The sequence below is a fragment of the Chelonia mydas genome, chromosome 12 (genome assembly GCF_015237465.2).
Source record: "Chelonia mydas isolate rCheMyd1 chromosome 12, rCheMyd1.pri.v2, whole genome shotgun sequence".
Lineage (NCBI taxonomy): Eukaryota > Metazoa > Chordata > Testudines > Cheloniidae > Chelonia > Chelonia mydas.
This window is the reverse complement of record NC_051252.2, coordinates 32,431,304-32,503,392: the sequence shown is the minus strand read 5'-3', so window position 1 is coordinate 32,503,392 and position 72,089 is coordinate 32,431,304. Positions and strand designations below refer to the sequence as shown.

The 72,089-nt window shown below is 43.2% G+C and overlaps 1 protein-coding gene across 4 annotated transcripts; it reads right to left on the bottom strand.

The window, feature by feature from the left end:
* Window positions 1-28,181: 28,181 nt before the first annotated feature.
* On the bottom strand, window positions 28,182-70,516 carry HSD17B2 (hydroxysteroid 17-beta dehydrogenase 2). 4 transcript variants are annotated; one of them, XM_043526502.1, is made up of 5 exons: window positions 68,453-70,516; window positions 43,376-43,588; window positions 42,751-42,936; window positions 36,151-36,288; window positions 28,182-30,240 (listed from the first exon to the last, which is right to left on the bottom strand). In XM_043526502.1, the coding sequence occupies exons 1-5, from the start codon at window positions 68,496-68,498 to the stop codon at window positions 29,882-29,884; spliced, it is 942 nt and encodes a 313-aa protein (XP_043382437.1). In that variant the 5' UTR covers window positions 68,499-70,516; the 3' UTR covers window positions 28,182-29,881. The 4 variants fall into 4 exon arrangements, with proteins under 4 accessions (XP_043382437.1, XP_007059379.3, XP_027677573.2 ...); XM_007059317.4 differs by lacking the exon at window positions 68,453-70,516 and adding an exon at window positions 54,235-56,057; XM_037877919.2 differs by lacking the exons at window positions 28,182-30,240; window positions 68,453-70,516 and adding exons at window positions 35,434-35,490; window positions 54,235-56,057.
* Window positions 70,517-72,089: the final 1,573 nt, after the last annotated feature.

The window sequence follows — 72,089 nt, the reverse complement described above, 5'->3', positions numbered from 1 at the left end:
ACTTAGAGCATTTGTGTGGGGACACACACAATCCACTGTATAAAAACGCTTTCTACAAAACCGACTTCTATAAATTCGACCTAATTTCGTAGTGTAGACATTAGTGTAAAACTGGAGCAATGCCACGAGGAATCAGGCCTGGGGATTCTGCGGAGATTGCCACCTTGACTGCTGGCGATCAGCGACTATTCTGGTGATCATTTTGGGGATGAGGAGACAAGTCCATATAGTTCCAATTCATTCCCTCCAACCTCCAATCAGCTGCCAGACAATAACAGAATTGGTCACTACCAACCTAACCATGACTAGCACTGTAGCTATAACCCTCGTAACATGCACTGTGACTGGCTTCTTGCCCTACGTCGGAAGGTCAAGTTCAAAGAGATGATGACTCCAGTCCAACTTAAATGAGGCTTGAAAATGCTTGTTAAGTTATACGTGACCGCACCTATTGGTAAGTACCTTCGCTCTGAGGATCAAGATGGTCTGCTGATTTAGGCCACCTGGGTTGGTAGGACTGGAACAAGATGACTGACTAGCAGGAGGTGTACTAAGCACCCTGAGGAGAGGCAGCTGCCATTGAAAGTGACAGAAAGCTGATACAAGATGGTAATACAAACAGAACATGGACTATGATAAGACCTGCCCCGGGACATAAGCTAGAGTCTGAGATGAAGTTCCAGTGTGTTAAGAGTGAAGTACAGAGTGCCCCATTGCACTCTTAATAAATTGTGTCTGGTTGAACTTTAACTCGATGTACACAGTGAGTTAAAGTTTAATCACTTGCAATTTATCACCCTTGGCTATTAATGCCATGTTTTATCAGCTTCTTATCTCCACAAGCCAGCCTCTCTCTAATGTGAAATACTGATGCAATTAGCAAAGAACATCTATTAGTTAAAGCATTTCAGGTTGGTCTTCAAAGTTTCAGAAGCAGAGCTATTTAAGAGAATTTAAGGCAGAGGCCAAAAACATAGAGTCCTTTTTTCTTTTGCAATCCAGCCTCGTTGTGCACTGCTCTGAGGACGCAAAGTGGCTGGAAAGGTAGTAGCTCTCCCCAGTTAGGGATTCTCCCAGCTGGCAAAGCTAGCTCTTACACCAGCCCTTTCCACAGACCAGGGGACAGGAAGGGTGGGGGACAGGTATAGGCAGAACACAACCACACTGCTGAGGACCATAGGCAGCCAGCAAAACTTAGATCAGATGCTGGATGGCTCTAAAGGACCTGGGGGCAATATGTTTCTAGTCCCAGAATCAGAGGGCTGCAGGGGGCTTCTTTGCAATGCTTCTTTTCCCAACTGCAGCCAGAAGATAGGGGGTGAGAGAAGAATCTGGGTTACTGTCTTCAAAGTGTTCTTCAACCAGCGCCGCTCTTCTTCACATTGCTTTCACTGCTCTTCCCTTTGTGGTTTTGTCCCCAGCTCTCCTCTATGTCCTCCCACAAATACTTCTGAGGACAGTGAGACGCTACAATAGCCCCAGTAATTTAAGCAAAGCCAATGCCAGTCAGCAGAAAACATTTGCTAATGGACATAAACTTTGCTTGATGCCTGTTCTGCCACTGACTCTCTGGCCCAGGTTCATTGACTTCACCAGCAAATATTTGCTTTGTGGGGCAATTTAATTTGTTTCTCAAGCTCTTACAATTTTGAGTTTAGCTGAATAATCTTTTATGATGTTGATCTCCATTGTTGACTTGACTGTGTTGTTTAGTTTGTTCCCCTCTGATCAGACTGTGCCCTTGACTGAACAATAAAATGGAAGCTCTCACGTCACTGGGTTGGTTTTTGGGTTTTTTTTCTCTTCTTTTCTTGTTGGTTAATTCAGTTCCCCTGCCCCATGAAAGACGATGTCCACTTCTTATTAACTGAGCAATGAATGTACAGCGCACCCTAGGACTCAACAGTTGCACCCCCATATGTTCATTTTCACCTCGCGCAGATACAGTAAAACCAGGCAGATGTTCACTCCAGCATGGCGTTGGTTGTTGTCGATAGGTGGATGTTCTGCACTGTTATAAGCGAGCTCAAGCTATGGCTGTCAACTGGCCAGCATAGCCTAGGTGGGGGCCAAAACCCACAATCTCTGTCACTGGGAGGCTGGTCCTTTACAGAGATATGGGCCTCAGCCCCGTCTGGGACACAACCAACTTGCCTCTCTAGCGGGGGAAAATGGGTCATGTGACCCAAACAGACTTCTAGGGTAGATAAGGGAGAGGCCTGGGTAATGAGCAGGAGAGACTTTGGTAGAGGCAGAGATAGAAATGCCGAGGGAGATGGACTTCATCTCCTGCTGTCTGATGTGCCGGGAGCGCTAGGAGGATGGGACCAGTTATTGTCAGAGATCAGTCAGCTGAAAGGGGAGGGGAAGGACTGTGGAGTGAAAAACAGACTGGCAAGGGGCAAAGGAAGAAATAAAGTTTGGACTGCAGAGAACTTGCCTCAGGATGGGCAAGGATTTGGGGAGTGGATGGTCACAGGGTAACTGGCCCTTTGAAGGGAGATGAGTCTCAGCCCCACCTGTTAAAGCAGCCAGCGTGCCTCCCCCTGTGAGGGAAATGAGTCAAGTGACTCAATCAGGGGGAGACTAGGTTGTGACAGAAGGGGGAGAGAGACTTCCACAAAGGCCTGGAGAAGGCTTGTGAGGAGACTCTGAGATCCCAGGGGAGCAAAGACTCCAGCTAGGCAGGACTGGGAGTGGCTGCTCAGGAAGGAGCAGCCAAGAACCCAGAGGAGCCCAGGAGGAGCTGAGAGGAGACAATTCTATGGCCCAAAGAATACTCAGAATGGTGCTCAGACTAAATAATCTAATGATCCCTTCTGGCCTTAAAATCCATGATGAAAAAATGTCTCTGGAAAGCACATGGGAAACTGAGTTGAAAGGGAGAAATACATCCCTGGCAGAACACCGCTGACTTCACTGGAATTACACCAATACATTTTTACATGTGCAGACCCTAAAAATATGGGTGGCCTTTCACCTCCCAACAGCCACTTTCCCACCAGGAGGGGAGATTGACACCCCAGCAGCAGGAACGGCTCACGCTGGTTTGCTCTGATTTTTGTTTGTAAGCACACGCGATCTCCTGACTAGGACAACTTGCGTTTCATGCAAACAGCCAGCAGACAAAAAGAACAAGAGGACAGTTCTCTAGAGTACTCCAAATGTTTTCTGCCGGTCTGGTGTCAACAGATGACCAGTCCAGCCACTGGAGTCTCCCTCTACAAAGAGTCATCTTTCTGTGCTGTGGAGGCACCATAACAGGTCCTATGATGTCCCTACGCAGGAGGAGTGACTGGAGGAAAAGTGGGTGTGGCCAGGACACTTCTGAATCCAGCTGAGCCCAGCTGCCATAGCAGCCCCTGGGGGCCATTAACCTTTTGGTGCTGAAGAATCTGGCGTTCTCTGTCACCACCAAAGAAGCAGACAACCACAGCTTTCCAGTCTCCTTACTACTTCCATACCCTTTCTCTTCTCACGCTGAGAAACCTTCTGTCCCTTAATAAAGGGAGTGCAAGGGGTGCCCTGTGGTGCTTTCTCCTCTGCTGAATTGCTGTGGAGTTGCAGTGCACTGACTAGCCATGTGTTTGCAGCAGCTTTTGAGCAATGTGTTCAGTACCGAAGCATCTGCCTTACCAAATGGGAAGAGACAGCTCCTTAGAGGAGGCAGTGTCTCATTTTCCCACCGCCTACTCTGTAATTTGCAGAGTACACTTCACTTTTTATGCCTTCTTGGAATGGTGAATTTGGCTCTGGCTGACAGCAGCAGTAATTGCCCTGTACAGAATAAAATGAACTGTTGCGAAAGTTTAACTCAATTTACTTGCTCCCTTTTTGCTGCGTGGTCTGTGTTCCCAGAGATCCAAGCAGAGGACACACAGCACGACACGCTATGTTTCTACATGCCAGAGCCCGCAGAAATCTGACGTTCCCCTTGCTGAAGGTGAGGGTGTATTCTTTCTGAGACAATGAACCTCAACTCCCGTTTCTTAGTCTCTTTCACCCTAGGAGACTTTGCTAGTAATTTTAAACTTTCCTGCTGTTTTGCCAGACAATCAATTGTGCAGTGTTACTAATCTAGTTTAAACTGCCAGTTTACATTGAAGGTGTTACCCAACAACCCTTCTGCTGGGCCAAAGACATGAAAAAATTGTGACTCTAACTTCTAAAAAAAGCAGAGTTATTTCTATGCTGGCGCTTAGAGACAACCAGTGGGACTTTTGAGACCCGGATTCAATTTCCTGCTCTGCCACTGATGTCCTGTGTGACCTTGGGCACGTCATGGGAGTTAGGTGCCCAGGGGCTTTTGAAACCTAAACACCTTTGAAAATTTGGTCTCTGTGTGCCTGTTACCCATCTGCAAAATGGGGATAACAGCACTGACTACTTCACAGAGAAATTGTGTGGATAAATACATTACAGATTGTGATGCGCTCAGATAGCATGGGGATGGGGGCATATACATATATAAAATAAACTCATCTCTCCAGCCAAGCTCCTGAAATTGTTGAGTACAAAGGGAATGTCTACACTGCAATAAAACACCCTTGGGCTGGCCCGTGTTATCTGACTTGGGCTCGGGCTGTGTGGCTATAAAATTGCAGTGTAAATGTTCAGGCTCAGGGTGAAGCCAAGGATCTGGGACCCTGGCTCCTTGCTCTAGCCCTACCCTGAACATCTACACTGCAATTTTATAGGCCCACTGCCCGAGTTCCACAGGCCTGAGTCAGCTGATATGGGCCATCCATGGGTATTTCATTGCAGTATAGATATACCCTAAGGGCCCTTAAGCTGCAAAAGAAAATTATTTCACCATTCATACACATGCTCACAGCCAAAAGCAGAGCAATATAGCAGTGAAAACAAAAATCCTGCTTAACCTACATGGGGCATAGAATCCCAGAACCAATGTAACAGACCAGGTCTCTATGTGAGAGGAAACTACGCTGATCTGTTACAGAATTACAGGATCCTAGAAATGTCGAGAGTAGAGGCTGCAGCACCTCCATGGACTGGTGGCTGGGACTGTTACCTTGCACTCCCTCATCTGTCTGTATTGATTTGTTGTCTTCTGAATGAAATTTAGGTTGTAAACTCATAGAGATAGGGACCACTGTTTTGTTCTGTTTTTTGTATAGCACCTAACACAATCAGGGCCTGGTCTATAACCAGTGACACAAATAGTAAATAATAACAACTAGGACTCTGACATCATTGTCGTTGTGGCATTCCCAATCCTAGATGCCATTTTTAAGTTGTTTCCTGGGTTAATTTTCTGGGACAACTTTTATTTCTAACCTCTGGCCTAGAAGGCTCAAGAACATGACATAAGAACATAAGAACGGCCATACCGGTCAGACGAAAGGTCCATCTAGCTCAGGATCCTGTCTGCCAACAGAGGCCAGTGCCAGATGCCCCAGAGGGAATGAACAGAACAGAGAATCATCAGGTGACCCATTCCCAGCTTTTGGCAAACGGAGGCTAGGGACACCATCCCTGCCCATCCTGGCAAATAACCATTGATGGACCTATCCTCCATGAACTTATCTAGTTCTTTTTTGAACCCTGCTGTAGTCAAAGAAATGAGCCTCATGTACCATATTGAAAGCATTCATGAGCTGGATCATTGGAACAGCGTCAGGTCAAGTCTAGTCTCCGCAAAAGCATGTGTTCCCATTATAAGGATCATCATGAGGAGAGGGATGCCCCAGGTGGGAAGGATAGTTTGACAGCCTGTCTGAGTCCTTTTTATCTGGAGAGTGGTATAAATACAGGCAACGTCCAGGAAAGAGAATCCTTTAGAACTGGACTGATTGTGAAACATCCATTCCTGGCTATCCCATAAGGGCCTCTTCACCACCCTCCGATTCTTTGTGCCATCCTGACTTCTGATTTACTGTGGATAAATGGCATCCTTTCAGGAAGGAGGAGAAGCAGTGACTTGCAAGGAGGGCTGGTGATATACATTCTCTCCAAGCTGCCTTTTCAACCACACTTTTAAGGCAGGCGACCGACTGCAAACAAAACTGTAACTTCTCACATTTAATTGCTGATGAACCTGCCCTTCTAATCGCATAAAACACGTCTTCACAAAACTCGTCACTGGGTTCTGTGCATAAAGTCATAGATTCGAAGGTCAGAAGGGACCGTTGTGGTCATCTAGTCTGACGCCCTGGATAACGTCTTTCGAACTGCCCCCAAAAGATTCCTAGCGTAGATATCTTAGAAAATCATCCAGCCTTGTTTTCAGAATTGCCCGTGACGGGGTAAATTGTTCCAATGGCTAATTACTCTCACCATTACAAATTTCCAGTCTGAATTAGTCTAGCTTCAGCTTCCAGCCATTGCGTCATAACTTTCTCTGCTAGATTGAAGAGCCTATTATTAAAGATGTGTTCCCCGTGTAGGTGTTTATGGACTGTAATCAAGTCACCACTTAACCTTCTCTTTGTTAAGCTACCTGGTTTTCTAAGCTCTCTGACTCATCCACATATGCTTGCCTGTGCATTTTTGACATTTTCCTCCTGCTTTGCATATCAAAAATGCAGGCTCTTTGTTATTTCTGCTTGTAAAGCCAGTTTGCCATGAATCAGCTTTTAATCAGAGTCCCAATGAAATCTAACTGAATACATCCTATTTTAAGCACTAGATATTAGACACATTTATTCACTAACAGAAACCCAGTTGCTGTAGCTCAATGAGTTTAGCTGATGGCCTGCCAGGATATTTTTACTTTTCTATTTCCTTAGCTTGGTTACAAATTTTGCAGGGTTAATTTCAGTTCAAATTCATTAAAAGTTTTAACCTCCGGCTGATAGGTCTCCTATACATGTTATCAAAGACCTAGCTGCATCATTAATTGAAATTGGTTCCTATTTTTTATCTTTTATTCTATACCTAAATATATTCAGCAGCATAACCATTCTCTTTATCAAGAAAGAAAAACCTCTTTCACCACATATCCGATCACACAGACACCTCGCATATTAACCGCACATATCGCAGACTCAGTCCTGCTCCAACTGAAATCAATGGCCAACCTGCCATTGACTTCAAAGAATGCAAGCCCCTCTATATGCATACGATGTGAATGTTACTTCTTTAAAAGATTTGAGATTAGTCTTTCTTCTCTTAAAATGACACTAAGCGGTTGCTGGAAAGTATCTGGAGGCTTCCAGGTGGAAGGAGAAACTTTCCTCCATTTTCTAAGCATAATGACCTCTGGCCTCTCCTGCACTTCCTCCTAGGTGAGACCCTCTGGGGAAGGCAGGATAAATCACACCTCCCCATGACAACTTGCATGAAGCCGGCCCGAAATGGTCAAGCTGTGGCATCTATTGCTAGCACTAGAGTTCCAGACACTAATGCTATCTCTACAGTGCAGTTGAGGTGTGTGATTGCAGCATATGTAGACATACCTGAGCTAGCTTTAATCTAGCTGGCTCAAGTACCAATAGGAGTGAAGCTTCACAAACCTTGGGTGCTTATTTGGGCAGCTGGCCCATGCTGAAGTCCATGCTACCTGGAATACGTGGCCACTTACTTAGGTGCCTAAAACTGTTTCATCACAGCATTAATTGTTAAAAGCGAACTCCGCTGCTTTCCAGCCAAGATTGCATTACTCTGCCATTGTGAAGCATCCCTGGGGTTTTGTTCTTTAAGCATTTGAACAGTTTATTTTCTCCTCACATAGAACTGTAACCCCGAATGTAAGGCCCGTTGGAAGAAAAGTTTTACATTTTGTCACATTGGCACTCATCAGATGGGCTGTTCACATAACTGCTGATTCAGGGGGTTGCTTTTTAAAATAGGACTGAGCCCTTTACCCTTTTAGCGGAGCATTTAGTCTCCTAATATTTAGAGAGAGAAATATACTTTGAGAGCAATAAGCTATTTTATGGCAGCATTTCACGTGCTTTCATTCTGGCCACTTCAAATAGCAAGGTAATAAAGAGTCTCCGTAAAGTGCATTTCATTCTCCTGATGCATCAAGTGATGAACAGTCAAGTTCTCTTATTTTTCAACCAGCTTAATAAGTTTAGTGTAAATGTCATACATTTCCCTGTCCACTAAAATGCCCAATCTCAATCCCTGCAGCCACCACAATAACAGACTCAAATTGTTAAATCTGCTATTTTCCTCCTACAGCCCTTTCAGTTAAACCTTTAAAACAGACAACTCAATTAGCACATTAAAAGGACCCTAACTTAGGTACTGAATAAATGTTTCTGTTGAACAATAACTGCTCGGAGGGCTTTAGCTCATAGCATAGTCTATTTGCCTATCCAACAACAACATATATCTTGAGTAGCCCATGCACGAACTGATGGTGGAGTCCTGCTTTCTCCACTTCACTAAGTGGTTGTTACTGAACTTTTCTTACTCATTTACCTAGTTTTAATCAGTTGTAAGTCACGCAGGGGACTGAACCAGATGACCTCTCAAGGTCCCTTCCGGTCCTATGATTCTACGTGTGTTTCACAGACTCTGGGATCCACAAGCAGTCATCAGACTCTGGGCTGTCTTGCCTAGATTTAGGCCTGGTCTACACTTAAAATTTAGGTTGACAAAGCCATGGTGCACAGAGGTGTGTATGCATCGTAAATAGATTTTTAACTTCTAAGTGATGGGACAGTGCGTGCTCAACAGAGAATCCTTAGCCACGTGCTGTGCGCAAAGCACTTGAAAAATCTGCTTCCGCTATAAAGAGAAACCTTGGGCCTGATCCTGTCATCTCTAGTCTGCTGAACTTTAAGCAGGGAAAGTTTAAGCCATGGACTGAGATCTTCCAAGTAGTTATTTGGAATATCCTGGAAAATGCACGGAAAGACTCTAACTGATTTTACCTTTAAGCTGCATTTTGCATTCTGTTCTTTTGGGATGATTCCCGAGCGATTTTTGCAAGCCAGCAGACTGAGCCATCACTGCTACAAATCTGATATAAGGGCCCTGCAAGTATTTATAATGTATAATCAGGGGTTCTCAACCTCTTTCTTTCTGAAGCCCCCACAACGTTCTGTAAAAACTCCACTGCCCACCTGTGCCACAACTGTTTTTCTGCATATAAAAGCCAGGGCCAGTGTTCAGAGGTAGAAAGCAGGGCAATTGCCCGGGGCCGCATGCCACAGGGGGCCCCACAAAGCTAAGTTGCTCAGGCTTTGGCTTCAGCCCCAGGTGGCAGAGCTCAGGGCCACCAGATTCAGCCTGCGCGACGGAACTTCAGTTTTCTGCCCCTGGTCCCAGTGAGTCTAACGGCAGCCCGGCATGGTGGACCCTCTGAAACATTCTCGCGGCCCCCCAGGGGACACCGGCCCCCTGGTTGAGAACTGCTGATGTATATAATCTTTTAACCATTCAATAACTCTCTTCTTTTCTTTTATTAGTAAATCTTTAGTTGGTTTACTAAGGATTGGCTGACAGTGTGGTATTCGGCTGTGATCTGAGATACATATTGACCTGGGGATAAGTGTCTGATCCTTTGGGATTAGTAGAACCTCACATATGGTGAACTGGATTTTCAATAACCCCTCATTATATTAGGTGTGTTTGCCTAGATAGCAGCTAAGGACTGGAATGCCTAAAGAGGACTGTGTTTGGCTTCCTATTTACCTGTGTGGTACTGCAGAAGCTCTTTTGATCACTGGTGTGGTGACAACTATAGAATAAACTCCCAGTTTGGGGGGATTGCCCACCCTGTTTCTTGCAGTCTTCCCTGAGTGTGGCATTCTCAGAGTGGCCCATCCTAGGTACCAATCACAACCTCTATAGACCTAGTTACCATTGTACAGGGAGGTAGTAAAGTAATGGAAAAACCCCTCCTGTCTCTGTAGGCTGCATCTATGACAATGGCATAGACACAGTTGGGCCTGAATGGGATGCAGCCCATCCACCCAAATATGGCTCCCTCTGCCCGTGTTGGGCTGGCTCCATGGGGCTCCAGTAACAGAGCCTGGCTCCCTCTCCCCTTGTTGGGCTGGCTCTGTGGTGCGCCAGGAACAGAGCCTGACTCCTTCTGCCCGGATCATGCCAGCTCTGTGGGAATAGAGGAACAGAACCCATCTCTCTCTGCCCATGTCAGGCTGGCTCCATGGGGATCTGGAACCAAAGCTCAGCTCCCTCTGCCCATGTCGGCCAGTTCAATGCAAATTTCACGTAAATTTATACCAGGATTTTTTTTTAATGGTGCATCCTATTGGGCAAATAGACAATTTTTGAAAAGACTTTAGCCAATCAAAAACAAAGCCATGCCTGTAAGGAAATGTGTGGGTGGGATATTGCCCGTCCATAATAATTTGCGGCCCACACAAACTTACATTCCTAGCTACGTCTCTGAGGCTGTGGAGTTATAGTGGCAGAGTTATAGCGCCATCGCTAAGCTGTTCTACTCCCCCTAATGTAAACATGGCCCTAACTAACGCACCTTGTGTTAAATAATGAGGTAAATTAGCATTCGCTAAGCACAGAGACTAGTTCCATCTCGTTAATGGACTTGCAGTGAGGTGTGGCATGTACAGGATTTGCGGTTGCTTAGCCTGAAGTCTCTAGGAATTAACGATCAATCTTTCATTAAAGATGGTCATGTGATAAGAAATCTCCAGGAATACATCCAACCAAAATTGGCACCCCTAACAGGACTGACCAATTTATTTGAGCATAAGCTTTCATGAGCTACAGCTCACTTCATCGGATGCATACTGTGGAAGGTGTAGAAGATCTTTTTATACACACAAAGCATGAAAAAATACCTCCCCCCATCCCACTCTCCTGCTGGTAATAGCTTATCTAAAGTGATCACTCTCCTTACATTGGTCAAACTGGACAGTCTCTACGTAAAAGAATAAATGGACACAAATCAGATGTCAAGAATTATAACATTCATAAACCAGTCAGAGAACAGTTCAATCTCTCTGGACACGCGATTACAGACATGAAAGTTGCGATATTACAACAAAAAAACTTCAAATCCAGACTCCAGCGAGAAACTATTGAATTGGAATTCATTTGCAAATTGGATACAATTAACTTAGGCTTGAATAGAGACTGGGAGTGGCTAAGGCATTATGCAAGGTAACCTATTTCCCCTTGTTTTTTCCTACCCCCGCCCCCCTCCTCAGACGTTCTTGTTAAACCCTGGATTTGTGCTGGAAATGGCACACCTTGATTATCATACACATTGTAAGGAGAGTGGTCACTTTAGATAAGCTATTACCAGCAGGAGAGTGGGGTGGGGGGAGGTATTTTTTCATGCTTTGTGTGTATATAAAAAGATCTTCTACACTTTCCACAGTATGCATCCGATGAAGTGAGCTATAGCTCACGAAAGCTTATGCTCAAATAAATTGGTTAGTCTCTAAGGTGCCACAAGTACTCCTTTTCTTTTTGCCAATACAGACTGACACGGCTGTTACTCTGAAACCTAACAGGACTGCGTGTTACGACCACTCCCAGGTTGTAGCTGACTCTGCGAATTAAATAAAGAAGGGCAAGACAGGATTTATTTGGGTTGGGTTAGAGTGTCTCTTGAAAATAGGTAGAATGCACCTGTGGGGGAAACTGAACTGCTGTCTTCTCCTGATCTACGGGGAAATGAACCATCGAGGTCACCCTGACACAAGAGCAGTGTATAAAACAGCTTTTTGCCACTAGTGAGACCTGAAAAGAAACAAGTTTCCCTCATCCCAGCTTCATGGGAAAATGACAGCAACAATTTGAAGTAAAGGGATTGTGATTCTTTGATGATAAAACAACTGTTGTGACCCTCTAGGGAATCAACACTAATTACTTGACTTAGTTTAAATACGTTGACAACTTTTATTGGCAAGCTTTTTAATGGTTGTCCGAGGAATTCATTGCAAGTGGAAACTCACCCTCAACTAAGCAGCATTCGCTAGGCAAGGGACATGGGTTCCAAAGCCCAGTGAATTGAGAGAGGTTGGGGACAGGTATTTGTACTTGGTAGTGTGGGCCCCGTCTGAGGGCCCGAAACACCACTTTGACCCCTCCTCTCTCCACTGTGTAATAACAGAGCTAAGTTGGACTCAATTAGGAGTCTTGTTACATGCTGCAGAGCTGAAATCACTGATACCTAGGTCTAAGCATTAGCCCTACTTTGGGCTAGTGGTTCTGATGCAAGAAGATTATCCCGGTGCACTAGCAGTGAGGCTCCCCTACTAACAGCTGAAATCACTGAGAGCTGTGTTAAGTGGCGGGGCCTGACGACATATGGGTGAGCGGCTAGCAGAGAGGTGCGGCGAATATGTGAGGTGTGGCCAGCTGGGTGGCTGGTGGAGAGGTGCGGCTAGCGGAATGGCTAGCGGAGAGGCGCGGCCAGCTGGGTGGCTGGCGGAGAGGACTAGAGCAGAACCTACAGAGAGGCATGTCAATCAGCCGTCTAGGGCTCGAGCAGCGGAGACTGCAAGGTGCCTCCATGCCTCCACCCCTTCCACCCAGGCTTGGAGGTGAACTCTGCAGATGAACTTCTGAACTGTGGGGCTGCACTGACCAAGGACAGCAACTGTGGGTTGGGTGACTTTTGGGTTGCTGGACTTGAGACCCTGAGGGGAAAAGGACACTGCCCAACTTACTTGGGGTGGGTCTTTTGCTCATGGTTTGTGTTATGAATCTTGTTTGTGGTGTTTCCCCAGCATAATGTCGCATTGTTTCCCTCCTGTATTAAAAGGCTTTTGCTACACTCAGACTCTGTGCTTGCGAGAGGGCAAGTATTGCCTCTTAGAGGTGCCCAGGGGAGTGGTATGTAATTGTCCCAGGTCACTGGGTGGGGGCTCTAGCCGGTTTTGCACTGTGTTATTGAAGAGGAACCCCTAGATACTGAACCCGGCCCTTGTTGCTGCCAACTCTGACGGGCAGAAGGGTCACATTTATTTAGCTATTTGTGAATCTACTGCTTAATCTTTGGGTGCACTTGCAATAGACACAACAGGCTGGATGCTGTTCTCAGCTATGCAACTGTAAATCTGGAGTATCTCTGCATTTACTGCTGGAGTTATTTCTGAGTTCTCCTGGTGTCACTGAGATCAGAATCAGACCCAATGGTACTAAATGTGAACTAATGCAGTCAAAATGACTATTCTCCACCACACAAAAACACAAAACCCCACCCCTGCCCAAACAGCCCTCCTGAAGGTCGGTAAACTCAGGGTCTGTCAGAACAAGGAGCAGCAAGTTGCGGTGCTTTGCTGTCTGAGGTTACACCAATTTAGTACAGTCAGCTTGAGCATCCTAGCTGCTCTCACATGCTGTTTGGAACCTGAGTCTCAAACATATTCAGGATCCACTCATAAGGGCTTCAACCAACACCTTGACTTGCCTCTAGAAATCAATCGGAAGCTAGTGCCATCCCTGCAGCACATCCTCTTGAGAAGCACTGATAAGCAAATGGGCTGCTGCATTGTTGACCAGCTGAAGTTTGCGTGGTCTTCAGCTGTCACCCAAGCAGCGCAAATAGCAGTAATCCAGTCTGGAGCTGACAGAGATAGAGATAGAGAGAATAGTGAAGTAAAGTAAAAGTTTGCTCTGTGCCTCGTACTGCCACTATCTGCTACCTTGCGCCCATTGTGGCCTAAAGTGACCTCTGTATGGTGATAACCCTTCTTGTCAGTGAGAGTAATGCTGCTTACAGTGGAGACATTGCAGCTTGGTCAAGTGGCCAAGTCAGGACAAGTAGCAAAGGGATGATGTGCTTTCAAAAGCTGGAGATAAAACAGCCTAAATCCACAAAAAACAAAGTCCTAGGGACTGATTTTCACCAGTAGAACTTCACTCTCACAGGAGATAAGAATGACTGACCATTGGACCTCAACACTGATGCAATTTAATGCAAAACTTGTTTCTTTGATCTAGATGTCCCTGAGTACATTTTACACACAAGTTCAAGTTCATTTACTTCCTCCGTACACACCCCAACAAAAAAAAAAGAGAGTGAGAGAGACCCAGACGAGCTATTCCCCTTACATGCTGGGAAGAGAGACAGTGTTATATATTTTTAATATTGGGAAGGTATCCAGATACTGTGGTGATTGGGAGTTATACAAATTCCTCGCCAGAAGATGTCCGTAAGGTGCACTTGGCACACTAGCTCTGTTTTCTGGAAAGTTAGTAGGACTCTGGTTCTTTTTGGAGTTGAGTAATTGCTGCTTGGGCGTACATGACTTTAAATAATCCAGCCAGCGCTACTTGAGGTTGATTGCTGTGCAACTGTGTGTTTTGAATATGGCCGTTCATTATGTTGTGAGCATGGCTGTCACCAAGTCCCATTTGCTACTCTGAAATATATGTTAAACCTGGAGGCTGAGCATATTCAGCTATCGTGTGGATTTGTTCCCTTTTTTAACCTTTTCCTGTCCTTGAGAGTTCTTCAAAGAGCCTTGGGGCACAGTAGTGATGTCACAGGGGGACATTTCCAAGTTGCTATTTGTGTTTCTTTTATCACCCTCCTTCTTGTGCTGATCACCAAGTCCCCGCACCCCTCACCCCGTCCCAGGGCATTAAGCCATGACCATAGGTCTTGGGGATAGCAGGTTTAAGGGACATTGCGTTCGTGCATGTGCATATGTTTCAAAGGAGACTAGAAAATGGCATACTCCCTGCATGAATTTTTAACAAGATTTTCTGTGATAAAAAAGATTTGGAAAAGTGCTGAATTTTTAAAATCTCCTATTAGTCTTCTAATTCATCTTTGTCAGACACCCAGCAGGATTCCACAGCTGCATGTATATATATTAAAGGACAATAATTAGATCATATTTGCTCTACTTTGGAGCCTTTTCTTCATCGTCTTTTAATTAAATTAGCCCATCAGGAACTTCTCCTTAGGGATATTAATTGTGTTTCTGTTGGAAATTAAAGGCATGAAGATGCTTTCTGAGATATAGACTCGTCTAAATGAAGGACTGGAAGGGACTTCGATAGGTCATCTGGTCCAATCCCCTGCACTGAGGCTGGACAAAGTATTATCTTGACTATCCGTAACAAGTGTTTGTCTAACCTGTTCTTAAAAGCCTCCAGTGATGGAGCTTCACACCCTCCCTAGGTAATTTGTTCCAGTGTGTAACTATCCTTACAACTAGGAAATTTTTCCTAATTTCTTAAATCTCCCTTGTTGCAATTTAAGCCCATTGCTTCTTGTCCTGTCCTCAGTGGATAAGGAGAACAATTTATCACTCTCCTCTTTATAACAATCTTTTACATACTTGAAGACTGTCCCCCTTCAGTCTTCTCTTCTCCAGACTCACTCAAACACCCCCCCAGTTTTTTCAGTCTTTCCTCATAGGTCATCTTTTTCTAAGACTTTAGTCATTTTTGTGGTTCATCTCTGAACTTTCTACAATTTGTCCACATCTTTCCCAAAGTGTGGTGCTGCGACTGGACACAGTACTCCAGTTGAACCCTTATCAGTACTGAGTGGAGTGGAAGAATTACTTCTCATGTCTTGCTTACAAAACTCCCATTAATACATCCCAGAATGTTTGCCTTTTTTGCAACAGTTTTACATTGTTGACTCATATTTAGTTTATAATCCATTCTAACCCCAGATCCTTTTATGCAGTACTCCTTCTTAAGCAATTATTTCCCATCTTGTAGTTGTGCAACTGAATGTTGCTTCCTAAGTGTAGTACTTTGTATTTGCAAAAAGAAAAGGAGTACTTGTGGCACCTTAGAGGCTAACCAATTTATCTGAGCATAAGCTTTTGTGAGCTACAGCTCACTTCATCGGATGCATACTGTGGAAAGTATAGAAGATCTTTTATACACACAAAGCATGAAAAAATGGGTGTTTACCACTACAAAAGGTTTTCTCTCCCCCCACAAACCCACTCTCCTGTTGGTAATAGCTTATTTAAAGTGATCACTCTCCTTGCAATGTGTATGATAATCAAGGTGGGCCATTTCCAGCACAAATCCAGGGTTTAACAAGAACGTCTCGGGGGGGTGGGGGGCCGTAGGAAAAAACAAGGGGAAATAGGTTACCTTGCATAATGACTTAGCCACTCCCAGTCTCTATTCAAGCCTAAGTTAATTGTATCCAAAAAAACAGACTCCAGCGAGAGACTGTTGAATTGGAATTCATTTGCAAATTGGATACAATTAACTTTATACGATATCCTTTATGTCCCCAGTTAATTTAATCTTGGTTTGTGCCTTGGCCTTTCTAACTTTATCCTTACATGTTGGTGTCTTTTTTTATCTTCATCCTTTGTAATGTCCACTTTTTGTATAATTCTTCTTGAGTTTCAGGTCTTTGGCAATTTCCTATTTAAGCCAGGGTGATTTCTTACCATACTTCCTATCTTTTCTACACATAGGTATAGTTTGCTCTTGTGCTCTTAACAGGGCTGGCTCCAGCCTTTTTGCTGCCCCAAGCGGCGAAGAAAAAAAAAAGAAACACTCGATTGAGCTGCCGCCGAAGAGGAAGGGAGGGAGTGAAGGGCTCGCTGCCAAATTGCCGCCCCAATAACGACATGCCGCCCCTTTCTATTGGCCGCCCCAGGCACCTGCTTCCTTCGCTGGTGCCTGGAACCAGCCCTGGCTCTTAATAATATCTCTTTAAAAAACTGTCAACTCTCCCAAACTGTTTTTCTCTTAGGTGTGCTTCCCATGGGATATTACCTATCAATTCTCTGAGTTTACTAAAGTCGGCCTTCTTAAAGTCCATTGTATTTATTCTGCTGTTTTCCCTTCTACCATGCCTTAGAACCAGGAACTCTATCATTTCACTTTCACCCCAAGCTGTCTTCCATGTCCAAATTCTCTACCAGTTCCTCCTTATTTGTCAGACCTAGGGTTGCCTCCCCTAGCTGTTTTCTTCACCTTCTGTAATAAAAAGTTGTCTCTAGTGCCTACCAATAACTAGTTGGGTAATCTGTGCCCTGCTCTTTTATTTTCCCAACAGATGGATGGGCAGTTGAAATCCCCCATCACCACCAACTCCTGTGTTTTGGATGATTTTGTTAGTTGTTTTAAAAAAAGCCTCATCCACCTCTTCTTCCTGGTTAGGTGGTCTGTAGTAGACTCCTACCATCACATCACCCTTGAGCAGATGTGCAGCACTCCCTGCTCCAGAAGTCACCAGCAGCCAGCTCCTGTGAAGGAGCTATTAATGTAGCACCCATAATGATGATTTGTAACCCTGGTTCTTAAAGGTAAGAATCTCACCCACGTGATGATCAGCTAAGCTCTGCAATCAGCCAAGGGCCAGGCTCGTCACACACACCTCTCTCCTTCACCTTCCAGTAATTTGTTTTATTCTCCTGATTATGCCCATTTTAGAGGTTTTCTCCCATCTTGGTAGAGTGATAAGTAGCTTAGAGCCACTATTGTTGATGCTGTGGGCTCACAGGTAATCGGAGGCAGAAACACCTCCCATAAGCTCTCTCAGGTTCTTACGTTGGAAATGATTGTACCTAATCCTTAGACGCTAAGCCTTCTCCACTTACATCCTTCTCAATCGGTGCTGAGACAAATATTTGGCTCTCATGTTCCTCCTTGTACTGTGTTCTCAAGTGAGCTGAAGGCAGCACACAGTTATGCCTGTAAACTTGTTTAGCTCAGATGCCTAAGGTATTATAACTGGCTAAGTTGCAGTTTTCATCATGATAATTACCCTCATGAAGGACGTAAAGGCCAGAATCATTAACTCAGGTTATGATGACCTGTACAACATCTTTGAAAACCACAATTACCTCACCATCGGAGAGATTCACCATTTGTCTCCTTTCACAGCATGACAGAGTTGCTTGGTTTATGCATTAGGCCATGCTCTAATAATTAAAGCATTACGTTTATTGCTATGTTTGGAGCCCAGCGTCCTCAAGGTTTTTGGAACACAACGCTATATGAATAATAAGCCACTGTTATTTCCAGCATAAATGGCAAATGTAATGGCCATTGAAATTTTGCCTACTTTGTAATCAACATTCCAGGCATAAGTAGATCAACTGAGTGTGAGTTTCTGGACTTGATATTACTTATAAGCTGATGCAGTGATTGCTTCTGGGTGATTGCATTGCTGGTTATTCTGTTATAAATTTCAAAGCCAGAAGAGACCTTTGTTGTCATCTAGTCTGACCTCCAGTATAACTAACAGGCCATAGAACTGCCCCAAAATAATTCCTAGAGCAGCTCTTTTAGGAAAACATCCAGTCTTGATTTAAAAATTGCCAGTGATGAAGAACTCCCTACAACCCTTGGTTAGTTCTTCTCATGGTTAATTATCCTCACTATTTAAAAATGTACACCCTATTTCCTGTCTGAGTATGTCTATCTGATTACTTTATTTATTTATTTATTATTTTATTTTTATTTTTATTATTTTATTTTTAATTTGCAGGAAGAAAGAAGGCACCCACATTCCCATTTGGTGAGAGAGAACTAAGGATGTGTACTCTTTATCGATTATATTAAGAAAATATAAATAAGAATAAATGAAACTAAACAAATATATCTGAAAAATTTACTTGTATATTTTCAATTGGCTTAGGGAAATTTATGACCATGCAACGATTGAGGTTTAATTACTAAATCAGGGAATTAACAAAAACATGAAATGGGATCAACAACTGAGCAAGTCATCTGCTCGACACAATCAATTATCAGATTATGAAGTCAGTGTAATACAACATGAATGTTACAAAAACTAAAATAAACCAATCAAATAGGCCTAGTCTCTTTCCCAAAGCTGAAATGCGACTACACTCCGTCGGAGCACGGTAGCTTGATTAATGGACTCTTATTTGCTCCCGTTCCAGCTAACTTCTCTACTTTCAATACAATGGTGAGCAGCAACTCATGATTCCCTTTGCAGTAGGATTTGTTTAAACTTTAGGTTAGTAACTAATTAATGGTGCCATTTTTAATAGATGTACCTACATGCTACTACTTAAACATTCATACATTAACACTTCAAAAAAGCTTAAGCAAATCATCAATTGGCAGATGTCTCTGAACAAGTATATTCAAAATAAAGAAACAAAAGGGAAAAAGTCTTATCTAGAAAAGAAAAAGGAACAGCTCTTCAGCTTGCTTGGCCGAAGTCAGATGATTTCTTCTCTCTTGATACGGTTTGATACATGCTGTACGGCCTTCTGGTCTGTGATGGTCTGAATCTACTCTTTCCTTTGGGCTAGCCCAGGGAAAGTAGGGGCATCAGCCATCTTTCTTGTTGTCATGATGGCTTGAGAAAAACATGCTTCTCCTGTGTTTTCTTTCACCTTTAGGGGTATGATTCAAACAGGTGGCTCCCCATTGCACCTCCCAGGACTCCTTCCAAGTGACTCAGGGTACCACAGCTCTCGTACCCTGACAACATGGTCCAAGTCAAGCTTAACCTTTGGTCCATTTTAGAACCTCCCTCCCAGTTGACAGTTCTTTTGTTTTAGACTGCAAACACATGCATAATTTCAACATAGAGAAGCATGAGAGCAACACGCCATGAGTTTACATCCCTTCTCTGAGTTAACAGTTGAGGTATGCCCATGACTTCTAATCATTAAAGCCATGGACTTGACTTATGACCTACAGAAAACTGTCATTGCTTCTATGCCATTCACACAAACACTCACTCAGCATGTTCTCAAAATACCCATTTTAGGGTTGCTTTTATAATCCTGGTTTCAGAGTAGCAGCCGTGTTAGTCTGTATCCGCAAAAAGAAAAGGAGGACTAGTGGCACCTTAGAAACTGTCAAAGTCAGATTCAGAACTCACATAATTTGTCAGACCACTCTGTTTATTAGCAAAGCGCTTTGCTAATGCACCCAGATGTGAGCCCCTCTCTGAGGCTCAAGATAACTTATTTATACAGCTAAGCCAAAGCCAATTTAACATAAGAGACAAAAGAAAGCAGAAACTGACAAATATACATACATATCTTATTTGCATACTAACGTTTACCAATCTCCTAGCTCAGTAGGAGCTCTAAGTTAATTAGTTTGAGGACCCATTGTCTCACACTCCTTAATGTTTCTCTTCCTGACAACTATATTTCAACAAATCCTTCAAGTAGCATTTCTTTAATGAATTATAATTTCAATATAATTCATTCTACTTTCACAAGACTAACAAATTTGTTTGAGCATAAGCTTTCGTGAGCTACAGTGTTCATCTAAATCCCATTCAAAATAAAGCAAATGTGTTTATACACACTACTCTGGGTCTATATACCTTACACTTCTCAATCCCAAACAAAAGACATGTCCTTCCATACAAACATAAGAATGGCCATACCAGGTCAGACCAATAGTGCATCTAACCCAGTATAGTTCCTTTGGACAATGGCCTATGCCAGATGTTTCAGAGGGAATTAACAGAACAGACAATCATTGAGTGATCCATCCCCTGTTGTCCGCTCCTGGCCTCTGGGAATCAGAAGCTAGGGACACCCAGAATGCAGAGTTGCATTCCTGGCCATACTGGTTAATAGCCATTGATGGATCTATCCTCCATGAACTTATCTAGTTCTTTTTTGAACCCCACTATAGCTTTGACCTTCACAACATCCCTGGGCAAAGAATTCCACAGGCTGATTGTGCGTTGTGTGAAGAAGTACTCTCTTTCGTTTGTTTTAAACCTGCTGACTATTAATTTAATGGGTGACCGCCCTAGTTCCTATGTTATGTGAAGGAGTAAATAACACTTCCTTATTCACTTTCTCTACACCAGTCATGATTTTATAGACCTCCAACATATGCCCCTCCCCCCGCTTAGTCATCTCTTTTCCAAGATGAATAGTCTGAGTCTTTTTAATCTCTCCTCATGTGGGAGCTGTCCCCTACCCCTAATAATTTTTCTCTGTACTTTTTCCAATTCTAATATATAGTGAGATGGGGTGACCAGAACTGCAGGCAGTATTCAAAGTGTGGGCATACCATGGATTTATAAAGTGGTATTATGATATTTTCTGTCTTAGCTGTCCCTTTCCTAATGGTTCCTAATATTCTGATGGCTTTTTTTGCCTGCTACTGCCCATTCCGTGAATGTTTTCAGAGAACTATCCACAATGACTCCAAGATCTCATGCTTTCATGGTAACAGCTAATTCAGCGCCCATCATTTTGTATGACGAGTTGGGCTTATGTTTTCCAGTGTTCATGACTTTGCAATTATCCAGAGTGAAAAAAGAGACAGGGTTTTTCCATTGGAGCACCATGCTGGGCAATGTAGACGAAGGTGCGTATGCATCTTCATGCGGAACACGTGTGTCTGAGCATTCTGAAAAATGGTTACTTCCATTGACACATTTTTTTTACTTATAGTTGGTACCTTGTGTTGTTTCTGATCTGTAGCTAGCTCTAACACCACCTGAAATGCATTTCCAAATAGCCAACCAACGGTAGCCAGAGTTCTGGGAAATAGACTCAAGCCTCCCACGCCTTTTTACCAGACATTGGGAAGAAAATATTTACTTGTGTTATGAAATTATCCTCATTGCATGCAAATGAGTGATTTTACAGATAAACTCTGCTTTAACAGAGCCACCATCCACTAATTAGGTCTTCTCTTGATTCAGTTCTGTCCCTTTACAACTATAATAACCATGGAAGCTGAAGGTAGCTGAGATAGCTACATAAAATGTGATGATTGGTTTGCAAGTCTTGGAAGGGGATGACTTTCAAGCAAGTGTCAAACTTTAAGCATTGCATTCCGTCATGTGGGCTTTTTTTATGACCACACTTGTCTCCTAACAATGTTAAATTTTTGTTTCAATGTATCCATCCAACCGTGCAACACTCTCTATATTTTAGAGGGCGTTTCACCCTAAACTTTTCTGTGAGCTTAGCCTGAAATTTTTTGCTGCTTTAAATGCCTTTTGAACTACAGTCAGCTGCAGTAACTCATGCAGAAAAGCTGTTTCTTGGTTGCCAAAAGCAATATGAACGGTTTCATCCTGTACAGAGGAAAGTACTATGTCCCTGGGGATATAGGCACTGCTTGGGACAAATCTATCTCTGATGCAAATCTGTTGGATACAGATGGGGATAAATTAGTCTCCTTGTGCTTGGTCACTGCCTATCATTTTTAAAATTCCCTTGAAGCCAGCACTGCATTGCAGATCTATGAGAACAAACAGTTTGGTTGACTCGAGAAGACAGAGGCCTCAGCTACCCTGGGAGTTGTTCTGATTCTGGCCTTCAGGATAGCTGCACCAGTACCAATTCCAGTGTGGATGGGCACAGATGCCATTTATGTCAATGGGGTTTAATCCCCTTTTCAAGCAAAAGCAGCCTCTACTAGTGAAAATAGTAGCTTTGCAGGTCTACACTAGAGTCTGCCGTGGTGGAGATACACAACTGACTGGAACCAGGGCAAGCCCTTCATCTCTGCGATTCCAAGAAGGATCCCACAGCTTGTCACGTGTCAGAAGGACACACTGGAAAATTCTTAGAAACAGATGTATAGCATTTTGGTCAGGTCTGCTGCGCAGGGGTTACCCATGAGTGGAGTTTCACTATGTACCTTGTAAAATGTCAGGCACTGTTATTACTACCCTAACACGGATTCAAGGTGCAGCCGCTAAGAGGAAAAACACATTGCAGACAAGTTCTGGACTGGCTTTTGCTAAATGAGTGTTGACATGTTTTGAGACTCTTTGACATGCCTCGGGGTGTGCGTGTGTGTACAAACCCCATGTACTCTTCTTCTTCAGACACCTGGCTGGTGTACAGCAGCAATTACAATTTCCCCTGAAGTTGATAGAGCCAAATGGCTACATCAGGAGTAGCAGAATTTATTGCAGTAATGCCTCTTTCATATTTATAAATTGAGCAGTAGGTAGTGATCTGTTCAATGGTCTGTCATGGGGACCCACACTCGCACACTGGGGAAGCCTTGATTTTTCCATTTGTTCATTAGCCCTCCGCATCTACCATGGTTGGTTCGAATTCAGTTCAGAGTTGACCAAGATGACCATGGAAGGTCAAACCCAGGAACCTTCTACATGGGATCTGGCACAAGGTGCTTACTTTTTAAATCTTGTTTAGCCCAATCTGCTTTCCAGGCCTCCTTCTGATCATAGCCTGATTGCATGAAGCTAAACAAATATTCCCAAAAAGGCTTGCGGGTCTTAAGCTATTGGGGGGTGGGGGGGGAGTGACATTGTCAAGGTGAATCGGAAGACATGTTTTCCTAGATTCGCTGAGCTTCATGGAATCTTGCAGTAGTTTGGCGTATCGGTGCGAGAGCGACGTTAGACAGGACAGGTAGCCATGGTGTTGAAGCCAACTTAAGGGTTCCCGTGATGCATCACATCACTGTATTTAGCTGGGTATCCACAAGTCGTGTGTGGCTGCATCTGCTGCATACCAGTGCCCAATATTTAGCTACTGAATATCCAAAGGCTATTGCAGATGTTCGCAACAGTGATGCTGATGCATACCAGGTTGTACCTGCTAGTTTCTGGATTATGTTGGCTCTTGTTTTTAATCTTTGTAGCTACTTTCTCAGGATGATCATGGAAGGAGAGGGTGCAGTCACGTTTCACTCCGAGATACGTTGGAATGTAATTGTGTGGAACATTTTTAACCACCTACCTTCAGTGCATTTTTGGCACTCTTATTATCAAGATGAAATGTGCTTATTATTGTTTTTCCTGGGTTTGGAAATATAATATTACCTTTGAAATGTGATCCCCCCCCGTGATTGAGTCTGAAAGTGTTTTAGGTTGGCGATGACTGTGACACCAAGCTGGGGGGGGGCGGGGGGGTGTTGTTAGCACTTTACTAGGTACTAAGCTTAGAAAGGAAAAGTCCAATGTACAAGTACATAACTGGCAAGGTGGTTGTACTGCTGAAAAGGCGCTGGGGGTTATAATGGAGTCAATAATATGATGCAGTTGCAGAAAACCCTACTACCATTCTGGTGTATATTAAGAGGCGTGTCCTTTGTAAGACACAAGAGGTAACTGTCCCACTCTACACAGCACTGGTAAGGCCTCAGCTGGAGTACTAGGTCCAGTTCTAACGTCCACACTTTAAGATGTGGCCAGATTGGAGCGAGTCCAGAGGAGAGGAACAAAATGATTAAAGGTGTTGAAAAAAACTGACCTCTGAGGAGAGGTTTAAAAAAAACCTGGGTGTGTTTAGTCTTGAGACAAGAAGACTCAGGGGGACCATGATAATTCTTCAGACACATTAAGGGCTCTTACAAAGAGGACAAAGACCAATTGGTCTCCATATCCACTGATGGTAGGACAAGTAGTAAGCAGCTTAAGCTGCAGCAAGCGAGATTGAGGTTAGATATTAACCTAGAAGCTGTATAATTATAAAGGCGAGTTAAACACTCGAACAGCTGCCTAAGACAGGTTGTGGAATCCCCATCATTGGAGATTTTCAAGAACAAGTTGGACAAACATTGGTCAGCAGTGGTGGATTAGACTCTGGGGTGACTGGGCCTGGGCCCAGAGGCCCCAGCCAACTGGGGGATCCTGGAAAAAAAATCTGCCACCAGATGGCAGAAGCCCAGAGCCCTGGCAGCTGGGGTAGGGGAAATCCCCATGCCATGACCCCATCCCCAGCAGAAGTTGCGGGATGAGGGAAGCCCCCCTCAGTGGCCCCTGACCCCCGTCCCATGCAGAAGCTGCAAGGTGGCAGGGAAATCCCCCCCCCAGAATGCCCCCATCCCCAGAAAGCCACCCCCCCCTCCAATGGCCCCCATCCCCAGCAGACACCACCGGATGGGGAAGCCCCCCCACCCAGCAGAAGCCATGGGGTGGCAGGGGAAGCCCCCAGTGCCCCCTGACTCTGTCCCTGGCAGATGTTGCAGTGTGGCAGGGGAAGCCCCCCGGCTCCCACCAGTGTCTTCGCCCCATCCCCAGAAGAAGCCACGAGATGACAGGGGAAGCCCCCACACCCGACCCCAACCCCATCCCTGGCAGAAGCGCCAGGCAAGCAGGGCAGGAGAAGCCCCAGCACCTGGCCCCCTGCTGTGGCCCTGGGACTGGAGAAGCTCTTTCTCCCTTGTGTGGCCCTGGGGCTGTGACATGGGGGACAGAGCTGCTCCGGTCTTGGGGGCCGCATTGTGGGGGGCAGGCAGAAAGGCGCAAACGGGTTGCACGGGTGCAGTGGGGTGAGGCAGAATGGGGGAACCCTGGGTGGAAAAGGAGCAGGTTCCTGGGGGAGGGGCAGAAAATGGTGGGGCTGTGGGCAGGACTGCAGGTGGAAGGGGTGGAACAGGAGCGGGACCACAGGCAGAAGGGGTGGGGTGGGCCCCCTCCCACTCACTCTGGCCTCGGTCCCCTTAATCTGTCTCAGGCATGCCTAGGGTTACCTGGTCTTTCCTCACATTAAGGATGTGACCAGGCAGTAAGGCAGGAGTGCTAACAGGCCAGTGTTACACTGATAGTTGGAATTTGGTGTAATAAACCATTTTGTAAACAAGTAGAGGGCAGCCAGCCAGGTGAGTTTCTCTATACACAGAACCTGGTGAAATCATGACGCTATTGAAGTCAATGGGAGCTTGTGGATTCAGTGGAGGCAGGATTTCACCCATAGGGTTTGGTGCAGCTAATGATAGACTTCCCTGGAAAGTTGAAATCATAGTATGGTATGTTACTACTTATGTTTTGGTTCTTTTACATAGTTTTCCTCCAAGAGATCTTGCAATTGGGAGAGTCAAGCTCCCTGTATTGGTTTCCTGTCTTCTATTCTGTCTGTTTTTGCCTAGCCACATCTTAATCACAGAGCTCTCTTTTGTGCATCACAGCATGGTCAAGGCCCTAGCACCTGCTTACATTTTGCACAGGTGTCAGTCATATTGCTCTGAAGAATATTCAGATGTTTATAGATATTTACTGAGTAGGTTGGCTTTTTATCAAACTGTGCCCTGAAGTTATTTGCAAGCTCCTATGCATGAGTGACCAGAAAAATGTCAGTCCCAGGTAATGTGGATATCTCGTGCCAGTACAGATTGATTCTGCTAGCGATCATTGTGTGTAAATAAATTGCATGACTAGGTGCTGTTGTTATTCTCTCCACAAAGGTGAGGCATGAGCCAGTTGATAGCTGTCTGTTCAATAATCTTTGTAGGGCACTTGATAATTCTAATTCTTATTTCGTTTTTATATGATTAATCAGTTACTCATTTGTTTCTCCATCACTTAGAGCTGCACAAAGTTTGACCATCAGGCCTTGTCCACGTCTGAATACTCGAAGGAAGAGCGTTGTAATTTATACAACCAAAAGGATCATCTTAACTGTGCAAATGGTTGTTTAGAGGGGTTGGGGGAGGAGGATGAAACATGGTTTGATCCATTGAAGCCAAAGTGAAGACTTCCATGATCCCTTTAAAAGAAAAGGAGGACTTGTGGCACCTTAGAGACTAACAAATTCATTTGAGCATAAGCTTTCGTGAGCTACAGCTCATGTCATCAGATGTGATGAAAGCTTATACTCAAATAAATTTGTTAGTCTCTAAAGTGCCACAAGTCCTCCTTTACTTTTTGCGGATACAGACTAACAGGGCTGCTACTCTGAAACATAAGCCCTTTAGGGTATCAGCTGCTTCCTTTGCTTGGTGTTTGTCACCACATTAACAATGAGATTAGGCAGGCAAGAAGAGAGGTCAGGGACTGAACTTTGCACCCCTTGATAATCTGTACATTATTCCCTGATAACCAGGAACTTCTATGCTTAAACTCTGTACCGTTCACTTTTTTTTTTTTAAATCTTAACAAAAAAAATTTCCTCCCCCCACCGTTTCCCCCAATCTATCTTTTTTTTTACTTGGATCACCTTCATAGAATGTGCTGTTGATGGTCCAGGTATGTCCAGAGCTATGTGTTTATCAGCAACGTCAAGTATAACCCTGTCCAGTTTGGCTTCACTACACAACACCAAAAGCTGCTCCAAGGGCCATCTATCCCAGCTAGCTACTTTTTGTCCTTCATGGGGAAATAAAATCTTTAGGCCAGTCTGTAAAACGCCTGGCACACACCCCATGCTGTGCAAATAAATAACCATGTATCACAATTGCAAATCTGAGATTAAATATGCGTATGAATAAAGTCAAGTAATGTGGCAAGAGTAAAAACTATTGTAATTAGGGTTGTGTTTAGAAGGCTTATGTGATAGTCTGGAAGCTACTTATTGCTGCATGGGATTTTTGAAAGAGCCTAATTGATTTATGTGCTACTGTTCCTAGGTGTCTTACGTAATCAAATAATTTAGGAGCACAAAGCCAATTGATTTTTCCCATGAAGAACAGTCACATGTTTGACTTGTGCTTCTTAGTGATGTAGCAGCAGGGTTTTTTTTGTTTTTTTGTTTTTTAAAAAAGGTATTTAGGTGCCTAGTGGGGTTTTTCAAAAATATCTAGTTGCCTAAAACTCATTGATTTAATTGGGTGTTGTGTGCCAAGGCACTTTTGACAATCTGACCAGGCCCCTAAATACCTTTAAAAATCTGATCCTTGGTCACATGTTGGACTTTCAGTTGCACTTATGCTCTCAGGTCATTTACTGTCTTTTGAAAATCCATGCATCAAGGAAGCACTTATCAGGTTATCATATGGGCCTGCTAAAAACAGCCTTGGTTCCAAAAGTTGTTACTCTTGCTTCATTACTTGGCTTTGTTCACTGAAAATCAGCATCACATAGACACAGTGTCTTGAAAATTGAAAATCTCACTTGCCAGTCAACATGTACAAATGTTGAAGGTGTTTTTAAGTCCTGATGGGGAAACAACATTTTCATTTTAATTTTTAAGCCCCGAAAACTTTTTCAGAAAAATTACCCTTAGAAGAACCAAAATTTCTCATATATGTTCTGAACCCAAAAGAGAGAATGTTTTAAAGTAAAACTTAATTTGACCATGATTGAGTTATCCCATATATGAAAGCATTTGATCACCAAGTACTTAAAATAACTTTTTTGGCACTCAAATAAAATGAAGTTATTTTTAAAACTTGCCAAGAAGCTAGTCCTCAGCAAGTGCAAATGCCTTCTCAAAAGATGTGCTTAAAGAGATACAGCTAAGAAACAAAGTTCTGTGTATGGAAATCCTGACCGGAACATAGTAAAGGTGAAAATCTCTAGGTGACATTCTGGATCCACTGAATTCAATGGCAAAAGTCCCTTTGTCTTTCAATAGGGCCAGGCTTTCCCCTTCTTTATCCCCAGGGTAAGACACACAGGATGAGTGGTGCTAAAAAAGTACAGCCATTAGTCATTTTGGCAAAAAGTCAATTTATTTGTTAGAAACCAGGCTAATTCTACTGAAAGTAGGACATCCATATATCCACACCCCAACAGGAGAGAGCATTCATAATCCGAAAGAGAGAGGACCAGCCTGATCTATTGCTATGTTCATTTCCAAAGTGAGGCTCATGACAATATGGCTTTAAACATTATGGGCTAGCTTGAGACTTTAAGAGTCAGACCTGGGTAAGGGATGCCCTCTGCCCCTTCCCCTTTACTAGGTGCAGCATGCTTCTGCCACACCATTCTGCCTTTGCCCCCACTCCCCTGTGCTAGCTGGGCTGATGGGAAGCAGAGATAAGGTGATGCCTGACCCTCTCTAACCCCTGCCCCACATTCACCTACCAGAGAGGGAAGGGAGACCCCTGAAGCTTTTCTCCCAGATGGTGGGAGAACCTGACCACACCCAGGTGGCTCCAGTACAGACCCTACTTCCTTACTACTTACAAGGGGGCCCTGCCCTTTGCAGGCTTTCTTAAGTCTCTCTGGATGGGGGAATCAAAAGGAAAGTCAAATGCCCCGATGCATTGGAGGGTATCTCCTTCCCAGGATCTCCCAAAGGTGTTGGGGGTGGGGGGCCCACAGTAGTGCCAACGATACCACCTGCATAGGAGTTTTGAGAGATCTCTCTGGCGGGGCTGCTGAGCGGGCTTAGAGTGTGAGCTCACTGCACTGTCTGTAGGGTTGGGGTGAAGATCTCATGGCTGTAGCTTGAGAAGTCACTCCAGCAGTCTCCTGCTTACGGCAATCATGCTCCGCGCCCATCTGTCTGCAGTTTAGTTTCCTCCTTTTTAAAGGCACCCTCCCTACCATACATTGTTGACAGGGCTGAGGGGATGGGGCTAGCCTTGGCACCCAGGATCTCTGGCCCCGTCCTCATCAGCATGGGGTCTATAACCCCAACAAGGGAGTACCAGGAATGCAGCCCCCTTCCTTCCTTCCACATCCTGAAGCCATCTTCAGAGAGTGTTAATGCAACAATGTGGGGTGGGATCTTATGCCCCTGTCGGCACGGAGGCCTGTGTCATACAATGTGTGGTTTCATAATGAGCTTCATAATGTGTGGCATTCACTGGCCGGATGAAGCAAACTCAGCAAAAAGGTGGACGGACAGGGCATGGAGACTGAGCTAGCCACTTACTTCCCAAAGAGAAAGGCACAATGTGGGGTAAGGGGCACTGTGAGGGGAAGTCATCACTGTTCCTGCTAGTGCTGCCCTTCCTCCACCTTTCATGAACCCTAAGAGCTTGTCTACACTTACTGGGGGTTCAATGCGTGGCGATCGATGCATCGGCAGTCGATTTAACAGGTAAATCGACCACTGATCATGCTCCTGTCGACTCCTGTGTTCCACCTGAATAAGAAGCGCAAGGGGAGTTGACAGGAGAGAGTCACCAGTCAACATAGCATAGTGTGGACCCTGTGGTAAGTAGATCTAAGTTATTCATTTAGCTGAAGTTGCATAATTTAGATCAATCTCCCCCCGCACCACCATCACCACATAGACAAGGCCTAAAATACACAAAGCTTCAAGATTAACCCAGTTGCCCAGCAGCTGGAATGCAACTTGGTGAGCAAAGGGCCCCAGTAAATTACAATGTAGCAAACGCTGTCTTCACACAAAACCTTGCCCTGGTCTCACGGTGTAATTTAAAATGCTGATTGAATTCCATACTCTGCCTACGTGTTCTTGTTTTTGGCCTCTGATGCCTTTAACGCGCTGGGTACACTCTTGGTACTTTGCATCTTACCCATGAAAAAATCATAAAACCAGAGAGGAAAATAGCAAAAGGTACATAGACTTAGGTAAGCACTTTTGCCTGGAGTGTATAAACCATGTGGACTCTTTGCCAATAAAGCATGGAGAACATCATCTAGTACTGGAGAGAGGTCAGAGTCACAATGAACTGGCATGTCCAGGAGGAAATTTTTCAGTGCTTGAATGTAGTCTTCACCATAATCTTTCTTCACATCTGGTGTGAGATTCTCCAGAAGATGCTTTTCTTGCTTAGCCCACAGCTCAGATGTACCTTGGATGCCTGGAATAACAGACTAAAGTTTATGAGTTTGGGCTTTTGTACATTAACTTGACAATCCAGTTCAACTGGTAAATAAGTACATTGAGTCTTTTCCTCCCTATCTTGTTCTGCACATCTAAACTGCATCAAAAAGTTTCATTATTTGATGGTAAGCCCGAAGTTTTTAAAAATATAACAAAAGTATGGCTAAGTTGCAGCTAGAACAGGACAGGACAGCCTACTGTAAAGTATGGATTGAGGGACTTCACTCCTTTTTCGTTTTTGCTATCAAGCTTGTACTTTGCTAACGTAAACCATATCTAAACACAGAGGAAGAGACAGGAAATTTTAGAGCCCTGCCCCTTATGAAAAACAAACATTCTCAGTAAGGCCATTCCAAGTTGTTTTCCATGGAAAGTGTAATGGGGGTTTATAGGTAAGGAAAATTCTCTTTGCTTTTTAATGTCTTTGTAAACACAATTTTTAGTGCTAATAAAAGGTGCTGAATAGATAGCACTGGAAACTCAACCCTTCTATTTTCCTCACCAAAAGAACAAGCACATCCACAGAGACTGGGAATGCCGGCGTCCTCATAATGCTCTTCTACAGGCCCTCAACTATGTTTTGTAGGGCCTAGTCTCCAAGTACTTAAACTAGCTAGCTAGACACCACTACTTTGGTTTCCACTGAATGCTTGAAATCTCTTCTGTGACTTGTAACTTTTGTGACTTGGAAAGGAATTCTGTAGAAACCTGGTTTTCTTCTCTAACAGGGTGGAGAGAAGAAGAATTTAGAGTTGAAAGGGCTATTGGAATGTGGGTAGGAGAGATTAAAAAGATAAGCGCCTCAGTTACATAGTAAAAATGAGTAGCATCTTGAAACAATGCACCAGGACACCCATTATGCAGATGGAACCCATTACATGGGAAAACTGTTTGATAAAGAGAATTAGAACACTGTGTCCTATGCAGTTTTACCTATTATTGGCCAGATTTGAAGTTCTTCATTAGTTCTTGTGGCTTCCTTAATCAAGTCAAACCCACACAGAAGTCTGTTTTTTGTTTTTGGCAAGGCAGATAAAGACAAAGAGAAGAAATGATTGCCTCCCCCATTAGGAATGACTGACAAACACATAGCCCTGGTCTACACTACAAGTTTAGGTTGAATTTAGCAGTGTTAGGTCGATTTAACCCTGCACCCGTCCACACAACCAAGCCTGTTTTGTCCATTTAAAGAGCTCTTAAAATCGATTTCTATACTCCTCCCTGGCAAGGGGTTTAGCACTAAAATCGACCTTGCTGAGTCAAATTTGGGGTAGTGTGGACACAATTCTACAGTATTGGCCTCTGGGAGCTATCCTAGAGTGCTCCATTGTGACCCCTCTGGACAGTACTCTCAACTCAGATGCACTGACCAGATAGACAGGAAAAGCCCCGGGAACTTTTGAATTTCATTTCCTGTTTGGCCAGCGTGGTGAGCTGATCAGCAGAGGTGACCATGCAGTCCCAGAATTGCAAAAGAGCTCCAGCATGGACCGAACAGCAGGTACTGGATCTGATCGCTGTATGGGGAGACGAATCCGTGCAGGCAGAACTCCGTTCCAAAGGACGAAATGCCAATATATATGCCAAAATCTCCAAGGGCATGATGGACAGAGGCTACAACAGGGACACACAGAGGGCCGCATGAAAACTAAGGAGCTCAGGCAAGCCTATCAAAAAACAAAGGAGGCAAAGGACAATCCCTTCTCCCCGGCAGCCGGGAAATGTTCATCACCCTGGAGCCAATACCCTCCCAAGGCAGGCTCCTGGACCATGAAGCCGGAGAAGGCACCTCTGGTGAGCGTACCTTTTAAAATATAATACAGGGTTTAAAAGCAAGCGTGTTTAATGACTAATTTGCCCTGAAGACTTGGGATGCATTTGCGGCCAGTATAGCTACTGCAAAAGTCTGTTAACGTGTCTGGGGACGGAGCGGAAATCCTCCAGGGACATCTCCATGAAGCTCTCCTGGAGGTACTCTAAAAGCCTTTGCAGAAGGTTTCTGGGGAGGGCAGCCTTATTCCGTCCTCCAAGGTACGACACTTTACCACGCCGAGCCAGTAGCAAGTAGTCTGGAATCATTGCAGCGAATGGGCCCGGGCTTTGGTGGCATTCAAGCAACATCTGTTCTTCATCTCTCTGTGTTAGCCTCAGGAAAGTGATATCATTCATGGTCACCTGGCTGAAATACGGGAAATTTGTTTAAGGGGACACTCTGAGGTGCCCATTCCTGCTGGGCTGTTTGCCTTTGGCTGAAAAGAAATCCCCCCCGCTGCTAGCCACGCGGTGAGGGGAGGCCCGTTCAGGCTGAGCTGTTCGCGTTTGGCTGACAGGGATCTTCCCTGATACTAGGCACGCGGTGTGTGCTTGTGTGTGGGATGGGGGGGTGAAGCGATCATCCCAGAGAATTGGTGGGGGGGGTTGTGCTGCACATTCACCCTAAAACCACACCCCCTCTTTTTAAATCGGCAACCCAACAGGCTTTGCTTGGTATGGGAAAGGAGGGCGCTGCTGTTTGAAACCATTCCCACGTTATGAAGGTTGAAGAAGTTGAAACCCTTTGCCTTACCATGTCTGCCTGCAAGCCGAATTCTGTTGCCCAGCTGAGCATGTGTGATGTCTCACACCAAACTGGCAGGCACTCAATATAAGAGGTAAAATGCAACCTTGTACCAAAAGCACATGTGCTATGTAACGTGAATCACTCGATTCAGTGTGAAATAGTTTTCTCTTTGTTCTCTAAAATCAGGGCCAGCTCCAGGCACCTGCTTTCCAAGCAAGTGCTTGGGGCGGCCGTCAGAATGGGGCGGCAGTCCATGTCCCATGGTGGCAATTCGGCGGCAGCTCCGCTGCTCTTCCCGCCGCCGCAGCAATTCAGCAGCGACTGCTTGGGGCGTCAAAATTGGGAGAGCTGCCCCTATCTAAAATGTGTCTTTTTAAATACTACTCTCCCTTTTTTTCCCCTCCTGCAGCTGCAAATGTTTCTATGCTCTCCCATCATCTCCATCCCAGAGGCTAGCGCAGATTAGAAGGCAAAAAAAAAAAGCTCTCGTGATGACATGTTCTCAGAGCTCATGCAGTCCCGCCGCACTGAAAGAGCTCAGCAGAATGCATGGAGGCAAACAATGGCAGAGTCCAGGAAAGCGTTAAATGAACACAATGAGAGGAGGGAGGAGCACGATGAGAGGAGACAGGATGCAATGCTGAGGCTAATGGGGGAGCAAAGTGACATGCTCAGGCATCTGGTGGAGCTGCAGGAATAGCAGCAGGAGCACAGACCACCGCTGCAGCCCCGATATAACCGCCTGTCCTCCTCCCCAAGTTCCATAGCCTCCTCACTCAGACGCCCAAGAACACGGGGCGGAGGGGGGAGGCTATGGGCACCCAGCCACTCCACCCCAGAGGATTGGCCAAGTAACAGAAGGCTGGCATTCAATAAGTTTTGAACTGTAGTGTGGCCTTGTCCTTCCCTCCTCTCTTCCCCCACCCCACCCGGTGCTTCCCTCGTCACCCACCCCTACCTTGCAAGTTTCCCTCCATTTGTGTGACGAATTAATAAAGAATGCATGATTTTGAAATCATAATGACTTTATTGCCTCTGAAAGCAGTGATCAAAGGGGGGAAGTTGGTTGGCTTACATGGAAGTAGAGTCAACCAAGGGGGCAGGTTTTCATCAAGGAGAAACAAAGAACTGACACTGTAGCCTGGCCAGTCATGAAACTGGTTTTCAAAGCTTCTCTGATGCGCAGGGCACCCAGGTGTGCTCTTCTAATCACCCTGGTGTCTGGCTGCACGTAATCAACTGCCAGGTGATTTGCCTCAACCGCTCACCCCGCCATAAACGTCTCCCCCATACTCTCACAGATATTGTGGAGCACACAGCAAGCTGCAATAACGATGGGAATATTGGTTTCACTGAGGTCTAACCTAGTCAGTAAACTGTGCCAGCGAGCTTTTAAACGTCCAAATGCATTCTACCACCATTCTGCACTTGCTCAGCCTATAGTTGAACTGCTCCTGACTACTGTCCAGGGTGCCTGTGTATGGCTTCATGAGCCATGGCATTAAGGGGTAGGCTGGGTCCCCAAGGATAACTATAGGCATTTCAACATCCCCAATGGTAATTTTCTGGTCTGGGAAGTAAGTTCCTTCCTGCAGCTGTTGAAACAGACCAGAGTTCCTGAAGATGCAAGCATCATGAACCTTTCCCGGCCATCCCACGTTGATGTTGGTGAAACATCCCTTGTGATCCACCAGTGCTTGCAGCACCATTGTAAAGTACCCCTTGCAGTTTACGTACTGGCTACCAGGGTGGCCCGGTCCCAAGATAGCGATATGCGTTCCATCTATCGCCCCACCACAGTTAGGGAACCCCATTGCAGCAAAGCCATCCACTACGACTTGCACATTTCCCAGAGTCACTACCCTTGATAGCAGCAGCTCAGTGATTGCATTGGCTACTTGCATCACAGCAGCCCCCACAGTAGATTTACCCACTCCAAATTGATTCCCAGCTGACCGGTAGCTGTCTGTCATTGCAAGCTTCCAGAGGGCAATCGCCACTCGCTTCTCAGCTGTGAGGGTTGCTCTCATCTTGGTATTCTTGTGCTTCAGGGCAGGAGAAAGCAATTCACAAAGTTCCGTGGAAGTGCCCTTACGCATGCAAAAGTTTCGCAGCCACTGGGAATCATCCCAGACCTTCAACACTATGCGGTCCCACCAGTCTGTGCTTGTTTCCCAGGCCCAGAATCAGCATTCCACAGCAGGAACCTGCCCCATTGCCACCATGATGTCCAATTGCCAGGGCCCGTGCTTTGAGAGAAGTCAGTGTCCATGTCCTCATCACTCTCATGATCACGCTGACATCGGCTCCTCGCCTGCTTTTGTAGGTTCTGCACATACTGCGTGAGGCATTTACAACGTTCACAACAGCAGCAGTGATCTAAGCGGGCTCCATGCTTGCCGTGGTATGGCGTCTGCAGGAGAGCAGAGTTGCAGCAGAAGTGGCGGATGACGACAGATGCCACAAGAATAGATATTTATACAGAACGACGAGAGGACCTGCGAAGTGGATTCATGGAACGAGGAGAGCAGAGTTGCAGCGGAAATGGTTGATGACGACTGTTAGCAGTCCTACTGCACCATCTGCTGACAGCAGCACCCAGGACACAACAGCAGCCATGGAGGTGAGCTGAGCTGAGTGGGCTCTATGCTTGCCATGGTATGGCGTCTGCACGGAAAAAAGGCGCAAAACGATTGTCTGCAGTTGCTTTCATGAAGGGAGGGGCGACTGACGACATGTACCCAAAACCACCCATGACAATGTTTTGCCCCATCAGGCATTGAGAGCTTAACCAGAATTCCAATGGGCAGCAGAGACTGCGGGAACTGTGGTCACCCACAGTGCACCGCTCCGTAAGTCGATGCTAGCCACGGTAGTGAGGACACACTCCGTCGACTTAATGCGCTTAGTGGGGACATACGCAATTAACTGTATCAAATAGATTTCTAAACATCGACTTCTATAAAATCAACTTAATTCCATAGTGTAGACACACCCTTAGGCATGCCACTGCCTAGTCATTCACTACATTCTATTCATCAGGAAAGGCAAAATAAGGTTTTCAGTCATCCCTTGGTAAAGATTATTGCCTAAAGGTTAGCTGCTTGGAAGCAAAAAAATTGCTCACTACCCATGTAGGGGGAGGTTGGTGGGTTTTTGTTTTTTTTAATTCCCTTAAGAAAGCTGGCTCAATTTGAGTAATGGAAGAGAAGTATAGGAAGTAACTGTGACTGCTGAGAATCATTCATGACTTTTACTTGAGGATGTTGGTCTCTAAGGAATAATCTGAAGGAAGAAGGAGAACTAGCTGAAATGTCAAATACGTACACGTTCTGAAGCCTGCTGGATGAACTGCAGCAACTTTAATTCCCCATTTGGCAAGCTCCTGCCTCATTACTCCAGAAAACATGGACAGAGCGGCTTTTGATGCACCATATGCGGCAAATCTTGGCATCGGAATGCCTCCTACAGGAGCAATATAAACCATGATAAAGTTTGACTCCAGTACTTTCTGGGCTACTGAAACTTTATTTCAATAATTTAAAAGAATGATCATAGCATAACCCAAAATTATGCAGCTCTCACTGAGGTTAAAGACAAGACATCGCAGGACTCTTTTTTCTGGCACAAAAAAAAAAATTCTTAAATCAGCAGTAGCTCGAAGCAGCTGCAGTCAGAATCACACCTGGTCATCCGTCACTTTTAAACATAGGGAGAGTAAATTGTATTGCATTTTGGGATACAATGCAGAGAATCACAATTGCAGTTAGATTCAGAAAGGGAAATCACACAGAGAACATGTTAGATAGTGTTAATAATTAAGCAATGGTGTTTTGTTCTGTTGTTTTTAATGGGTGAATAAAGGCAGTGGATTTGAAGTCCCCATCAGTTAACACAGTCTCAATTCCAGTTTTAAAGGCCATGTCTACACTACAGAATGATGACAGGTTTCAGAGTAGCCGCCGTGTTAGTCTGTATCCACAAAAAAGAAAAGGAGTACTTGTGGCACCTTAGAGACTAATAAATTTATTTGAGCATAAGCTTTCATGAACTATAGCTCACTTGAGCTGTAGCTCACGAAAGCTTATGCTCAAATACATTTGTTAGTTTCTAAAGGTGCCACAAGTACTCCTTTTCTTCTTACTGCAGAATTATGTCGACATAACTTACGTGGGCATATAGCTACCACAGTTATTAAATCACTTGTATATGTCCACACTTGACTCCTTATGTCAGCAATGCATGTCCTCACCACGAGCACTGGTATCAATTATAGTGTCAGTGTGTGAGGCATTGTGGGATAGCTTCTGGAGGCCAGTAACAGTGAATGGAAACAACACAGCGTCTATACTGACACTGCATCCTCCTAATTACTTTGACCATGTCTCTACACTGCTCGGGGAGGTGGTGTTACTAAATTGGCTCAGAGAGGCACTGACGTTTTCAGGAGTCAAATTTAAGTGAAGACACTTCCACAGGTAGGTCGACGCAAGGCATCTTATGGCAACCTAACCATGTAGTGTAGACCAGGCCTTATAAAACCACCTCATATACCAGCAGTAGATTCTCCATGTGTTTTTAACATCTGCTTGAAAAAGGTGAGATTAGAGCTAGGATAAATCTATTAGGCCAAACCAAACTTCGCCCAACTGAAAACATCACCAATAAGGCGCCGGGAGCCCAAAGGTCACAATTACATTGCATAAAAGGGAACAGATATAGTCACAGGTCCCAGAATGCATTGCACTATTTCCATCCAACCAGCCTTCCTTTGGATCAAGAAAATGCAACAGTATACTGCCTTAGGGAAGAGTTGGAAAACAACAAGAATTTCTTGAAAAACTCCAAAAGCAACTGAAAATTTAACAAAATTTGGGGGGAGAAAATTTCCAATTTTTCAGAATTTTTAGGTTTTGAAAACTGAAAAATTTTAGAAAACTAATTTTTTATATGAAAACTTTTCTTTTTGACAGAAAATTTTCAACCAACTTTTGTAGGGAACTTTAATCTCCAAAGGCCATGCTTTTACAGTGAAGAGGATGGCTGCAGGAGAGTATAGAACACCCGGTGTCAGATTAGAACTCTCTTCCAATAGGTCATCAAGCCCAACCCCCTGCTGCACCCACAGTTAGTCTCACTGGTACTTGCACTACATGCTCAAAATAAGACACACATAATGCCATGCTCTGTTATTAAAAGGCCATTAAAAGGACAATTACTCATTGTCTTCTGCGTAATCCGAACTGACATTAACTCCTTCTTCCTTAAACCGACAACATTCCTTTCCTTTCAGGTCAGTCTAACCTTAACTCGAGTTAAAGCGCATCCTTCCCCCACCCAGACACAGGCAAGCACAGACCATGCATAATGCGACTTCCCTAACTGTTCTGCTAATGTTTTACCAAAAGAATGCACACTCCCCTTAATATCGGCACATTTATCAGCACTGGCCAGGGTATACATGCATTCATGTAAATACAGTATTTGTAAGTAAAGTGGGTGTGACCAAAGCACCCCTGGATTCACACCCTACACACTACTGTAATCATCTTTGTACAAAACATGCCTGGTGAGGTATCATTTAAAAATGATAACTTGCTGGTCAGTAATATGAACGTGAAATGAATGTAGCAACAGTGAATGTAAAGTTATGAATTCCCCGTTTGATGTTATTAGATGCATGTTCATAACCAGACTACACTGCATAGGCAAAAGTTGTTAAACAGGTCTATCCTAAACAAAGGAATGTGTGCTTATCTCAATTTACATATAAGCAGTAAACAGGGTCCTCAGTTCAACAGGGGAAGGAGAGAGCAGGAAAAAGAACAATTTGCATTTCAGCAAACACAAGTGGGTGGGGGAATAAAGCATGGCACGTCCTTGTCACCAGACTTCATGTCACCTTCATCTTTACTTAAATAAACTTTGAGGGGTAACCTTCAGAACCACTTCAAAGGTTCATTAGAGTATAAGAAAGGGGCAGAAAACCCCAAGTTCTCTCTTTCACCTCAGAAACCAAAAGCACCAGCCCCTTTGGGCCTATGGGAGAGATCCTAACCAAGGAGCGGCTCAGTCACCATCTTGCTGGAAGACAGTGGGTGAGAAAGGCCATCTTAAACGAATCCTTGAACCAAACCTTGCTAGGTTAAAATTTAGACTTACTTGCATGTTTTCACTTTTATTTGCTGGTAGCGATTTCTAACTCTCTCCCCCATACCTGAATTCACTTAAAATCCCATCTTCTTTTGTTCATGACTTGTTTTATTTTTAATCTAAACCAACCCAGGACAGTGTTTAAACTGAACTGTTTGGTAACTCCAGTCAAAGTTGCAAACTGTTGAATATTGACACCTTAAAGGGGCAATTAACTTTAATATCCCACCATAGGTGGTGCACATAATAGGCCAGGGAAAGCTAAACCTTCCCTGGCACAGCCCCTGCCATTGGATGCCGGGTTGCAGGTTTTTACTTATTCTTATGTGTTAGGCAGGTTCTGGGGCAATTTAGGAGATGGTATTTTCTATTCAGCTTCTGGGGTTCATCAGTAATCTCCCTGGACTCCAGAGAGATTAATGGTGAACCCTGGAAGCTGAGTACCAGATACCACCTCCTCAGCCACCCCAGAACCTGCATGGCACATACCAAAAGCTCAGCGTTCTTCCGTTGGATGGCTGGAGGAGGCTACTTGGGCCAGCCAGGCTACTTCAGCAGCAGGGGGGCTCAGGGTTCCAGTGGGCCTGGAGCTTCTCTGGCCAGAGGGGGCCTTGTGCAGAAGGGGGCTATCCTCCCTGATTGGGGTGTCCACCCACCACCCATGTATCCCGCTGATTGCTCCAGGAAAGGACATTTCAGAACACACGTTTTGGGGGAAATTCGGGGCTGGGGAAAGCGTGGAGTCACCTTGCCAGTTGGTAACCACGGCTGGTGGAAGCCAGTGGAAATCTGTGGTATTGCAGGAGGCTCCAGGATCCAAAGCATTGGATCAAGGCTGCCCAATACATAGACAGAGCACATGCTCATTGCTGACTGGCAGCATCCATCCCAGGCAGAGAGCCAGAGTGGCAAGGCACTCAGGGTTCCAGGGTAAGAGGTGACAGAATCTCTTACTGATCTGGATTGCAACCCAGAATGTGACAGCAGGATCATTTGATATGCCTCTAAAGGCAAGTTATTAAAAGGTCCCTAATTGCTAATTTTGTGCCAGAAATCAATTCTGGGGCATAAATGATAGGAATTCAGACATCTACCTGAATGCACCTACAATGCAAACTTTATACTCACACATTAGGCTGGTGTCTACATTCTATCATTTGTGCCTGCAATGGACGTTAGACGTTAGACACAAAATCAGAAGCCACATTTTGAAAACAAACCTTATGTGTAATGTTTCTAACACCAACTCAGTACTTCCAATTCCATTAAACCTGTAAATGCTAAAACAGTAAACACGCTTTTAGGTTATGTGGACAGTCGCCAGACATACTAAAACACAAAAGATTTCAAAGCAAAAGTAAAACCATCTCCTGTAACAGTTCCCTATCTTTAAAGTGGGACTAATAATGTTTCCCTACTTCCTGGGGCATTTGAGGATAACTACACTGAAGATTGTGAGGTGCTTCGAGATCTATGGATGACAAGCACTATGTAAGAAATAGGCATTATTATAAACTGGGAGAATTAATGGAGCACAGAGCTCTGCTTAGCTGGGCAATGCAGCAGTAAGACACCCAAGCCACTGGCTTTGTGGTGATCACAGACCTGCGTGAATGTATCAGCTTGCCACTCCGTGCCCTCAGCTGGCTTCCTTCCTTGCTATTGTTCGTACATCTTACCGCTTTCTGGACACTTGTCACAAACCAGATTCAGCAGCTGAAATTGGCAAATGTCTCTGCTCTTACATTCAGCACCTGGCTGCCAGCTGCACTGCAAACGAAGGTTCGGAGCAGCCAAAACAAGTCAAAGGAACATTTTTAAACAAACCGATACAGTAACCCTTTAACTTTAACCCAAACCAAACTCTCTTCTGGCAGTGTGGGATCCTGCATCTAGGAGCTCTAACACCTCAGCTACTGGCTGCCAACTCCTATTATCGCACATGTTTCCAGGTGATCACCCAAATTAGAAAAGACGGTTTTAAAATGCTCGATCCACTGTTTCCTTCACTGTAAAATTATAAGGTCTCATAGATATGAAAACATGACCTGGAGATAAGTCCATCATTGCATAGAAAGGTGACTTTTTTCCATTGGCTTGCTGAGGGAGCATATAATTTTGGGGTAACTAAGTTAGGTGGAGCCACACACACAAAAAAGGGTGAAATTTTGGATCCATCAAAATCAATGGCAAAATTCTCATTGACTTCCATAGGGCCAGGATTTCACCCTGAGTATGAGCACTTGAGTTTGCTCGTACCAGAGCCAATGAGAAATTGCCATATACTTCAGTGGGAGCCAGCTAGTTGAAATACAGATCCCTTGTTATGTCACATCATCTCCAAAGTTATACCAATGCATTTAAAATTTGTGTAAGCCAACAGTCGTTGCTCAAACTAGTGAGGTGGACGATAGCCCCGATGTGAGTTTCCAAGTACCACTTACGGGCATGAATTTGGCTGTTCTGTGACAAATAACTGTGCCCACAAAACTGTATTCGCAAACGTGGAGGCTGGGATAAAAATACGTCCCTCAACATGAATTGAAATCTTTTTTTATTTAAAAAAATATATATATTTCAGACCTTAAATTGTTAACAGGCTATTCTGCCTGAGTGGGCTTCAACACTGTCACACACAGAACCCTCCTGAATGGACACTTATCAGTTATGTTCTGTTTGGGGACCACCTCATTGGACCCCCTGTTCTTTAAGCCCAATTTGTCTAAACAGTGTCCAAGCTCTGCCTGTGGGTGGGGTCCCTAGGCAGACTCCTGGGATGCAGATCTTTTATCTAGCAGCCCAGTCCCTGGGACTAATGCTGACCTCTCAGAGTTCTCTGTAGCTTAAATACGCCCTATCGCAGAACTCCACCTGCAGGGGCACACAGCGTTTAACTGCTCAGTGGCACGCAAGTGAAAGCCAACAGACGCACCCACTCTGCACAGGACTGTAAACACACATACTCTTGATTTAACCTGAGGGGTAAGCAGATCTAGACAAAAATCATAAACACCCCAATAAACATCTCCCTGCCTCAGTTTCCTCACCATCCTGGAGAGTTCTTTGGATTTGGGCAGAGACCTCTTAGGTGCCCAGGATCCTTCCCCTTCAGAATCATGGCTCTTCTCTCCCTTTCAAGGTCAGCTAGTTTTCTAGGACCGTGGGTGGGCCCATAATTAGACAGAAAACCCCCACTACGAAAACTTGTCCCTCACTCCTACCCAAAGCTTCCTGATGTCTTGCTCTGTGAGTCCCTCAAGTTTGTGTGTGCCAAGGGGTCCTGGAACAATTTTTAGGGGTTCTAAGAGCCATTGAACCAATCTGTAAACCCTGCATATGACAGAAACCACTTCAAGCCAGGGGGTCCTGCAGGAACACCCCCCGACCTCTAGTTCCAGCACCTATGTTTGCGCCCCTACCAACACCTGGTTTCCTTGTTCTCCTGCTGGGGATTTTCCACCTTTCACATCCAGATCTAGGCATGCTAGATTATTATATTAGTTTCTATGGAACAAGAGTTAATGTCTCTAGGATGCTACTGTTTTTATCCCTATAAAACTCTTCTTCTTTACGGGTTGGTTACCGGAGGCAGTCACTAGACAAAATAGACGGTTCATTACAGAGGCCTATAGATAATGAAATAAGCAGATATGGACTTCTGAGAATTAGCAAACAGAGATATATTGACCAAAACCTTGTTCAATATTTACATCAGGTAAATTCTAAATAATTATTGGTATAGCACCATCAACTTGAAACTTTAGTTTAACTCACCTGCCATACTTGATATATTAATTAGCCTTCCTTTGGATTTCCGAAGTAACGGTAAGAACATTTTGGTCACCTCTACATGCCCAAAGAAATTCACATCCATACACTGCTTGTACACACTCATGGGCAGCAGCTCACCATCTGCAGTAAACCCCAGGATTCCAGCATTGTTGACAACACCCCATAACCCTGAGAAAGAGAAGAAAACATACACTGCTGTTACAGAGTCCATGCTGCCAGAGAAGGTAAGTAAATATAACTTCCCTAACAAGGAGAAAGCACAACTGTTAAAATGCCAGCTTCTAGTCTGGTTGGCCCAGCCAAAACCAAAGTTAGGATGCTGTGCAATTGTAGGTACATGTGCCCACATTGCACCTTTCCTCCTCTCGGCCCACTTGCTTCTTGTAGGTGGCACACTAGTGCCATTTGACAAGGATCCCGTTTTTGGAGTGCTCCATAAAGCAAAAGTTTCTTCAATATAAATATCCTTACTGGTATAGAGGTACAGAGATGGGGTGGGAAATGCAGAACACACACACACACAGACACATTTTCAAACAGTGATGCATGGAAGCCCCTTGCAAGAGGTATCTGCACACCACCCCGTAAAATGTCACAGAAACCATACCTGTATTTTGCACCATCTCTGAAATGTTAAGATAGGCTTCCTTAATTTGTGAAGAACTGGTTATATCCAGCTGCAGGACACAAAGTCTCTCGGAACAGCTTCTTTTTAATTCTTCAGCCCCAGGTCCTTTTTTATTCAAGACACTAGCAAATACAACAAATCCTAAATTGTCAAAGTACTTTGCCAATGCATGTCCAATCCCGGAATCACTTCCTGAAAACGTCAAAATCAGAAAGACACCTTAGGCAAAATAAAACAAAAACTCCTTCCTAAACAGGGCTGTAAGAATGTTTGTTTCTGTTAGTTTTTTTGGTTCACTAACTGTTCAGGAAAAATAATTGTTTTGAGTTGGTCTGAAATGATTTATTTTTTTTTAAATTTTCATTGAACCGAAAAATTAAAAAACATTTGTTTGGGTCAAATGAAACATTTTGTTCGACCCTAAAAGAAACATTTGGTTTTGTTTTGGGTGTGTTTTTTAATCTTTCAAAATAAAATTAAGATAAAATGAAGCAAATTGCAAAATGAAACGTTTCATATTGTTTTTTTTATTATTATTATTATTGTGTGATTTTTGACAAAAAAATCAGTGAATTTGACACAAGTCACTGAAATATTTTGGGTCAACTCAAATCCGCATGGTTTGGCAAAAAAAAAGTTGACTGAAAACTTTCGCACAGTTCTTCATCATCTATTAAGAATAATATAATAATGTAAAATGACTGCCAGGAAAACCATGCATACATCCAAATGGAGGCCAAGTAAAGGATCCGTAGATAATTGGTCCGTTAGTGCATTGGTGTTTAACATGCAATGTAAGTAGGCCTGGCAGAATTCAATTTTTGTTTTTTTTATAATTTTGATGGGTAACAGATGTTTATTTCTAAGCATTTTTTTAGATTTGGAATCTGTATAAGTTCTCACATTGCAGGAAATTCTGTGGCTCGGACAATTATTTAATGGCAGCGTTCACTGAGATTCAAAAAGCTAAACCTTTATAACCTTTCAAATGCAAGCTGTCAACATCACATGTTGAAATATACAAGGCAAATACCCTTCAATCAAACCCTAAGTTCTCAAGCAGCATTTTTCGTACTTTACCTCTCTGCAACTTTTGATTATTGATGAAAGTATTTTTTGTTGGTTTGTGTGTGTGCTGTGAAATTGACGTTTACTGACATTTACTGATAGAAAGCTAATCATTCCAAGCCTAAGTATAAGGAAGTTAGGTACAGCTTTAGGAGCAGCATCTGTGGGAACTTGGAGACTGCCTATGAAACCCTATCTTTTATGCATATAAGAAAACACAGCTGAAAGACTCAGAGAGAATGTCTCCCAGTAGGTCAGGCTCTGGAGATGATGGTGTCTGCTCATTTCATCACAAACAGGTGCACCATTAGGATTTGACTCCACGTATACAAGAGAAATGGAATGAAAAATGCTGAATTGCTTCAATGCAAGATAGCGTTCAGATTGAAATCTTGGTTGTAGCAAAGCTGTTCTGTGAAAAAAACAAAGCAAAACCTAAGAGATATCTACTGTTGCAGGCCTTGAAATCTCAGCTGAAACAGATAATCTTCCAAAGTACTTTTGGATCTCAAAGCAATCACTCTGCAAAATGACTTTCGAGCCAAGAGAGATTACATTATGTAAAATACAGTCAGAATATCTGTGTACAGAAGGCAGCTCTTCTGGTCACTTTCTGCCACCAAACTGGAGAGAGGCAAGTGGTTTCTCGGTCTGGAAGGGAGCCCACCCCCGTATGGAGGATTTATCCCCGAGGCTCATAAAAATACTTCTAAAGAGCAAATGTCTATCTGTAGAACAGACCAAATAGCACCAACTATCAAGGTTGGGTTTTTTTTTCAGAAAATGTATCAGGTGAGAATAGTTCCCTGTCCCCCTTAACCACCCACCCCTACTTCAAAACTACCGGCTCTGAGCATAGTGTTCCAACCCAATACACCATGGGGGGAAAACTCTGTAACTGTGTCCAGCAGAAGCCCGTAAGTAAATTTGTTTGACATTGCTTCTCTCTTGGTGACAGCTGTGCAGTTCCACTCATCGTAGACAGTGATGAGTATTTACTACACGAATGCATTCACCAGTCTCTCACCTCTCTGGGAGTTCACTGCATCCCTTCACACAGAAATAACCACAAAGGGTGAGAGGGGGTGGGATTGGGAAGTATCTTGTTAAAATACTGGCAACAAATCCTTGATTCTCATCTCTGATCCTTCCCGCCAAACAGAATCCCTTGTTTGACCCTTCCTCACTTGCTAAGCGCTGTCCTACCTCATCTCCTCAATGAGATTCCTGAGGAAATGGTCCAGGAGGAGCTCAGGTAGTGTGGCCATAGTGGGAGGGGTCATGCTAAGCTTGTGTTTGAAAGCTATTATTTGCACGCCAAAGAGTGTAATGCTGAGTCTCAGAACATGGATGTCCCACATTATAAAGAAGAGAAATATCGTTAAGTCATAACATGCCTCCTTGTTATTCTGTTCTGTCTGGGTTTTTGCACTGCACTCTTCCCTGTAGTAGTTGAGTATCCTCCAGTAGTGCATTAAACAATGTGGCTACACATCTGCACCAAAGAAGCTCTTGCACTATGTAATGTACATTGAAGGCAAGGGTGTTACACTACCATCTGGCTATTTCACGTAATGGAAATTCATTGGCTAGAAGACCCCTGACTTCCAAATAAACTATGCAGTATGGCTTAGACATCTGAACACAGGCCTACAAGCTAGCACTCCTGAGCCTAATCCTAGTCCTGACATTAAACCTTTCTGTGGCCACGAGGAAGTCATTGAACCTCTCTGCCTCAGTTTCCTCTTTTGTAAAACAGGGATAATACTGCTTACTTACCAACCTCACTGTGGGCTAGTGATGATTAATCTCTGTAAAGCACTGTGAAGTATTATGTATTATTGGTGTTGGACCCAATCCTGAAGTCCTTACTGTAGCAAAAGTCCTGAGTCAATGGAAGTTTTGATTGCAGGATATGGCTCAGGATTATTATAACACATTCAGCACATATTTTATTGGTTACATGTGTCTCGTAGTCACTAAAATTAAACTGAGCATTGTTTAGGGTTGCCAACCCTCCCGGTTTGGCCCAGGGTCTCCTGGAATTGGGCTCAATTTCCTGGAGGATACTGAAGCCAATCCAGGAGATTTTAGGCCACTAACAGTCCAGTGGTGCAGCAGGGCTAAGGCAGGCTCCCTGCCTGCCCTGGCTCTGCACCGCTCCCAGAAGCGGCCGGCATGTCCAGCTGTGGCTCCTAGGTGGAGGCAGGGTTGGGGGGGGGAGGGGTTTGCAAGCTACCCCCACCCCAAGCGCCGACTCAGCAGCCCCCACACCTGCCTAAGGTTCTGGGAGGAAGCTTGGGTGCGGGAGGGGTACGGGCTCTGGGACAGGGCAGGGGTTTGGGGTGAAGGCTCTGGGAGGGAGTTTGGGTGCAGGAGTGCAAGTGCTGCCCTCCTTCCAAAGATCACTCCTCAAGATCTGGCTGAAAGGAGTACTCAACACAGGGAGGAAAGTAGGCAACAGGCTAATCCCACAGCAATTTCCCAGCCTGAGCCTGTGGAGATTGAGCAGCCAGAGGAGCAGCAGCTTTCAGCGAGGGCTGGCCCACCATGGCAAGCTGCTTGGATAGGGGAGCTGTCGAGGACAGCCTCCTTCGATGTCTTTGACCACCTTGTAGACAGACTCACTAAAGACCTGTCTGTAGAAATCATATCTGGGAGGAAAGGAACTCAGGAGAACACACCGACTGCGCACAGAGCTCCTATGTGGAGACATCACCACCACCGGAGAGAAGCCAGGAGAAGGAACATCAGTTGCCCCTACAACCCAGCAGCAGCATCGAGGATCCAGAAGCTCTACCAGTGAAACTGCCCTAAGGCTAGCAGAGATCCTCGACGGGCCTTCATCTTACTGCACAACCCTGTCGTACTTCAAGGGTATGTTTGACGGTGTAGCTCAGAACGACGCACAGCGTCCAGAGTGCCTTCATCCTCTACCCCACGTTGACTATGCAGAGGGCCTGGAACAAGACTTTACATCACGGGAAGTAGAGACCAGACTTACAAAGACCAAAAACACAGACCCAGGAAAAGATGGCATTCACTATAACATCCTGAAAAACTAGACCCCAGCTGCTTGGTATTAACTGCACTTTTCAACAAATGCAAACAGTTCTGCCGCACTCCCAGCTGCTGGAAGAAGTCTCTGATGCTGCTCATCTATAAGAAAGGCGCACGAGACAACCCCAGCAACTGAAGACCCATCTCTCTCTGCTCCACTATGTACAAGCTGTATGCCAGCTGCCTCACAGCTAGGATCACAGACTGGTCAGTGAACGGAGGAGCCATCAGCTCCATCCAGAAAGACTTCATATCATGTGAATGCTGCACCACCACCATCCGCTCCATGGAAGGAAAGATGCCTGAAATTCCTATCCATAGCAGCATGAAGCAAGGCTGTCCTCTCAGCCCCATCATTTTCAACTTACCCAGGGAGCCACTCATTCGAGCCATTTCCACCAGGCTAGGTGGTTTTGACCTGAATGGCTACAGCGTGAATATCCTTGCCTACGCAGACGATCTGCTCCTGATCACAGACAACCCCAAGTGTCTCCAATAAATACTTGACATCACCAGACAGGCTGCCAACTGGATGGGACTCCGCTTCAGTGCTAGGAAGTGCACATCCCTGCATATCAACGGCAGTAGAAGGGACTCAATCCAGGCAACGTCTTTTCAGATCCAGGGTGAACCTATGATCTTCCTCGAGCTCGGGCAAGCTTACCAATATCACGGCATGCCAGCATACCATCGCGGAGATCCTACAAGATGTGGCCAGGATCGACTCCTCCCTACCGGCACCATGGCAGAAGATCAACGCCTTGAACACCTTCCTAATCCAAAGTATCTCTTTCGTCCTGAGGAGATCTGCCATGGTGAAGATACCTCTGAACAAGGCAGACAACACCATCAGGCAGCTGGTGAAGAAGTGGCTGTTTCTTCCCCAGAGAGCCAGCAATGAACTGGTGTACATCTCGCACAGGCAGGGCAGTACCAATATCCCTCGAAGGGGTGATCAGTGTGACGTTACAGTGATCACTCACGCTTTCCGCCATTCCTGGACACCATGGTGAGGAACATTGCAGAAAGTGCTATGCGGGATGTCATCAAGAAGCGAATCGCCAGGACCCCCTCCAATCAAGATGTCGCCACCTACCTGAACGGCTTGCTGGAAGGCAAATTTGGAAGAGACAGGGACTTTGCTTCACTCTGGAATCTTGCCCGCAATGCTACACGATGACTGGAGAAGCTGCTGGATGTGGTGCGAGGAACACCAGGAGTTGGGAGTCCTGTTGCCACAGGTGAAAAACACGAACCACACAATCCTTACTCCGAAAGCTAGCAGCAAGCTGGAGAGGACCCTGAAGGATGCCATCCACTGCCACTATGTGGAAAACCTGAAGCGGAAGCCGGACCAGGGCAAGGCATTTGAGGTGACGTGCAAGTGGGACACCAGCAACCACTTCTTCCCTGGGGGCAGCTTCACCCGATTTGCTGTCTGCAGGTTCATCCACAGGGCCCAGCTCAACTGTGTCCAACTGAACAGAGCCGTCCATCACAGGAATCAGGACAAGCAATGTAGGAAGTGTGGATATGCCAACGAGACACTACCCCACGTCCTGTGTAGTGGGAAGCCCCGTGCGAGAGCCTGGCAGCTGCGACACAATGCCATCCAAGATCGCCTGGTCAGAGCCATTCCACCACCCGTAAGAAAGGTTGCCATGAACTCCACCATCCCCGGAACTGACAGCCAACTGTGGCCAGACATCGTCATCACCAATGAGGACTGGAAAAAGATCATCATGGTGGATGTCACAGTGCCATTTGAGAACAGGACTCCAGCTTTCCACGATACCCGAGATCGAAAGGTGGAGAAATATGCCCCCCGGATGACACCTTGAGAGCTAGGGGTTACCAGGTTCAGACACACGCTCTGACCGTTGGAGCCCTGGGCGCATGGGACCCCAGTAATGAGCGAGTGTTAAGAGAATGCAGAATCGGTCAACGCTAAGCTTGGCTGATGTGGCAATTCATGCTGTTGGATGCCATCAGATGGGCGAGGGACATCTACATAGAGCACATCACTGGACATCGGCAATACCAGGAGGGATGAGCTGGAGTGCCAATGAGAAGTGCAGTAAGGAAAGTAACTGAAAGACTTCCCTGATAGATGTCCTAAATGGACAACCTTCTGTAATTCTCAATTACTGAGGGACCATCTCCACGCCTTGACATATTTTGCTTTCAGCAACCAAATCGCTGTACAACTTTAAATGAGTGATGTACCCGAATACTTGGATGCTAATATCTAAACTGTATTCTTAAATTTATTCACCTAAATTTGGGTTATTGATGATTATGTACTCTATGTATCATATGACTTTTAAAAACAAACTCTATTTGTAGATAATTTAAGCCCTGTACCCAGATGTACAGACACTCTGTTCTCAACCTATGTATTACATACTTTTTTTAACATTAGCTGTAGTAAAGTTTTTAAATCTGTTCTGACATGCCAGAATGATGCATTCTTGGGATTCCCTCTAGGCAAACATGAAAGAGGCTGCTGAGGTCACTAAAACCAAACAAGTGGTTTCTTGTTTTGATTTGTTGAAGTAAAATCCCATTTCTGTGCTGAAAGTGCCACCTGCCCTTTCCTCTGCCCTGCCTGTTAAGTGAGAACATACTGTTATCTCAGTTTTCCTAGAAACCAACCCAGGATTACTCATATTGTTTTTATTAAATGCCGCCGTTGGATCAAACGGAAAAGGGATGGGGCTTATTCATGCACGCACCCATTCATCACATTCATATCCTCATGCATCCACACACGCACACAGGCGGAGAGTTATTGGAGACAGCAGAGGAAGCCGAAGCATAGTAGATCTGGTGTGTCCACCTGCGGTCACGGATCCGGGCCGGCAAGCAGGTCAAGAAGCAGGGGGCTTGTGTGTGTGCTTTCTTCCTTGTGCTGGAACTAGGCGGCTCCTGTCATGTACAGAGTTTCCCTTCTGTGTCTGTCACCGAGAAGCATTCCCAGACCTCGTTCTTTCATGCACACCAGGTTCTTCTTTACAGCACTCCATGATTGCCTTCTTAGGGCAGATTACATCAGACACACCTGGCTCCTGGCTCTATTCTCCTTGCAGTTCCTCTCCACCCAGTCCCACATACACTCCCTTGTTCGCACTCTCTCTGATTGCCTGAGGGGTATTGCAAAGCTTGGAGGTTTATACAAGAGGTAACTGAAAAGGTTACAAAGCTTGCAAGAGTTACAAAGCTTAAAAGGTTATGCTAACAATAACTAAAGTTACAAAGTTTGCAAAAGGTTACAGAACTTAATCATACTAGCAGTGACTGAAAAGTTACAAATTTTACAATCCCATTCTGCTGGATTGAGCGGAGTCTTTACATAACACATACAAATACAGAGATCTGCGCTTAACTCAATTGTTAGCTGAGATTTGCAACACAGCCTTAAGGAGGGAAAGGGTGAAGTGTTGGTGAAAGCGACAGATTTAGCAATGACAAGGAGGAAATGCAACATTTCTTTTACCTGATTGTTAGGCACCTCTCTTGCTTCCAAGCAATCCACCTCTATCCCATACAAACCTGATTTGGGGCCAGCCCTGCTCCCACTGAAGTCAAGACACATTCCACTCTTGAGATGGCTGCATTGCAGTGGAGGAAGAAGTGATCTTTGTGCATATTTTATATTTCAGTTTAAAGTTTTGTAAAATGCTTTTTCTGAGTCTTTGGGATGGACCATGATAAACACGTAACATATTATAGATTAAAGAAAAGGAGTACTTGTGGCCCCTTAGAGACTAACCAATTTATTTGAGCATAAGCTTTCATGAGCTACAGCTCACTTCATCGGATGTGTAGTTCACGAAAGCTTATGCTCAAATAAATTGGTTAGTCTCTAAGGTGCCTCAAGTACTCCTTTTCTTTTTGCGAATACAGACTAACACAGCTGCTACTCTGAAACATATTATAGATTGTTATTCATACTATATGTTCCATTCTGTGCAATTGATGAAGTGGGCTGAAGCCCATGAAAGCTTATGCTCAAATAAATTTGTTAGTTTCTAAGGTGCCACAAGGCCTCCTGTTCTCTTTGCAGATACAGACTAACGTGGCTGCTACTCTGAACCTGTCATATAGCTTGAAGGATTCCCAGACCCAAATACATGCTACAGTTCTCTGAAATAAGTGAGAGACTCAAATGCTATAAAAGAGCTGAGACAATGCTATGGACTAGCTGAGGAAGAGAAAGCTTTACGTGCTGTGGGATGAATTTCTTCAGCACATGCAACGTTTTCCTCCATATGGCTTCATGAGTCAGCATGTTGGATGTCAACTGGCAGGTTACGGGTACTAATAGTCAGATTAATGGTAGATTCTTCATCTCTTGATGTCTTCAGATAAGGACTGGATGATGCCTTTCTGGAAGATGTGCTTTAGTCAAGCCCAAGTTATTGTGAAGTTCTATGGCCTGTGGAGGTCAGATTAGATGATCTAATGGTCCCTTCTGGCCTTAAAATCGATGACCGAATCCATGAACAAAGATACAAAAGTGCCTTGACTTCAGTGGGAGCAGGGCTGGCCCCAAATCAGGTTCGTATGGGACGGAGGTGGATTGGTTGGAAGCTTGGTTGGAAGCCAGAGAGGTGCCTAACAATCAGGTGAAAGAAATGTTGCATTTCCTCCTCATCATTGCTAAACCTGTCCCCTTTCCCCACCGCTTCACCCTTTCCCTCCTTAAGGCTGTGTTGTAAACCTCAGCTAACAATTGAGTTAAGCTCAGATCTCTTTATTGTATGTTCTCACTTAACAGGCAGGGCAGAGGAAAGGGCAGCTGAAACTTTCAGCACAGAAATGTGATTTTACTTCAACAAATCGAAAAAAAAACCCATCGTTTGGTTTTAGTGACATCTGCAGCCTTTTTCATGTTTGCCTAGAGGTAATCCCAAGAATGCACTGTTCTGGCATGTCAGAGAGCAGATTTAAAAACTTTACTACAGCTAATGTTAAAAAAAATTATGTAATACATAGGTCGAGAACAGAGTGTCTGTACATCTGGGTACAGTGCTTAGATTATCCACAAATACAGAGTGTTTTTAAAAGTCATGTGTACATAGGAGTGTAACAGCGTACAGCAACACTCCACAACAATTTAGGGAAAAAAAGGGAAGAGAAATACAGCATGTCATTAAAACTCTCCCTCTGGCCTTGTCTGCATTGGAGAAAACAATGCTGAAATTGACCGGACAGCACCTTGCATCTACACACACAATTGCTTCAGTCACTGGGGAGGCAACAATTAGTGCAGCTTAACATAGAAATGTGTTGGGGATAAGCCCTGCTTTCAACTGATTGTGTGCCAGTCGGCAATGGAAAACCTCCTCCTAGTTCAAAGAGGACAGCCTATACCTTTATTGGTTTAGGGCAGCCCTTGTGTTGATGCAAAGGCAAATCTTAAACCAACTGAAGATGGACTGGAACTTGATTCAATGCAATATAATCAGCTGAAGCACAACTGATTAATCCACACAATCTGGTGTAGATAAGTCCTGAGAAACTGATGGGTTTTTATTAAAGAATGACAAAATCTAAATGTCTTGCAAAAGGTATTAGAAAAAAAGAAAAGAGAAAAGCAACTCTCCAGAGCCCGGAGCGTAAACCTAGAGTATTGCTACAGATAATCAATTCAAGTTTGTGCATTCATTCACAATCATCTATTCCCTATTCACCCACTGCTCACATCCATCCTCATTCCATACACCACTGCAAATGAACCATGACTGGAAGCAGCAGACAGAACTTGGCTGAGCTACAAGAAAAGACGTGACCTTGCTGCTGATGTGGTTTTATCATTTGTCTTTTTTCATCTCAGTAATAACACTTGTCAATCCAAACTAAATTACTTTCCAAGTTTCCGTATAAACTCTCAGCCAAATAAATCAGCTTTACAACTCAGATTCAATCCACCCTTTCAGGTACAAAAATATATATAAACAAATAAATAAATGAATAAGAAAGAAAGGGCTACGAAGGCAACTGAGCACCAGGAAATTGCTCCAGACAAAACAGCAGATTGAAATATTTAAATGACAAAATAAAAACATTTAGCAAAAAACAGATGAGCAACATGTCACAGTTAGTTCATACAGTAGCAAAGCTCATTAGCAATGTTACGTATATGAACTTCCATTGTTAGGAAAATCTCTCATTCATTAATAATTTCATAGAGATGGACAGATAATGTACACATTGTGTGTGTATAATATTTTACTGTATTGAATTGGATATTCGTTGGGACTATGTAGTGTTTAAAGGTATAAGTCAAAAATAATTGTATGCATGTGCATAGTTTAATAAAAACATTTTCCAGAAGTAAACAAAGGTAACATTTAAAATGCATCTACTCATTAAAATCTTAGTTCTAAAAGCTTAACAATCATAAGCAACATAATATGTACTTCACTAATAAATATTAGTTAAAGAAACTAGCAGCGCATCTTGAAAATCTATCTGTAAAATTTCTTTTCAGGAAACAAAGCCACTAAAAATAATAAAATAAGCACAAAGAATATTTTCCTACATGATTTCAGAACCTTTAATTACCTGCAAAAAGAATGCTGGGAAAATTAATAAAAAGCATACAAGATATTTAGTAAATAACCTTTAAGATTAAACAAATATACTGTACAAATTTGTGTAATGGGGCAGATTTGACTCCCCAAACTTTGCATGTTCCCTCTTACCTGTGATCAATACAGCTTTGTTATCCACAGGTAACATTGTTTGAACTGGTAAGTAAATGTAACAGATGAGACATGCCATAGAGAACAGGATTAAGCCTACGTAACTTTTCAGTGTGACAAAACAGAGTATTTCCAATAAAAGTAGCACAAGGAGATCACGGGCAAATACACACTTTTTCTCCACCTGGTTCTTCTTGACTTTGTAAAAGGTGATTATTCCAAATGCTGCAGTCACACCCAAGCAGAGCAAGACAGAAGGGTCAGCTGTAGAGATGTAAGTGTCCATTCTCCTAGAGAGAAGGCAGACACTCATGCACTAACAGACAACAGCCTAGCAAGGTGTTGCTAAAGGCAGAGTGAGTTTTATATGAACTGGGTGAGGGGGTGGGGCAGGAAAAGGGGAATTTGTTTAGGATCCTGAAGTTAAGAAAGAAATATTGCAAAATGAAAGACTGGTTTATCTGAATCACGTCTGGTACTGGTATAAATACTAGAACACTTCCCCTTCTCACCTCTTTTATTTTTATTGCGTTTCAGCTCCACCCCACACACTGGTTGGATAATGATTGACAGAGCCAGGACATGAAGTAGCAAGCCCTGGCCTAAGACAAAGTGTAACTTTGACATGTTTGACAACACTTAAATGGAGTTTCACTAAATAGAAACACAGAAGTGTCCTTCCTATGAATTTGGGGGCCTGACTTCAGTGGATTTTACTTCTGATTTACACTGGCATATGTTGAGAATCAGGCCTGCAGTGTTTACTCTTTCTAATTCAAAATACGTCGCTGTCATTGCACTAATGTTACTTTAATATTTTCAGTGTTCCCATCATGCTATCATCACCCACTTTATCTCAAGGAAACATTAAAGCTAAACAAGATTGCCTTTCCTGGATTTAATGTGTTCCTTTGGATATTGACACATTCCGTACCCATATTCATATGATCACTGTGGTTTTGGTTGATTGAAATTGGAGGGGCTTTGCCTCATGTTTCTGAGAATATGATTCCAAATGAGCACTAGTGAACTAACTTCAGACCAAATCCTGAACTGAACTTTAAAGGTTATGTTAAGCAAGTTTTGGCAGGTGCATGCTGTTCAAAATTGTGTCCAACAAGATGAAGGTTGGAGACAGTCAATAAATTGGATTAGAAATATTTAACATCTACGCTGGGGTATTTGAAGGTCTTTTTAAATTAAAAAAAGTCGATGCTAAAACAGAATTAGCTAAATTGATTGAAACATCACAAACCTGTATCTAAGTACTAACGCTTTTTAAACCATATTGGTCAATCATGTTATAAACTGGGCTTAACCCAAGGACCCATTAACATGATTTTAAAGGTGTTAAATTTGTGTCTACTACAAGTGCTAAGTGGTGTTTCAATCTTTTAGTTAATCTGATTTTAAGATGTATCTTTTTTTCTAGTCTAGACAGAGTCTGAGAGATTACTGGGTATTTAAGTACAGCTTGGTGGCATGTGAATCCAACAAAAGATACAAGTAATTTTTCTCCATTCATGACTTTAGTTTTAGGAAATAATATTTCTATTTGTCATAAATTCTTTTAAAAGCTAATAAAAATGTTTATGTATGGCTATTATCTAGTGTATATTTCAGACGAGGTCATTATTCCTTAGAAGACCGTGAGCCTAAAGGTTTGTTTTTAATTCATAACCAACCATACTAACCTATGTTAATTTACTTCGAATCATTTGAATTATTCCCCTCTATTCGACATTGGTGAGGCCTCATCTGGAGTACTGTGTCCAGTTTTGGGCCCCGCACTACAAGAAGGATGTGGAAAAATTGGAAAGAGTCCAGCAGCGGGTAACAAAAATGATTAGGGGGCTGGAGCACATGATTTACGAGAGGCTGAGGGAACTGGGATTATTTAGTCTGCAGAAGAGAAGAATGAGGGGGGATTTGATAGCTGCTTTCAACTACCTGAAAGGGGGTTCCAAAGAGGATAGATCTCGACTGTTCTCAGTGGTAGCAGATGACAGAACAAGGAGTAATTGTCTCAAGTTGCCATGGGGGAGGTTAGGTTGGATATTAGGAAAAACTTTTTCACTAGGAGGGTGGTGAAGCACTGGAATGCGTTAACTAGGGAGGTGGTGGAATCTCCTTCCTTTGAGGGTTTTAAGGGCAGGCTTGACAAAGCCCTGGCTGGGATGATTTACTTGGGATTGGTCCTGCTCTGGGCAGGGGGTTGGACTAGATGACCTCTTGAGGTCCCTTCCAATCCGGATATTCAATGATTCTATGAACCCTATGTCAAAACAGAAAAAATTCAGGATTATAAATATCAAACTAAAAGTTTCATAAGTAAACAGGTACTTACAGAATCATTCAAATACAATCTGCTAATGTACACTTACTCAGTCTAGAAAAAGCTCTAGTCAAAGGTATGATATTCAAGTAAAATAGCACTTTAGAGATAAATTAAAATGGATATTAATAATAATAAAGGAACTCAACTACTGAAGGAAGTTACAGACAAGAGGTTTTTAAGTACGAAAACTGATCTTGGAATTAAATTAAGATTTGGGTACTTGACTTATTCTCTCTGAAGCTATGCGGAGAGATTCTTGGCTAGACACTTTCTCCTGGAAAATAAAACCAGCATGAAATAAATTGGATTTTTTTCCACCAAATGTATTATTAACCAAGTCTGTAAAAGTATATCCATGAGCAGATATATTCAGGAGTGGGGGAAAATATTAAATCATTTACTAGTTTGGGTTTACTAGCTGAGGGAAACAGTAACTGATTCTGCTATATACAAGAAGACATAATTACCACTTCTTAAAATCAAAGATAATCTGTCTTTGGTTTACAAGAGCCTGATTTTTAGTCAGGCCTTCCCACAGCTTCTAGCTGTGCATGTACAACTTTACATTTGGGTGGAACAACACCTTTGTGAACAGCTGAAAGACTGCAGCTCCTTCATGCACAAAACCCATTTGGCCAGATAGACATTTTATGTGCAAAATCTATCTACCTCTCACACCATGTTAAGATCAGTCCTTTGGCCCCTATTCAGCAACGTATATAAAGCATGTGCTTACCTTTAAGCACGTGAGTAGCCCCACTTAAGTCACTGAGACTACTCATGTGCTTAAAGTTAAGTATGTGCTTAAGTACCTGGCTAAATAGAAGCCCCTATGCACACACGTGTTAGTGTATTGAAAGAACAGGCATAAAGTTGAACATATACAAGGAGTAGACAAGACCTGAAAATACACAACCTTGAGTCTCCTTTTTCATTATACTATATGGCTAATATTTACTTATGGGAAATAACCCCCACAGTACCAGGTATCAATACATTAGAAGGCTGAGAACTACATGTTACTAGTCTATCAGCTCAAGGGGGGAAAAAGGTCTCTTTGGTCAGTTATTTAAGTCTTTTAAATTGTTCATTCTGAAAGATTTTGGCCTCAGAAATACGTTCGCAGGCTTTTAACTTGCTTAGTGGACAGTAAATTCCTGGGGATCACGTCACAGTGAATACGTGATAACCCTTGAAGCTGAGGGGAAGGGGAAAGTGGTAGTGGGAGAGAATCCCAAGCAGCAGCCCTGAGCCAGAATGAGAGTGGAAGTGGCTCCAGTAGCAGACAGTAACATGCAAGGACCACCGTGGCATGGGCTAGAAAACGATCAGGAGTCAGGGCTTTAGCATGAGACGGAGGCACATTGCCTGACCGGAGCCACTCCCATTTTGAAAACAGGAGGTTCTGAGGATAAGGAAATCTTTAATCTACCCTCCAACTGAGTAAATGGGGTTTACCTCACCTTCATTTCCCCTTTGCTATTTTAAGGTTATAAATTTTCTGTAATTTTAAATAAATTTTGGCTGGAGTTTTGAATGGTAGAGGGGGTGATGATTTGGAGGGTCATTTTAAAGCTCTCCTAGAGGGGCTGTGGGATTGATTAATATCACAGTTGCAATTTAAAACTGGTCTTGTTTCTCAGGTGCTTTAGTGGCTTTTAAACTGGACAGCAATCATCAACTCCTAAGTAAATTTCTGCCCTCTGGCTACTTTTTCCCCAGACAAATTTTGGCCAATTGCATCTAAACTCCCGATCTTTTAAGCTATAAATTTGAAGCAAATTGAGACGAATCCACTAATTGTCTAAAATCAGAGAGAACTTATATCCAAAAAGAAAAAGGCGTACTTGTGGCATCTTAGAGACTAACCAATTTATTTGAGCATAAGCTTTCGTGAGCTACAGCTCACTTCATCGGATGCATACTGTGGAAAGTGTAGAAGATCTTTTTATACACACAAAGCATGAAAAAATACCTCCTCACACCCCACTCTCCTGCTGGTAATAGCTTATCTAAAGTGATCACTCTCCTTACAATGTGTATGATAATCAAGTTGGGCCATTTCCAGCACAAATCCAGGTTCTCTCTCCCCCCGCGCCGCCCCCCCCCCCCCCCCCCCACAAACCCACTCTCCTGAGGAATTCCACCATGATTTCAAAAATTTCCATCCCACCATCAACCTCAGCCTGGTCCAGTCCACACAAGGAGATCCTCTTCCTGGACACTACAGTGCTAATAAACGATGGTCACATAAACACCACCCTATACAGGAAACCTACTGACCGCTATTCCTACCTACATGCCTCCAGCTTTCACCCTGACCACACCACACGATCCATTGTCTACAGCCAAGCTCTGCGATACAACCGCATTTGCTCCAACCCCTCAGACAGAGACAAACACCTACAAGATCTCTATCAAGCATTCTTACAACTACAATACCCACCTGCGGAAGTGAAGAAACAGATTGATAGAGCCAGAAGAGTTCCCAGAAGTCACCTACTACAGGACAGGCCCAACAAAGAAAATAACAGAACGCCACTAGCCGTCACCTTCAGCCCCCAACTAAAACCCCTCCAATGCATTATTATGGATCTACAACCTATCCTGAAGGATGACCCAACACTCTCACAAATCTTGGGAGACAGGCCAGTCCTTGCCTACAGACAGCCCCCCAACCTGAAGCAAATACTCACCAACAATCACATACCACACAAGAGAACCACTAACCCAGGAACCTATCCTTGCAACAAAGCCCGTTGCCAACTGTGCCCACATATCTATTCAGGGGACACCATCACAGGGCCTAATAACATCAGCCACACTATCAGAGGCTCGTTCACCTGCACATCCACCAGTGTGATATATGCCATCATGTGCCAGCAATGCCCCTCTGCCATGTACATTGGTCAAACTGGACAGTCTCTACGTAAAAGAATAAATGGACACAAATCAGATGTCAAGAATTATAACATTCATAAACCAGTCGGAGAACACTTCAATCTCTCTGGTCACGCGATTACAGACATGAAAGTTGCGATATTACAACAAAAAAACTTCAAATCCAGACTCCAGCAAGAGACTGCTGAATTGGAATTCATTTGCAAATTGGATACAATTAACTTAGGCTTGAATAGAGACTGGGAGTGGCTAAGTCATTATGCAAGGTAACCTATTTCCCCTTGTTTTTTCCTACCCGCCCCCCCTCAGACGTTCTTGTTAAACCCTGGATTTGTGCTGGAAATGGCCCAACTTGATTATCATACACATTGTAAGGAGAGTGATCACTTTAGATAAGCTATTACCAGCAGGAGAGTGGGGTGGGGGGAGGCATTTTTTCATGCTTTGTGTGTATATAAAAAGATCTTCTACACTTTCCACAGTATACATCCGATGAAGTGAGCTGTAGCTCTCAAAAGCTTATGCTCAAAGAAATTGGTTAGTCTCTAAGGTGCCACAAGTACTCCTTTTCTTTTTGCGAATACAAACTAACATGGCTGTTACTCTGAAACTTATATCCAGCGATTTGTTAGTTCTGAAAAACCAACTTTTGGACCTTCTTGTTCCATCACAAGCCTCCCAGAGTATAGACTGAGATTTAAAAACAAAAAACAGGATAATCTAACCACCTAAAAGAGATATCTTCACCCTTCAAAAGATTTTTTAAAAATCCTGTTTTATTCAACTTGCTTCACTCATAAGAAACACCTTCAGTCGCAAGAGCTGTCGAAAATAATGGTTCCCCAATCCTATTAAAGATCCTTAGGAGGGAATATAAAAAAATTTCTGAGTTAGAAAAAGTTGGATAATCAAAGAGCCCTTTGAAGGAATTTGAACTTGTGGCCAGAGGGAAAAATTCATCTGTATTTTGGACATTGGTGGCAACTACCTATGATACATGTAACTAGCTATTATTATAGTAACTAAAGAAGCCCTTATCCTCATACATGCTTGGGAGAGATTTTTTTTGCCTTTCATCATACCCCATCAACCAACCATATGGTACAGTCTATCTTCATGGACCCCACCTGTTGTCCCTTTCCAGAAAGACCCCAAGGCAAGTTAGAGTTTTGAGAAACCAACCACATCATAATAAAACTCCTGGGGAGGATTTTATCTCCGCAGAAGTTTATGGGAACAATTTTGATCAGTGGGCCTCATTGTTAGCAAAATTATTTACTAATATAAATAATACAGGAATTTTTCCACCAGGTTGGTCCATCAGTATTATTTTCTTTATAAAAAAAGGCAACAAATGATCCTGGGAATTACTGACTAATTAGCCTCTTAGTTATGGGTTTTAAAATCTATATCTGGGGAGATTAGAGGATTGGGTGAAGAACTGTAATTTATTTGCAAAGGAACAAGCCAGTGTCAGGAATGGCCACTCTACCATTGATAACTCTTTTGCTCATTTGATTCATAAATATTGCTACACAGAGGATGTAAAATTTTAATAGCCATTGCTGACCTGAAATTGCCTTTTGACTCCATTGACAGAGGTCACCTCAGGGAGAAACTTTTGAGGACTGGGCTAGATTTGGGGGACGGGTCACTTGCAGGTTTAAACTAGTGTGAATGGTGGATTCTCTGTAACTTGAAGTCTTTCAACCATGATTTGAGGACTTCAGTAAACTCAGCAAGAAGTTAGGGATCTACTATAGGAGTGGGTGAGTGAGGTTCTGTGGCCTGCGATGTGCAGATCGGGCTAGATGATCATGATGTCCATTCTGACCTTAAAGTCTACAAGTCTAGAACATCTGCTACTTTTCTGAACCCTTCACAGCCAAAGGGCAGCTGTTAGGATAGAGTGGCAAGGTAAGCTAACTGACCCTCTATCCATCACAAAGAACGTCCATCAGGGTTGTTTATTAGCACATTTCCAGTTAAAATTTTACAGGCTGTGATGGTTTTAGAAGGGTTGTAGTATTTTTCTTCCAAAATTGTGAACTGGTATGTATTGGTCCCTCTTTATGTACACAGCGTGGTTTTGCTGTCCCAAACGCGTCTGGGCTTGAAGCATATGTTACAGGATTTTGGTTCTTTTTACCAGGAATCCTTGACCACAAATTACCAGAAAACTAAAGTAATTTCCTTTGCCCGCAAAGCAAGGCTACACAAATGGATGACTGATGTTCCACTACATTTTAACAGGTCAAGTTTTTCCCCTATTTAGGTGTTTGTTTTAATATAATAGCCAACAGGATAAACATCTGGAGGAAGTAATAAAAGAAAGCATTAAGTTCTAGGCAAGCAGATCCAGGGCGGGGGGCAATTTAATCACTCTTTCCTCTTAGAGGGCTAAAGGCTAATCTCCATGACCAAATATTACGTGGTGTGGAAATCTGGGGCTGGAAAACTCCTAAGAGTCTTAGAAGTTGAGCAAAACAAGTTTTTAAGGAAAATACTCAGCCTCTCAAATTTCACACCAGCTGCCTTACTTAGAGCACAGGTAGGGGAATGTGCTATTCTGAGTAAAGCTCAGTGAATTTATATTAATTCTTGACTGTGTATTCAGCTTATGAATCCATAGCATCTTCCAAGGCAATGTCTGAAGGAACAACTTAACAAAACACATAAAAAAAGTCAGAGAAACTTTAGGGTAAGTCCCTGCTTCTCTCTGTCTTTGGACTTCTTGGAACTTGACCTGGCAAGACTTGGACAAAAGTGTGAAGTCTTTATAATCATGTTTAGAGCAGAAGCTATTTACAAACAATTGGATATGGAAGATATTCCTACAACAAATACCCCCTTGGCTTTCTCATTTAAAACAATATTCAGTTCTGAGAAATATTTGGACATTTTTAACAACAACATTTTAAGGAGAGCTTTTGCGGGTCTCCATTTTCAAGCTATGATAGATAAATTCATGGAGGATAGGTCCATCAATGGCTATTAGGCCAGGATAGGCAGGGATGGTGTCCATAACCTCTATTTGCCAGAAGCTGGGAATGGGTGACAGAGGATGAATCACTTCATTACCTGTTCTGTTCATTCCATTGGCCACTGTCGGAAGACAGGATACTGGACCAGATGGACCTTTTATGTTCTTATGCTCTCAGCCTATCTGAAAGGGAGGTATGCTGGTATTGAGAGACAATCATCTTTCTCTGTGCAGGTGTGGCCAGATCAAAGATGTAGCGCACATCAGCTTTCCTGTAACCTGTACTGTCATGTAAGAAATAAGTGCTTAGCCCCATTCCTGGCTCAAATACCTTTTACCACACCAGCTAAAAAACAAAAATACTTGTTATGTAGTGAAAATATCTTAATTATATGGGCTGATGTGCTATTTGCCTGGCTGGCCACAAAAACATGTACAAGTGAAAGAGAGGTTCCTTGTGCTCTAGATGAAATTGGGTATTTTTAACTCTTTATTTTATTTTCGTGTTGGTGAGGACGATGGGTTAACTTTGTGGGTTTTTAAAATTTTTTGTATATTTAAAATATGTATCCAATTTATTGAACTTTGTTGATTTTAAAACATGTGGTTATCTGATATTCATTATTACTTAAGACTAAAATACTATATTAATAAATTGGATTTGATTTACAGTGAATAAGCAACTGCAGTTGCCCACTTTTGATATTATAAGATCTAATACTTCAAAAGGGAAAATCTCCCTCCTATTTCAGGCCCATCAAAACTAAGCTTTGTGCCAGTTTAACTATTAGATGAACACTTTGCAAATTTTGTGCAACAGACCAAGACATCCTGAATCAGTGAAACCTCTGGTGTTATGAAAACTCCTTCCCATTTCCAACGGAGGTTGGTTGTTGGTCAGGGGTGTGTTTTTTTTTTCCCACACCTCTGACCACCACAGCTATGCCAGTTTAAGTTTTTAGTATAGAAAAGGACTTTTTTTTTTTTTTTTTTTTTAAATGAAAGCTGGGAATCTGGAGAACAAGATAGCATCTTAAAGAGATGTCATTATGCCAGACTGCCACATGGGCCAATCCAATCCAAGCCCTGGCAAAAGATACGCCTGCACAACGTCTGTGGTGCTGTAGGGAATCAAAGCCAGGTTTCACAAAGCCTAGGGCAGCCTTCTATACAGTGAAACATTATTCCTCTTGCAACTGAAGTGCCCCTATTGGGATATAGGATTAAGTGATCAACTGTGGCAAAATGGAAGTTATCTGACACACAATCTGTTTCCTCTCACTTGAAAAACAAGTCATTTGGTTATGAATTGGGAAGTAAGCCAAGTACGTACATACCCTGTTAAATAATCATGACTTCACCTTGTCCATATTCATTGACTTACCTTATTATTTGTATTAAATACAGAGTGCTACATACAAAGCATCACCCGCTATCCTTTAATGCTATTGATTTGATTTTGTTATTTTTAACACTAGTTTGTGCTGCTGCAAAACTGCTTCAATCTCATTCTAACGCGGTCAATAAGAGTACGAAGAGTTTTAGCTAAATACCATTTTTCAATAGGAAAATGCTCTGGCTGTAGCAAATAGTAATGTTCCTAGTTACAATCTGCTGAAGTAAACCCATTTCTGTGCAAGTGTAGTGACTTGTGCACATTCATTTTGTGGGCTTACACATAAGCTGAACATAAGGAAGTATCATTTTTAGATATCTGGATTGTTTAATACTTTTGTGTTCCTTTATAATACTGTTCATCTTAGATCTTGTATATTATGGGCTCATCTAAGGCCCTGAATCAGAAGGTGCCTAGCTATAAGCAGATGAGTAGTTCCACGAAATCAGCTGAACTATTCAAAAGCCTGCGTGTAACTTTAAGTACATTGTTGATTTGGGGTCTAAGGGTATGTCTACACTGCAAAAAAGAAAACAACCCCCCCCCCCCCCCCCCCCGCCACACACACACACACACACAGGGCAGAGAGCCTCAGAGCCTGGGTCGACTGACACCCCCTCTCCCTCTCTGGTTTCAGAGCTCAAGCAGGAATGTCTACACTGCTATTTTTAGCCCTATAGCTGGAGCCTGAGTCAGCTGACCTAGACTTTGAGCCTTGCTGCTGTAGGTTCCCCCCCCCCCACCCATTGCAGTAGAAGTATCCGAGGGGACCAAGCAACACAAACTAAATACACACTAAGGCCTTGATCCTGCAGACAGACATGTACTTAACTATATGTATTAAGTAGTCCCATTGACTTCAGTAGAATTGCTCAAAAGCTTGGTGAAGCATGTGCATGCTTGCAGGATTGGGACCTGAGAGAAGAAAACTACCTGAATTTGATTTCTTCCCATACTGTAAGTGTTTATTTCTACCATGACATATTCACCTTATTAAACACACACACAAAAAATTCATGCCTGAGAACCCAATTGCAACCATATCAGGTACTTAGGTGTTTATGTGAAACAATCTGCAGTGCAAAAAAAACTGAGGCTAGCTTTTATGAGGCTTTTACATGTTTATATGGTAAGGACTTAAATATTGCAAAGCCTGGTGGGGGGCAGGAGGGGTGGTCATATCTGTGTGGGTAGAGAGAAGAAACTTTTCTGACTACGCTTCTATACTTTTAACAAATCATTCATGGAAGAGGCTTCCTGAACTCTGAATAATCCACCATGAACAGTTTTACCAATACTGTAAAGTATCACTTGCCTTTTAAGTTTCATTTCAAAATTGCATTTTAACACAGTGTACTACAACCTCAGGGCCTGAATCTGCCCCAGGATGCTTGCATATAACTCTTACTGGAGTCAATGAGGGTTGCAACATGCATCTTCAAAGGCAGATTCTGACCAGATAGGTTTAATTTACTCACAGAATACAGCTCCACAATCCATTAAACAAAATATATAGAGTAACCATCTGTCTTTGATTAACTGCTTTCAGCCTGATGGATAAACAGACTTTTTACTTTCTTCTTTTTCTCAATTGCTTTGAACACAGATGCAGTCTTTCCATAATTAAACTCAGCACTGCAGCTCCCAGACAGATTAATTCTGGAGAGCTTGTCAGGCATGTCAGCTGATATACAAGTTCTGTGTCTTGTCTCCATGCTTTTTTAAAAAACAAGAAGCAGCTCTCTTAGAAGTGACTGAATTAACCCATGAAAGTGATGCCAGAGTACAGCTCTGTTCTGCAGTTGTATGCAGGCTCTTATGGGCTGACATGTTTTAGGAACTCCTCCATTCACTGTAGTTTAGCCCAAAGCAGCAAAAAAAAAAAAAAAAAAGAAGTGAAATTTCAGTCTCCAGAGATTATTTCCTGTGGACAGAGTAAATGAAGTTTAAGCGGTCCTGCCGCACTTACCGTCTACTCTACAGCCTCCTGTGGGAACATCAATAGATTCTTCTTGATACATTTAATAAATTTTATCACTAGTGATAACCCTCCACCTGGACCCTGCCATAGGGGGAGTATCTTTAAGATAGTTCATTTCTCCTCCTTCGGCTCTTTTGAGACTGCAAACGAGGGCATCAATTGTACTGATAAATATCCCGGTGGAACAGGACTGAGACCATCTGACTCCTTTCTCTCTTTTGCTCATTACTGAACAGGATCTTTATTGGTTACCAGCCTTCTGAATCATGTAATCATCCTAGAAGTTACATACCAAACAATAAGACCCAAGATACAGTAGATGAATTCAAACTATTTAAGACAGATTGTTTTAGACAGAAGTTCTGATCTCAGACACATACTGTTACTTCAATGGGAGCAGCGTACACATCCGGGGACAGAGTTTAGCCCTAAATTGCTATCAATAATGAGATCCTAACTGTTTTCATTTTCCCCTCTTTCTAAACGTACCCTACAGCACATCAGAGATTTTAAATCAGAGACTACAACTACAATTGTTAAGGTTAAGTGTTTCCCATTTTTAAAAACCTCTTATTTCATGGCTTTCTAACTCATGTGTTAAAATGTTTATTCTGGGCTGAAAATTGGCATCCACAGTCTCTGCCTAGAAGCAATTTTTCATTTAAGCAAAGTTTCCATTCCAATTTTTTTTCCCAGCAGTTAAAATAAAACTGCTGTGTCATAAGAGGGGCTTTAAGAATTCCAATGATTACATTTCGTTACAAAGAAGCGTTAATTACCATTAGTTTGAAACAGATTTAATTTGAATTATTTATAGTCAAAATATAATATTTCACCACATATTGACTGCCTGATGATGCAGGTCAAGACCCGGGAAATGCCACGCAGTAGCCGCATACAAGAGAATGGCAATATGCTTTCAAAACAGCTGAAAAAGCAAAGTCTCACAATTATGCCAAAACTCTGCCAAATGAACACAGAATTTAGTTGGTGCTGGAAAAAAGAACAATGGGCTAAATTCTGCTCCCAGCAACCCGCAACGTTCTTATGTACCCGAGAGTATAATTTTAGCACCATATGTTTAAGTGCTGCTAAATGGTTATAATTATGCTTATCTTCCTCCAGGGGAAGATTTCCAAAGGCACAAATGGGAATTAGGCACCCAAATCCCATTGACTTCCCTTTGTGTCCTTTGCAACTTTGAAAATCAACCCCTACTAAAAAGAATAATTTTATATATAAATGAAAAAAACTTTTGAGAAGGGAAACTACCATAGTTAATTATTCTAAGTAGTTTGCATTTAAATGATGTCTTTCATTCAGGAATGTCTTTTACAACCATAAGCAACTGAATCTTCACAAACTCCCTGTTAAGGTAGGTTTAGCACTATTACCCCCATTGTACAGATGAGTAAAATGGGTCACAGAGAGTCACACAGCAAGCCAGCAACAAAGACAGGAACAAAACACAGGAGTCATGGCTCTCATGTAGGCAAACATCACCTCCACCAATGTTCCCTTGAATTTTTTCCACCCATGTGCAGAATAAATGTTATGTGCACCAAGGTAATGTGCAGATGTGTGCCACCAGTAGAAACAAAAAACCTAGATATAATATATATTTTTTAAAGTTACCAATAGGGATACTAACTCCAGCCAGGACAGGTTAGGCATTTTAGAACTCTCTACTCAAAGAATTAAATTTAAAGTGTAAGAGAAATAAAAATTATGAAATGCATAGACCAGTCAAAAACGTAAAATAACATACTTTGAAAGAATAAAATTACAGAGAATATATATGCATTACAGGAAGTACCAAGTAATAACAATAATAATGTTGGGAGGTATGTGACAGAGAGAGAGAGAGAGAGAGAGAGAGTGTGACAGAGACTGAGACATACAGAATGTGTGCGTGAGACAGACATTAGAAAGACAGTTTGTGACAGATTGCGTGCGTGTACGTGATTGCGTGCATGTGAGACACAGAGACTGTGTGTGAGACACAGAGACTGTGTGTGTGTGCTGGCTGCTGGGGAAGTTTCTGAGAGACGCCCACCTGCTATCTCCCCCGTTCTGCAGAGCTGAGATACATGGGGGGTGGGGGTCGAGAGAGAGTGCATGCGCGCTCGTGTGTGCATGTGTGTGAGACAGACAGACAGTGTATGTGCTGGCTGCCGGGGAAGTCTCCGAGAGACCATGCGCTGTCTCTTTAAGGCACTCACCCGAAGCCTAGTTCAGACCTCAGAGCTGCTGAGAGTCCTGATGAACCCTGTCCTCTCTACCCTGCTCTGTGGAGATGGGGTATGGGGGCTGGGGGAAACCCTGACATCAGCACCCTCCCTTTCCACTCCCCCCCCCCCCCCCCCCACACACACTCTCCACAGTCAGCAGGAGGGTCCTGGAAGCAGCTGCAGCAGCAATGTGGCTGCAAAGTGGTGGGGGGGCGCGGCACACCTGAACACACGCTGCAGGCTGGATGTGCATGGTTCTGCTAATCAACGGCTCGGCTGCCCAAGCACATAGCTCACAGGGAACACAGACCTCCATTCCTGTCTGCTTCTTTGTGTGCAAAAAAGAAAATGGTGATCCTCCCTCAGGCAATTACTACTTATGACATACCTAGTATGTTTCGCTTCTCAGAAACCTGCTGTAGCTGCACTTTCATTCTAAGGAAGGATATATAACTTTTATATTCTGTTTCTCCTGTGTACTTTCTCTTAAGTCTTCATTCATATTTGCTTCACTGGCATTACTTATTTGCTATCACAAACTCAAGAATCTCAATTTCAGCATTGCCAGCTCCACATATTCACCAACCATGAATCTGGCAAAAAAGCATAAGATTGGTTTAAAGATCATGAGACATCTTTAAAGTTAATACATTTGATGGTCTCTTTAGTTGCTGTCTTGCTTTTAAGTCTTTAGGGTTTACATTTTCAAGCTCTTCTTCCCAACCCCAAGTAGGACCTTATGTAAATCACAATTTCACAAAGGGCATGGAAATCATGAAAATGTCCCCACACCATGATTTTAAATATTTTCCTTTTGAAAAGGAAAATGCCTACCACAGTCTTTCATACAAAAAAATTAACTTAGCTAGTCAATTTCAAGGACAAAATGAATTTTACACCTCAATTAAGTCAGTTTAGGACATATGATTACTTGTAAAATTCATTCCGTCCTTGAAATTGACCAACATTACTTGTAAAATTCATTCAATGCAAACTCTGAAATTCAATACTTTGCTATTTACACTGCCATGTATTTTCTAAAAATAAACTGTGATTTACACAGGGTCCTAACCATGAGGAGTAGAAACTTCTTTCTTTTTTAAATGAAAGCTCAGGTTCTCATGACTGCAAGAACTGAGATTTTCAGAAAAGTATCAAATATTGTGAGACTGGCAATAAAATCATCAGAGTTAGCAACAATTAATTTTCATCCATTGATTTTTAAGCATGAACACTATCTTTTACATTGTTTTGTGCTGTCTTACTATAAATGAGTCTTTTGTAAAAATGCAGGTAAATCTCAATTGCACTAAAGTCCCAAGGAACACCCAAAACTTCTATTAAATTGAGCGGTCATAGAAAAGGTGGGAAATACATCTTACTGGGAAACAGAGACTTTTTAAAAAAGGTTTTGTGGGTGGGGAATTAAAAAAATTGGTGTTTTCCTCTGGCTACTATTTAATAGAAAAAATACATCACATAGCTATTTTATGGCAAGATATAGACAATGAAGACTTTTCTGAATACTTAAGGGTTAACTTCTCCCCTACCAGCAAGCACACAGTCTGATAACTAGCAAAACCTAAACTACCCAGCTCCACTACCCAACCCATTCCGTGTCCTGAAAAGAGTGGTGGGGGCTGGGAATAGTACAGCTGGCACCATGGCTACTGCAAGTGTAGGACTGCAGAAGTGCCACATAGCACAGTTTTGGGAAGACAAGAGGGGCAGGATTACATCCTCCGATAAAGCACCTTTGTTAAGCCCTTTTACTCTGGCTTGGTGCAGGAAAGAGGCCATGTGCTGTAGTTTGTAATGTTCACAGCGGTATGCTTCCTTTTTTGTACTAAACTTTTCTCCCTCATTCAATTAAAAAAGGAGCAAGTACAAGTTTCTTTTTCATAGCTTCTTTATTCCACACACACTTACAAGACTTATAACTAGTGGTCTAGGGACCAAAATGTTTTAAAGTCCATTAATTTTGTGAGCCTTACTTTTTGGTGGCTCAGCTTAAGCTACCTAAGTGGTTCTTTGCTCTTGTGTAGAGAATGTTCCTGCCAGAGGATAGTTGGAGTGTGTTAATAGCTTAATAAACATTCATGTTTATAACCTGAGAAACTTTCTTTAAACATTTAATAATCTAGAGGGAGAGACTGCCTCTCTCCTTATGCGATCCTGCCACAAATGTAATTAAGAGAACTCTTGCATGGAAATTCTCTTTGTAGGTAGAAGGAACAGGGGTACAGGTTTTATGAGGGCTTCCCCGCCCCAACTTTGGAATTCACTCATTTATTGCCTTCAGGGCATGCTGCAAAGCCAATATTTTTGAACAGATAGGCGCAGAGGGTCGAGACAGCTAGAGCTAGGCTTGCCAACTTTATAATTGCCCAAAACTGAACACCCTTGCCCCACCCTCGCCCCTTTGACAAGGCTCCACCCCTTCTGAGGCCCCGCCCCCCACTCACTCCATCCCCCATCGCTCACTCTCCCCCATCTTCACTCACTTTCACCAGGCTGGGCAGGGGGTCTCTGGCTGGGGAATGGATGGGGGTGTGATGATTCTGAATTGCATTTTTATTTGATAGTAAGGTTCCTGTAGCTTACAAGTTATTAAAAAAACTAAAATAAATAAAAAATTGTCCTCTCTCGCAGGTTGCAGCCAAGTTATGAATGAACTGGGCTAACATTAAATGACTTAGTAGATTCCTGCTCCTAGCACAGATAAAACACATTTCCTGAGAACAATCTCTCTCAGGCAAGACATTACCGGCAGATGGGAGTTTATCACTTAGTTTGGCTATAATATTAATATAATACTTTACAGGTGACAATCACTGTATAACTTCAGAGTTCAAAGTGCTTTTACAAAAGGAGGGCATTATTTTAAAACTGGGCAGGAAGAGGTGCAAAAAAGGTTAAAATGACTCCCACAAGATTGTATAATATAATGTATCAGTGGCAGAACTAGGAACAGAACAAAGCCTTGGCCATATTAGATCATACTGCTACAGCACCAATTACAGAAAATAATCCCCGTGCTTTGTTTAAAAACACAGCGGGCAAAGTAACTAAGTTGGTAACTTTTCCCTGTGTAACTTTATTCAATCAATATACCAAGAATTGTTTGGAATATTACAGATCTGTACATGTTAAAAAATAAATTAACTATGGAAGTTAGAGCTTAGAATTGAGAACACTACTAGTGCACAGCATCAGGATATTCAATTTCTACAAATTGCAGCTCTTCTACCATTAAAATAACATTTCCCTCTAGACAAAGTCATCCAGAGATTGAGAAAAATTTCAGTGTCAATTCATCCATTGCATGTTTGATGGAATTATACACAAATATGAATATACTTGTAATTTGACTCCTACACATTGCTGTGACAGACGAAGAGTTAAATTGCTGCATGCCCTGGAACAGTTCTAGCATTTTCATTTGGCACAAAGCCTGCTTTGATAGGCTGGATACTCTGTAAAAGACAAAGGGGGAGAGGGGAAAAAAAGGTGTTTAAATGCAAGATTCAATCATCCTGGTTTTACTGTGTGAACTAAACAAAAACTCGTTGCTATAGGTCATATATTTAAATTCCACAACTATTCAGTTCTCCTCGTTCCCCCAAAGTAGCAAAAATATTAATTATTTGGAATAAATCATTTACAGCCAGAACCTAAGCATGCTTGGGAGATGCATAGAGCACTCAACTTTTGTTGAAGTGAATGATAATTGAGAAGGTATAGAAACCTCACAGGAGCAAGCCCTTAGCAAGTACTTATATGCTATTCCCAGTTCTTGCTATCATATAATTAAGATGACCACACGCATAACGAAATGCAGCCGCACAGGCAAGACAGCAATGCTATTGCATTACATAATTATAGCAGATGCAAAACAGTCAATTGATTAACAAACGGTAACTGGAACATAACAGATGCTTAGTTAGATAGAGTGGTTAAAATCCCACTATACACCACATTTGAAAAATTCTCATGTTACCATATTCTTGCGTGTTACCATTCCA

What these genes read in the sequence shown, in the direction of transcription:
- HSD17B2 (XM_007059317.4), bottom strand. Translation starts at nt 54,547, where the DNA reads ATGAGTGTCTGCCTTCTCTCTAGGAGAATGGACACTTACATCTCTACA. An exon ending in CAAAGCTGTATTGATCACAG is followed by an intron (nt 43,589 to 54,234) that starts GTAAGAGGGAAC and finishes TGACGTTTTCAG; the next exon opens with GAAGTGATTCCGGGATTGGA. An exon ending in TAATATATCAAGTATGGCAG is followed by an intron (nt 36,289 to 42,750) that starts GTGAGTTAAACT and finishes TTGCTCCTGTAG; the next exon opens with GAGGCATTCCGATGCCAAGA.